Source organism: Rhynchophorus ferrugineus, unplaced genomic scaffold (assembly GCF_030347505.1).
Source record: "Rhynchophorus ferrugineus isolate W39M unplaced genomic scaffold, kcgeb_rfMv2 rfM2, whole genome shotgun sequence".
Classification (NCBI taxonomy): Eukaryota; Metazoa; Arthropoda; class Insecta; order Coleoptera; family Curculionidae; genus Rhynchophorus; species Rhynchophorus ferrugineus.
The window spans coordinates 64477218-64549306 of record NW_027472581.1 but is presented as its reverse complement, the minus strand read 5'-3'; the positions used below and the strand labels follow the sequence as shown (position 1 = coordinate 64549306).

The window sequence follows — 72089 nt, the reverse complement described above, 5'->3', positions numbered from 1 at the left end:
GACAACAATTTCGACCAGTACCAGATATAATTATATATTCTAAAGCATCAGACGGCATTTTGTCTCTTTTTATATTTTTTATTTTTATTATTTTATTTTTTATATTCGACGACATCTATGATGTGCATTGGCTGTTTTGCTGAAAGGACTATATACTTTTTAAATACATCTGTAAAAATAATATTTCTAATCCCCGATCTAGCTTAAACTTTATCATAGAGTACTTTTTCAGAAATTCAGCATAATTTCTATCAAGCATAATACAATTCAATGGTGCTCTTTGATACTTTTGTCATATGACAATTCGTTTTTGACAATTATTAATTACGAAATACCGACGAAAGAATTCCTTTATAATATTTTCTGGGAGCAGCTATTGAATTTAGGCGAATAATAAAGTTAAATGTAATAAGTTACATTTTATTTAACATATGTGTTTGTAGCACTGCGTTTAATTTAGTTAAGTTGAGCTTATCAGGAATAGTCAATAACAGTTAATTGGAATATAAACAGTCAAAAAAGTTCATAGTCAAATAAAAATGGTAATTACTATATCACTGAAATGCATACTTACGACTTTCTTATCCGACCGTGGCATAAGTAAGACGGAGATGAACGAATTTTAGGAAAGGAAAGAGACAATCGTTGGGATCTTTGTGTTATACTTCAGTATTCTAGAACATTTTATTCTAAATGATTTTAAACTCGCAAATTGCAAAGTAAAATTAATTTTATATTTAAAAAAAGGAATAGAATAATGACTCCAAATATGCTCTATCGTATTTTAATAATGTTTAAATAACGATAGGATAAAACTAGTCTTCATCTACTTATAAATAAAACGTTTATCTCAAAATATTGATATTTTATTTGATTGAACTGTTAGTGAGGCTATGTTAGCTTAATAATAAATATTTTATTTATATTATTTTACTATGTGTATTAATAATTTATTTCTATTTCCATTATTTATGAATCTCATTCAAGAGTATTTTACTACTTCTCAATCAAAATTCGTTTATTTTAATGTTTGTTTAAAATAGTCATTAAAAATAAAATTCTTAAAAGCGGCTTTATTAATGAACATTATTATTTATCAAAATGCAACAACATATAAAACTATATATTTGTATCCCATATATATCATCAAGGTTACGGGTAAGACAGGAAACCAAAAATGCTAAAAACCTATAACGATTGAAACATTCAAATATTTGATTCAATAGTAAAAAACTAAAGTTGCTCAAAAGTTACTTTGGCTTTAATAGTATATTAATATAAAAAAAAATCTTTTTTTTAAAATTATTGTGGAAGCAATAAATACTTCTTCACTATAAGGTCTATAGACATGTCATTGACACTGTCTACTTATTGGGTGATGTGATTTATAATTTTTAATATATATGAATAAACTCTAGTAAAACCAGTAAAACATTTTTTAACATGTGTACACTTTCTGGTATGATTCTATAATGATTTTATTTTATTTGTGTTCTGTTTTTAATGTTTCTATTTAAATGAAATATGAAGAGTCTGTCATCTGTTGGTTTCTTTGTTAATGTTATTAAAATTATTGTATAAATGTTTTTAAATTATTGGTTTTATTGAAAAGAATACAATTTTCAGTAATGGTTCGAAATTAATTTCTAATAATGGCGAGCGTGACTGACTTGGTAGCTAATTATCTTAATTTTTCAGCACATTGTTGAATGTTTGTAATTATATTTGTTAAGTGCATGTATTATTTAGAAAATGTTACAGTAAGAGCAGCCACTAAAATATTTCCATAAATAATAATCCAAGAGCATCAAGTAAAAATATAACAGGATTATTGAATTTAATCCGTAAAATATCGATTAATTTTCAGCTGGTTCATTCCAAATATAATTTATTCTCTATTATTAGACGTGGATTTGTAATATCTCAAATCAAACGCGATATTCGTTTATTTATCCTGCAAAACAAATTAAAAAGGATCCAAAAAGTCCAAAATCAACGTAGTGGTTTTTTTAGCACTTCTCAACAGATACAGCGTAGATATGACATTACTCAATGTGTCAATAATCAGCGCAGTAGGGTTTCCAATATTAAAATTATATAATACAATTATATTAATTAACGCATTTTACAAATAGCAAGCAGTAGAAAAGTAAAAAATATTAATAAGTATAGAACTAATAGAGATAGTAATAGAGAAGAATTTAAATATCATTCTTTTAGAATGAAACATCAATATCGAAATGTGGTATTTGATTTGAATATGAAAGGGAAAAATGTATACCATATGTTACAAATAAGATATTAATATCACCATTTAAAAAATGGTGCAGAAACGCCGTTGATAAAATATTACTTCAAAAACGATACAAAAGTAATTTTTACCTGGAGAATTATTTAAAATAATTTACTATAATAAGTCTAAGTTATCGAAACAGTACTTTCTCTTCTTTCCACAGAAAATCTTCCACTTAAGATAAAATCATACTATTAAATTACAATTTTATTATTTTTAGTTAGTATACCAATTCTATATTTATAGTACTAATGTTCTAATTGGTGATAAATATTGCAAAAAATAATAAGTGTATCAAAATACCATAATGACCATAATTAAAATGTGATAAGCTAAAAAGTTCATTAAATAATATAATCAATGTATTAAATTGTTAGGGCAGAAATATAAAATTGTTCAAAAAGAAAAAACAAGATTCATTATAACACAGTAACTTAACAATTATTAATATTGATAAATAACGTGATACTTCAAAACGGTATCTTGTTTGTAGTTTCAACTTCATCACCGTCTGCCTTCGAAGATCTAACATATGAATTAATATTAGTTACTTTACCAATTAAAAATCAGTTTAATCTCTCTAAAATTCAAATTTTTTATCAATTTAAACCGGATGAATTATGTAAATGTTCAAACAATGCAATCATAAGTTAATTCTGTGCGATCAAAAACAAGTATTCGTTGCGCAACCTATCTTTGTACGAGCATTCAATTATATTAGTTTTAATTACTCTAGAAATAATATTTTAGTACTATTTGTATATAAAATGTGCACTACAAATTCTCTGAATATAATTCTTTAATATAATTGTGTTATTTTATCACATAACGATTAATATAATAACTACAGAATTATATAAACAAAGTGGGATAACGAAATAACATGAACGCCTGACCTATACAAAATATTTATTTACTAAGAAGGTGTTGAGCCGCCATTTGCTTTTAAAACAGCTACAATTCTTCGCGGAAACATGTCTGAATTCTTTCTTTATTCTTGTAAAAGGACATCATGTTTGAGATCGAAATCCTCTTGGGTCTATGCTCCTCTAAGACTGCCCATAACGGTTCAGTTATGTCACGTCTAATGATTGTGCTGGCCATAGAAGATGTTTGATCATATTCTGATGCTACATTGGAACTTTTCCCTTGCTTGAGTATAGGAAGCAAGTAGTTCGTAGGCTTTTTTTGGTGTTTGTCGTACTTAAATCCGACCGTTTGTAAGAACCAATGTAAACAATAATCATCGGACCATACGACATTCTTCCAATAATCAAGTGTCAAGATCAAGATTTTGTGATAGTTACACGACTTCTTTCGCAGCTTAGAGTTAGCTACCTTTATAACGGGTTTCGCAATTGTAGCTTTGAGGAGCTCTCGTCGTACTCTTTTTGTCGAAATAATTTTACTCAAGTGACTGTTGAGATTTACTGTCACTTTTGCCGCAGTAATTTCATATTTTCTTGTTGTGGTCAATTCTGTTTAATGTTTGTCAGTTAATTTTGGGCTTCGCTCACTATTCCCCTTCGCCGATGATGTTGCACCATGTTTTGTGTATGTTGTTACTACCATGGAATACTGTCTTTCGTAAAACGTTAAACATCTTAGAGATCACACAATTCAGTGAAATATAACCTACAAAACTTGACATGTAAGCTGAGCAATATATACGCGTCGCATTATTTACACGTTTGCCAACATGCAAAATATGTACTACTATGTATGTACTAATATGTACTATGATGTTTATATTACTTTGATTATCCTCTTTATTTTTACTAATATATAGTATTTTAACTTATATTTATTTATTTTTATATTTAATAATATGCTATGCTTTATATTATTTAACAGATTCTTTTATCCATATTAACAATAATTTGTATATATCGGACATCCCTAAATTAACGAATATGTTCTCATTCGTATGTTGAAAATAAAGATTGTTATTATTCCTCAACTTTAGTTCACAATTTTTCTACAAAATATGACCGAAGAAGTGATTTAAAGGTGTTAGGTATAAAGGTACTTTGACGAACCGTCTAACATCGAAACAGTTCATAAAAGTGTTGCTCAGACCACAAATTCGCACGATTATTGGACATTTCGAGAAGATTATTTTGATTTCTATGTCGCGTCTATTCTGAAGTGAGAGAGTTGGTCAAAATTGTAGCATTCAGAGTTCAGAATATCATGTATGTATCACAGTATGGTGCTGCGATAACCCAAACTTTGAAAAATGAAAAAACCACTCTAATGAATCAATCACAATTATGTTCAGCGACTATGAAAAAGTCAACAAAACTGTACATATGTTGCTAACGAAGGTATGGTTTTTATAGCTAGTTTTTTAGGTTTTTTACGAATTATATAGTAATATATATCGTATAAAATTGTATAATTTATGAAATACTGTTTAAAAATATGATTCTTTAGTTAGAATTTGTTTTTCTGTCAAATGGAGCGTGAATTTTGAACTTACATGACTAATTTATGAAGCAACGCTGAGAAATGAGGTCTTTGATGAGAGAATTTATTAAATTTTTTATGTTTTTTTAATTTGACTTAATTATTTTTTGATGTATAACATATATTTGACATATAATAATAACATCAGTTTTAGAAAATAGTCTATAAAGCTTAAAGTGAAATTTAAATATGTTTTACTGTACTTTTGAGTCCTAATATTTGCTAATCATATTTGCTAAAATAAATAATAAAAAAATTGAGTATTGAAACTAGATTAAATATATATAACATATTTTATCTTGCTGGAGATGTTCATTCTATGACACACTACAGATTTATCTGAGCACTTTTTATAACATCTTTTATTGTACATACTTCTTTGCTATATTTACATTAATCTAACCCAAACTAAGACTTGGTTAAAATAAGCTAATGATAATTTATGCTTATGGAGTTTGGTTTGTTTCAATCTCCGAGATTATGTTTTTACGTTCAATAATCTTTTCATGTTTTATAATGAAATCTTAGATAACTTGGCGGCTTCGTTTGTTTTAGAGGTTATCATGTATTATGATAAGCATTAGTAATCAATAAAAAATGCTTGGTTTTGACAAACATTCTAGTTTATTGAGCTAATTTTATTAAGCAAACTGTAGTCTGATGTGGACTAGCGGAAGTCTAACCGAAATTACGACATCATGACACTCTACCTTTTTTTCAAGATGGTTTCCGAATTTTCGCATTTCCTTTTTTTAACGGCTTTTTCAACATAATAATCTTGAAAGTATGGAATGAAATTCTATATGGTAGGAGTAAAGGAGATGTACTACAAGTTTGTATAATTCGACTTCATACATAATTGTTTGTGCTATTTTAATACAGACAATTGAAGGCTTTAGTTTTGTAAGTTGTTATAAATTAGCCCTTTATTATCATAGATGTTTCTATTCAATTCCAGATTGCAATTTAATGCTCTGCTTTTTTTCTAATTTTATTATTATTGTTTAAATATACGATTAATAACATTATTTTCATGTAAAATCACCCCATTCGAAGATATGCGCATGTCTTGTTCCAGAAGTTCCATGTTTAATACGCCTAATTTTTTCATTTGTTTCGTGTGTTTTTTTTGTCAGATGTGCCATCACAGATCTCACTAATTTTTTTATACTATTGTGTGCATTTTGCATATATACTAATATTTATTAAGAATGTAAAATTTCGAATATAAAGTAAAGTAATATATGATTGTCAATATTTGCATAAAATCATCTAATTAGACCATTTATCTTTTGTACTAATTAATTGTGGTGGAGGATATGTCATATATGGATGTAAATAGTAACCAGTGACCTTAATAATAGCAGTCTACAAGTGGTATGTTTTGCTTTTTTTAGAATTAACGATGGACCATGTTCAAGCTACATCGAAGTCTGTTGTAACACCGAGGACCAAACTGACAAACCCATCACACCCACACCACCACCAGTACAAAAATCTGGTTGTGGACGACGCAACTCTGACGGCATCGGTTTTCGTATTACCGGTGACAAAGACAACGAGGCCCAGTTCGGCGAGTTCCCTTGGATGATCGCGGTTCTTCAGGAGGAATCGGTCGAAGGTGGCACCTCGAAATTGAACGTCTACCAGTGCGGCGGTGCCTTGATCCACCCTCAAATGGTGGTCACTGCAGCTCATTGTGTCAATAACAAAAATAAAAAGTACAAAATCCGAGCTGGTGAATGGGACTCGCAACACACCAAAGAATTGTACCCATACCAGGATCGGGAGGTACAAACTGTCACCGTTCATCCTCAGTATTATGCTGGAGCTCTTTACAACGACGTCGCCGTTTTGTATCTCCAATCTCCAGTTGAAATCGCCAAGAACGTCGAACCAGTATGTTTACCTCCACAAGATTTTAGTTTGAACGCCGCTACCTGCTTCGCCTCAGGTTGGGGAAAAGACGTATTCGGACAGAAAGGAAAATACCAAGTGATCTTGAAAAAAATCGACCTAGGTTTAGTTTCAAACCCAGTGTGTCAAGATCGTCTCCGAACTACCAGACTTGGAAAGTTCTTCCAACTACACAAATCATTCATTTGCGCTGGCGGAGAACCCGGAAAAGACACTTGCAAGGGTGATGGCGGTAGTCCATTGGTCTGTCCAGTTCCCGGAGATACAAATGACCGTTATTACCAAATGGGTATCGTTGCTTGGGGTATCGGCTGCGGTGAAAATAATATTCCTGGAGTCTATGTAAACTTAGCTCTGTTTAGAGACTGGATAGACACTCAGATGAAGTCTTACGGATTAGATACGTCATACTATACATATTGATCTTAATCTTTTAACTAAAATAAATAGTATTATTAAATTTTTAATCATATGTTGTTTTATTGTTTGCCTTGTAGCTGAGAAGACTGCCTAAATACGTCACACTTCGTTTATTAGTAACTATAAATAAACTGATGACCAATAGTTAAATAACATAATGAAGAATTACGTAATAATATAAACAAAAATAGAATTATTATTCTGAATCAATACTGATACTGCAATATATAATATCTCAACTTTTAGGATATAACGAATAATTAGACATTTAAATAAAAACATAGAGTAAACTTAGTAAGTAGTAAGCTTCATAAATATATCTATATTATAGAGTGAACGAATATTCTTTTAACACTTAAAAAGGCCACAGCAATGTTATACATTTTTTCGCACTAGCGATACAAAAATTTTCAGGTTTCAACTAAAGAACCGGTTTCCTATACCGGAGCAACATTTAACTCCCTTGGTGACTAGAGTAGCAGTTGAAATAGCAGGAGAAATGTGTTTTTGTTTGTCTTAAAAGAATTTTATTGCATAGGTTTGTTAAAAATGGAAAATTTCCCTTTAAATACTTGATGATAATACATTTAACAAATAAAAATTCTAATTTATACCCTTAAGGGTAGTAACCAGATAACTTCATGCAAATTGTTTCTTGTTCGTAAGTATTAGATACTTGCATGTCTTGTGATAATTTCTTCCATGTACTTATCTTAACTCTAAACTCTTAACTCCCTTAATTCGCGTAGTAGCAATTTTCTATCATTTTGGAATTCGCACTGTATATATATATATATATATATGAAAAATGTTAATTCATTAACTTCTAAAATATTTGAAAGTTCTGTGAGAGTTTGTTCTGTGTGTGTTATGTTTTTTAGTTAGCCCTAAGCCTCAAACGATACGTATATAAATTTAACAGCTATCGGATCATTAGTTTGTGAATTATAACATTTTGAGTGAAGCAACTTTTGTTATTGTGAAAAAATGGATAAAAAGTAATTTCGCGTGTTGATAAAATATTGTTTCTTGAAAGGAAAAAAATACAGTTGAATTAACATCTAAAATATTTGAAAGTTCTGTGAGAGTTTGTTCTGTGTGTGTTATGTTTTTTAGTTAGCCCTAAGCCTCAAACGATAGGTATATAAATTTGACAGCTGTCGGATCATTAGTTTGTGAATTTTAACATTTTGAGTGAAGCAACTTTTGTTATTGTGAAAAAATGGATAAAAAGTTATTTCGCGTGTTGATAAAATATTGTTTCTTGAAAGGAAAAAAATACAGTTGAAGCAAAAACTTGGCTTGATGCCCAGTTTCTGGACACTGTCCCAGGAAAATCAACCATCAAGGATTGGTATGCTAAATTTAGATGTAGTGAAATGAGCACCGAAGACGGTGGATGCCCAAAAGAGGTTGTTACCAAAGAAAATATTTAAAAAATCCACATAATGATTTTGAATGACCGTAAATTGAAATTGAATGAAATATCAGACACTCTAAAGATATTAACTGAACGTGTACGTCATATCATTCACGAATGTTTGAGTATGGGAAAGTTCTGTGTAAAGTGGGTGCCGCGCGAGATCACTTTTAATCAAAAACAACGACGAGTGGATGATTCGGAGCAGTGTTTGAAGATAATCAAGTGTAATAAACCCGAGTTTTTGCCTCAATATGTGACAATGGATGAAATATGGCTCCATAATTTCACTCGGAAGTCCAATCGACAGTCATCCGAGTGGACTGCACACGATGAACCCGGTCCAAAACGTGGGAAAACGCAACAGTCGACTGGCAAGGTTATGGCGTCCGTATATTGGGATGCGCATGGAATAATTTTCATTGACTACCTTGAAAAAGGAAGGACCATCAACAGCGACTATTACATAGCGTGATTGGACCGTTTGAAGGATGACATCGCCGAAAAACGGACGCATATGAAGAAAATGGTAATGTTGCTTGACCAAGATAATGCACCGTGTCACAAGTCAGTGAAAACGATGGCAAAAATCAATCCATCCACCGTATTCTCCAGATCTGCCACCCAGCGACTATTTCCTGTTCTCAGATCTTAAAAGAATGCTCGCTGGGAAGAAATTTTCGTCGAATGAAGAGGTGATCGCCGAAACTGAGGCTTATTTTGACGCAAAGAACAAATCATACTACAAAAATGGTATCGAAAAGTTGGAGGGTGGCTACAATCAGTGTATCACCCTTGAAGGGAATTATGTTGAATAAAAAAAATAATTTTGCCAATTTTTGGTGTTTTACTATGGTAGGAAGAGAACTTTTCAATTGACCTTATACCCTCTACATTATACCCTCTAATATAGATTAAACATGGGCTAAAACTCGCATGATATTTTTGGAACAGTTTTAAGTGGCAAAAATTAAATACTACATTATCGTATTTAACCGAAAAGATCTTAGTATGTTATGTGTGTTGTCCTCTTGAAGAATCCATGAGTTTTGGGTTTATTTTAGCTCTTTCGTCTTTTCATAACATAAAACAGGATTGAAAGTATTCAAAAGGATACTGTTGCGACGCAAATTTATTATGAATGTTTGGGACAGCCCTGTAAAATGTAAGTTACGCTAATTATAGAATTCTTTCGGTTCTATTGTTATAGCGTCTAATTTATTAGACCTTTTAACTGAAGTTTTTAATATTTATGACATGGAAAAGAATTATGACCTGATCAAAAACATAACATTCGCCGTATATTGAACGTCTGATAAGTATAGATAGGCAAAAAGATACCAAGTAAACAGAACAGGCGTATTCAACAAGGATGATTCCCATCAGCTCATTGTCGAGTGTTTCTGATAATGAGGGTTCAGGTACCGAGGCTAGACGAAAAGTGTGGGCTGTTAGACCTGGTAGAGGACTCTTTATGGCGCCTAACCATAAATATCAAGAAGACCCAAAATCGTGGATTTTTTGGGAATTCCTTAAGAGTCCGAAACGCACATTTTTTATCAGCGTGAGAATATCCTAGCTGGAAGAGTGTTTCCCACCCAGATATTCTCAGGGAATTGGGGTACAGAAAAGGGTTTCTTGGACCAGCCTGATCCAAAATCACCAAGAACCCGAGGGAGGAGCTTCAGAGATAAAACACTGTGCATCCACAACGAGAATACAGTCTGAAAGTAATTTGCATGAACACCGAAGAAAAGAGTGTTATTGAAAAATGAGAAGAACAAAGTATTGCTGAGAGAAAGTATTTAATTTTTTGGAGAAGAAACTATTGAATTGAATGAAGAAGAAAGAATTGAATGAGCATTGAAGAAACATTGAAGAAATTATTGTATTATTGAAAGCATAGAATTCCTGTCTACATTAGCCATAAACTTCCATAAGGTTATTTCCTAATAACTCTACAGTAGTTTTCTTCGTAACCAGCAAATTTAAGTGTTTATATGCAAACAAGAAGCACTATTATATGTCTGACCTATATAACAAAAAAATGACAACTATGAACAGTTTATTAGAGCAGAGTCAAATATAAATTGAAAACATATAGTCTTAGTCATAAAGTCTTAGAAATGTTATTACTAAGGATATAAAATATGTCTTCTAATTTACCGACTTTTTTAACCGACAATTTTAACTTTGATTCGAATATATTTGATGAGCTATAAAATTACATCTGCTATAGCTTTCTTCTTTTTTTAGTGAACATGGAATATGCTCACGCATTCTCGAAGTCTGCTGTCGTATTAAGAAGCAAATAGTGGCATAAAGGCGTGGTTAAGTACAGTAAAAATACTAACCTTAAGATTATATATATTTATTATATCAAAAGCATTTATGGAATAAAATACATATTTCATAACAGTATACAAATTATTTAATTGTTATTGCGATGTTTTGTTACCATTTACTGGATATTTTTCAATATACTAATTATTAATTATTATAAGCACAGTATGAAATATAGAAATTATTAATTAATTAATTACATATTATTAATATTAGGATATATTATTATATATTAATATAACATTTTATACGGAACGTTTAATGCCTTTGGTCATGGCTTCAAAATTTTTTATCAATTTTATCTTTATCACAATAATTAAATATGTTATATTTTATCCGTTTTTTCCGTGCTTTTTAATGATATATGTTCTCTCGTTCTATCTTTGTAGCACCATAAAATTTTGTAGATGTGGAACATAGGATTTTGTTGAGTATAGATCTGTAAAAACAACAGCAAATTTACTAATTTGTTGGAAAAATACTTTATTTTTCAACATAATTAGAGCAATTACCATTCGTTTGATGAAAGTCGTTTCCTGCGGAAGATCAGTGGGAGCAAAATCTGCTGAATATGTTTGTTTTTGAAATGTTTTGTGCCCTAATTAACTCATTTTAACACTGTATCTTGAGTAGGTGCTGTATATTGATGGAAAATATTTTTTCTTTTATTAACCGGGTCTTTATTTCATAAATATTTGCACCTAATTGGCCCTAAATGGTATAATAAAAATATTATATTTTTAATTTTTTTACCAATTTAGAGAGAATTTACGAAACATTCTAGATTTTGATTCGTTTGTTTCAGTCTCTTTCAGTCCCGTTACAGTCTCTTGTTTTGCTTCCGGGTCATTGCAGTAAACCCAAGTGTCATCTACAATAATGACGCAAGTAAGAAAATCTTTTCATATTTTCTTACTTGCGAATATATTTTGCTTTTATCGAATATATAGTTATAAGTGACGTCGAATATATAACCAATTGCAGTTTGTAAAAATGTAAAATTTATAAGTCAGAGCGGATATTTTTTCTTATCTTATCCTAGTTAAAAAGAGATAGAATGTTGAGTGATGCCTTGTAAAATGTAAGCGAATCAGTTTATAAAATTCGATTTCAATTGGTACTGATGGGCCATGCTTGAAAAATTCATTAAAACATCAGGGATAATAATTAGTGGTTATAAACCGCCAAACATAAACCAAATTCTTAATTGATACGGAAATATGTATTGGCTGTTCTGTTTAAGCAAACTGTATATAATGACATAAGACAGAGCTTTGAAATGAATATTCAATTTATTTAAAATCCCGCAAAATTAATTCACAGTTCACGTGAGTCGTAAATTCACCTGAATGTTGAAAGGAAATATCGTAAATTTAGTTAAATTACATTCTATTTATTCAGCTTTTAGTTATTCAGATTTTTCAGCAGAAATTAATCACTTGCTGCTAATTATTAACGGAAAATGGCATTTAGTTCGAATGAAATAAACTGTAGAAATTCCATGAATGGTAACTAAGTAATGTGGATGGAATATCATAGAAATATTATTTATTTAATTAAAACTCCTTCTTGATACTTAAATTCAATTGATTTTACAATATTTTTTATATTTACAAGACTGTTAATTAATACCATATAGGAGATACTGAAACTGATTGTTTACTTAAATTATGTACTACGGTAAATTACCATGCAAAAGGTTATAATATATGTTCCTTTGAAATTATCGACTTGTTCATATTTTTTATGTATTTAAACGTATATTTATTAAAACATGTTAAACATTGAACATGTCTTATTTAATACTTTCTTTTTATGTATATTTTATTATAATTATTCTTTATTGCATTTATTACTTATTATTAATTATTTAAAGTTTAAAAATATATGTTTTACTAAAAAATAAAAGCTTTGAATGTTAAGGCCTTCATATTTGTTCTGATATTTATAAACGATAATATTTATTTGCTTCGTTCGGTGTGATTACTTTCCGTAATAAGTATAAGGTCAATAATCAAATAAAAATGTAAAGTGAATAAGAAATACGCAATGCGTTAAATATAACTGTGTTTTCCCCGTTATTATTATGCAGACATGTCATATATAGAAAACAACCCGAATGTTAAGTTTAGGTGGGGCCTGACATTCATGTACTTCGAATAAAATTTAAAACAAGAGTAATATCTTGAAGGAAATATGAGCATATTACTTGTTGGATGGTTAAAATTTATTAGCAGACAGATGTTACAACCTCGATAGCATTCGATAATACAGTATAATATATGTCAAATGAAACACCTATTCGGTAAACAATAAAAAATTGGTTTTATTACATATTGTTTAGAGGTTAAATAAAAAGAGCAGTCAATGGCATTATTTCAGCATTAGATACCTAGACGAAAAAGCGAGATAGCAAAACGAATGGAAAAATTAAAATATACACATTACAAAAAGTTACTGCTACTAATCGAATTTCACAGTTTTGTATTAAATGTCGATAGCATGCACCATTTCCATCAATAACCTTTAACCCATTTTCCATTAATCCATTATTCATGTAAATATATACTAATGTTCTGCAATCTGTGAAGAAACACAATAATTATTTATTATACTACACGTAATACAAGTGATATTTCATGAAATTAAATAAATTTCAATTATATATTTAAAAGCTTGTGTAATATCCATCGAACTTAAAAACTTTGATACTTTGATAGTGTTTTCTTGTAACCGGTTTCTGCTTTGAGTACTAGTGGCTCCTACCTTTGATTGAAAAAAATAGGTTTGAAAGGCACGCTTCTGATTATAATTGATAATAATTGGTACACATTGCCACTTTAAACAAACTCGGATATGCACATTGCATCTGTTGCCACATTTCGAGGGCATTTATACTTTTAGAGTGCTTGCAGCTGCAATATAATATAAAGTAAGTCACGTTGGTTTTTTATTTTTGTTTCCAGAAGTTGATTCGCATTTATATTCTGAAGATATATAAGAAATTGAAAGAAGAATTATATAACTTAATAACCGGACAAATGCTGAAAAATCTACTAAGAAATGCTACTATAAAACTTACCAACTTGATTAATATAGCATTTCTATTAAATCATGTCCCGGATATTTGGGAAATGGTTGAACTTATTCCTGAACTTATTCCGATCGTGGAAAACTACCAAATGAAGTAAATAAACTCTTATCGACCAATTTCACTGCTTCTAGTAATATCCAAAATACTTACAACTGACCGGCTACAAGTCTGTTCTATAAAAATAACATACCACAAATAGAAAATGTTACTATAGCTACTTTTTCTGATAACACTGAGATATTTTTAAACGTAAACACGTAAATAAGAATATAAATAATTGGAGCCAAATACGGAGAATAAAAGTCTACAAGAGTAAATCGGTACATATTGATTTCATCTACACCATAATTGTTCACGTACGAATAAATATGGATAATATCATTATCCCATACTGTAACAATGTTAAGTATCGCGACGCAAAACTTTGTTGGAAGGCGTACATTAAAAAGAAAACAAAAGAACTCGAATGAAAATTCAAAAACATATATATTGGTTATTTGAAAGAATATCTAAATTATCCGCACATAATAAGTTGCAGATACTAAATCTTATATGGATCTATCGAATTCAGCTATGAAGATGTTCTGCTAGAAATAATATTAAGATGATACAAATATTCCAGAATAAGGTGCTGATATGTATTGTGAACATACGCAGATACTGCAGGAACAGTTTCTTACGAAACCTCCGGATACTAACCATTACAGAGGAAATTAAGAGATTCTCAGCAAGACTGTTACTGCATGCATATGAAGACTCCATTTGCATCTAAAATAGAAGTGCTGCATTTCTTGAAGAACACTGAAGTAAGATGCACACTCAAAAGAACCAAATCGCGTGATCTTGTGTAGTTGTTTAGGGAAGTGCACTAAATGACAAAAACACTGGAAAGTGGTACTAACCTTTATTTTAATTTATTAGAGACTAAGTAAGGAGCAATGAGTCTTTCTAGATAAGTACCTAGTTTTAAGCTACTGTAGAGAAAAATCGTATATTAGTCGGCAACGACTAACAATAATATAATAATAAATAAAAGAAAATACAAACTAAAGACAACCTTTCTAGTGATATCACTGTAGAACTCCTGTTATTTCTGACCAAAAAACTGATTGCAGTTTAATTTTCATAAGCCTGTTGTGAGGCAAACCTTATATCAGAGAAAAGAGAGAAAAAAGTTTTGCAGATATTGCAACAAATGGTAATCGGATGGGACATGCTCCGGCCTATAGTGAATACATCAAAACAGCTCGGCCAATCTTGGTCTACTTTCCGAATAGCTAAAGGTGTGTGTGATTTGACGAGCTGACGATATGTGTGAATCGATAAGCTCATGATGAACAATTCCTTACCGTGAAATCATACATGATACGCTTTTCATTGCCTATAATAATTTATTTGGAAAATGGCTCGATTTCGTTTCTCTTCAGCAGCGATTCACAACTGGAAACTCAGTCAATTGAATTTTTCACTGTTGATTCCTATAAACCTAACGTATAAAACTTCTTTTAGTATCTAGTTTTACGTAAAACTGTTTTCAATTTTCAGTTTTGTAACGATATTGCGAGATAAAATATGTCTGAAAAACTCATTCGTCACCGTAAATATCACTTTTTTTCAATCTAAGATCGATTTTTTAAGTAAAAAAGCAAATTCTAACAAACTCGACCATCATTTTCAAAACGAGTCAACTTTTAACTTAATATTTTTTAATATTTATTTATTACACTGTTACTAGCCGTTACCGACTAACCTACAATTTGTCTTTATGATAACTTATATCCAGGTATTATCTAGGACGACCCATCAGCCATATCTTAATCTCTGGTGTAAAAATGTTTATTTAGTAACACTGCTGTTTTTCTTTTAAATGGACCTCACCACACTATACTAACTGGTCAATTGAAAAGTCCCCGGTCTGACACATAGAGGGCGCTACTAGAATTAAATCCATATGTTTTTCGTTAGTCATAACCCTCAAAAGATGCGAATTTGAAAGCTGACTGAAGCAACTTTTGTTATTGCGAAAAAAATGAATAAAAAGGAATTTCGCGTGTTGATAAAATATTGCTTTTTAAAGGGAATAAATGCAGTTGAAGCAAAAACTTGGCTTGATGCCGAGTTTCCGGACACTGTCCCAGGAAAATCAACCATCAACGATTGGTATGCTAAGTTTAGACGTGGTGAAATGAGCACCGAAGACGATGAACGCAGTGGGCGCCCAAAAGAGGTTGTTACCGACGAAAACATTTAAAAAATCGACAAAATGATTTTAAATGACCGTAAATTGAAACTGAATGAAATAGCAGACACTAAGGATATAAACTTAATGTGTACATCACGAATATTTGTGTATGAGAAAGCTATGTGCAAAGTGGGTGCCTCACGAGCTTACTTTTGACCAAAAACAACGACGAGTTGATGATTCGGAGCACTGTTTTAAGATGATAAAGCGTAATAAACCCGAGTTTTTGCGTCGATATGTGACAATGGATGAAACATGGCTCCATCATTTCACTTCTACAAGTCCAATCCACTGTCATCTGAGTAGACTGCATACGTGAACTCGTTCCAAAGCGTGGGAAAACACAACAGTCGGCTGGCAAGATTATGGCGTCTACATTTTGGGATGCGCGTAGAATAATTTTGATTGACTACCTTGAAAAAGGAAGGACCATCAACAGCGACTATTATATAGCGTTATTGGACCGTTTGAAGGACGAATTCGCCGAAAAACGTCGGCATTTGAAGAAAAAGAAAGTGCTGCCTCATCAAGACAATGCACCTTGTTACAAGTCAGTGAAAACGATGGTAAAAATCCATGACTTGATCTTCAAATTGCTTTCTCATCCACCGTATTCTCCAGATCTGGCATCCAGCGGCTATTTCCTGTTCTCAGATCTCAAAAGAAAGTTCGCTGGGAAGAAATTTTCGTCGAATGAAGAGGTGATCGTCGAAACTGAGGACTATTTTGAAACAAAGGACAAATCGTACTACAAAAATGGTATCGAAAAGTTGGAGGGTCGCTATAATCAGTGTATTACCCTTGAAGGGAATTATGTTGAATTAAAAAAAATGATTTTGCGAAAAAAAATATGCTTTACTATGGACTTTTTAATTGAGCTGTTACACAAGATCAAATGGTTTAATTTTTTTGAGTCTGTGTCGTATTCTGGTGTTATCCAAGAGTTATTACTTCAATATTAACATGAGGATGGAGGCTGTCCTCATATCTCATTGTAATTTCCTTGTATTCCTGGATGATCGAGTTGATTTCCTGAGTCGGTATCTGAAGGTTTCGATGTAAGTTATCAGTCCTGTAGTATCTTGGTGCACCTAAAATACTTCTCAGGAAAACTTGTTCTGGAAAACCTGTTAGTTTTCGGAGAACATCCCTATAATTGAATTAAGTGTATGTTTCAAAGCTCGCTTACATAATAGCAATTTATTATGTTCTGATAATTGCGATTTTCTTCCAATCAATCAATATATTTTCCTATATTTTAACTCCAGTTCTTTCCTTTTTTATAAGTCCCTTATTTAACGTGTCACGTAATTTGGGGTTTGTAATTATAATTTAAAAAATATGTCAATTCAACAACATTTTTCAGAAATATATATGATAGAAGGTGTATTCTAATTAAGAAATCCTTGCTGAAATCGAATCATTTTCTCAAATGAATAAATTCACAATATCAATAAAAAATACTTTTTGATTCATAACATACCAAGTTAATATTTATTTTATAATTCAAAAGCACATTTTCTGACCATCACCTCTTCCCAGATTCTTATTTCTTCTCTAAATACCACACTATACCTTGTATAAATAGACCTGACCATTTTTATGATTATCCCCTATAGAAATTGAGACATTTGTGTGATTCATTTCATTGTGAAATATTTTTCGTTTGAAAAAATGGTAAATAGCGAGTTTCGAACGTTCATCAAATATTTATATTTAAAACAGTAAATACATTTATATATTTTTAACAGTATATGGTATAATCAGTATGTCATGACGTACGAGCATTATTTCTACTGTTTGCAGTAACTTAAAAAAAATCTTATTTAGTTTATTTTTGAGTTTATTTTTAAATTAAATCGTCAGCAGTTGTTGTCGATCAATTATTTGTTTAAGGCTAACAACATGTATTAATAAACTTAAAACGACTTTTGGCAAAGAAGACTGCTTATCGATTTCAATTGAGGACGAAGTTCGGGAAGGTCGTCTAAGAGAGATTGTTATTTAGTTAAACATTAATGTCGTAATAAACTAACACTCGGACTATTATGAAAATTTAAGATTGAAGCCAATGCCTAGACTAATCGATATATATATATATATATATATATATATATATATATATATATATATATATATATATATATATATATATATATATATATATATAGATAGATAGATAGATATAGCAGTTGAATTTGGATAATGGACAAGGTTATGTTGACTTTGAGTTCGAATACTCCACAACACTAAATGTCGCAAAATTGAACGATCTTGGTTACCAAGTTATATAAACATTCATAGTCGTGTTATGCTCTCGAATGCAGAAGGCCCTGCTGCAACAACACATATAGGTGAACTTCGTATTAGCTTGGTATCGCTCCAAATACGGTAATTATAGTAATATTATAATATTATAAATACTAATTATACTTACTATCATCGCTAAGGATAATTTTATGAAACAAAAACAATGTGACAACACAAAGGAAGCTCTCTACAATCGACATAAACAAGTTAATTTTTAAATACACAAGGACTTCTTTAGATTTTGTTATATCAGAAACATATTAATATTGGATTTTTATAAAAAGCACATAAGAAAAATATATTATCAAGGTACATTGTTCGGAAATTCCCAAAATATAAAATTATTGTATATAATATCGGCAAACAAGTTTAACAGTTACTAAAGTTCAAAGGTCGAGATACACTTATTACATTTAGAATTGCCCATATTATAAATTACATTTCGTTATCTAACTTGGAATCGAAATATCAATAACATAGTTTCCATGTATTACATCATATTGGAAATTCCATGTTCGAAATCCAAAAATTTGAAATTATATGAATGATTGCATTTATCCAAAGTTTATCTCTATAATTTATAAATAAATTTTGAGATAAAATTTAAAAAATGCTCACTAAATAATTTTCAATTAATATATAATAATAAATGTTAAACCTATTAAGCACAGTAAAAAGGAAATACATTATTTTTCCAATAGGTGGCTTTAATAAATAGCCTCTCCTACTGTAAAGGTTTGGTCGCTTTACAGATACCTTTGGAAAACTTATTTGGTAGTTTTGTGAGCAAAAAAAGAGAAAATAATCTATGTTTTACAGTTTTTATTCGATAAAGTTAAAAATGCAAGCCAGGCGACTGAAAATGGGAATAATTTTCATAGTTCTTATACCGGCACTATATGGTACTTCCCGTCCATGTCAAAGATGCATCACAATTTAGTAGGCAAATTGTTAAAACTGTAGATGAAAAAATAGAAATAGCTGAGTCCGGCTATCATATAAGCTCTGTTTCTATTAATAAGAAGCTTATACTAGCAAAGCATCATATAAAAAATTGTTTAGAACCATTTTGAAGAGAGACACAATTTAATCGATGAATTGTTGCTAAATTATAGCAAAAATCGCCCATTTTTGAAGTGTTTGGTGAAATTGGCAACAAATTATGTACTATAAGATGTCACCCTATAACCAAACGTTTAATTTGAGCCTTATGAAAAATTGGCCCACCTGAAAGAAACAATCGCCCTGAAGTAGCCAACTAGGACGTTTCATCAAGACAACGCCCACGCATTCACACACACACACATATATTAGTAACACGCCAAAAACTCTGAAGGTTGGTTTGGAGGTTCCTATAAGGCCTGGCACCAAGTGATGTCCAGTTCTTGTTTATGATATTATTAACCTAAATTGAGTAACTTTAAATCAATTCGAAATAACAGGTCAATTGAAAAGGCGCCGGCCTATCATAGTAAAACAATTTTTTTTGGCAAAATTAGTTTTTTTATTCACCATAATTCCCTTCAAGGGTGATACACTGATTATAGCGACCCTACATCTTTTCGATACCATTTTTGTAGTACGATTTGTCCTTTGCTTCAAAATAGGATTCAGTTTCGGCCATCACCTCTTCATTCGACGAAAATTTCTTCTCAGTGAGCATTCTTCTGAGATATGAGAACAGGAAATAGTCGCTGGCGGCCAGGTCTGTAGAATACGGTGAATGAGGAAGCAATACGAAGCCCAATTCATGGATTCTTGCCATCGTATTCACTGACTTGTCACACGGTGCATTGTCTTGGTGAAGCAGCACATTCTTTTTCTTCAAATGCTGCCGTTCTTCGACGATTTCGTCCTTCAAACGGTCCAATAACTTAATTATTCCATGCGCATCCCAAAATACAGACGGCATAACCTTGCTAGCTGACTGTTGCGTTTTCCCACGCTTTTGAGCGGGTTCATCTTGTGCAGTCCACTCGACTGACTGTCGGTTGGACTTCGGAATGAAATGATGGATCTATGTGTCATCCGTTGTCACATATTGACGCAAAAACTCGGGTTTATTACGCTTGATCATCTTCAAACACTGCTCGAATCATCAGCTCGTCGTTGTTTTTGGTCAAAAGTGAGCTCGCGCGACACCCACTTTGCACAGAGCTTCCTCATACCCAAATATTCGTGAATGATCTGATGCGCACGTTGAATTGATATCTTTAAAGTGTCTGCTATTTCATTCAATTTCAATTTACGGTCATTCAAAATCCTTTTGTGGATTTTTTAAATATTTTCTTCGCAAACAACCTCTTTTGGGCTTGATGGTTGATTTTCCTGAGGCGGTGTCGGAAAACTCGGCATCAAGTCAAGTTTTTGCTTCAGCTGCATTTTTCATTTTTTTCACAATAACAAAATTTGCTTCACTCAAAATGCTATAATTCACAAACTAATAATTCGGCAGCTGTCAAATTTATACACGCATCTTTTGAGAGTTAGGGCTAACTAAAAAACATATGGATTTAATTCTAGTAGCGCCATTTATGTGTCAGGCTAGGGACTTTTTCTTTTAGCCACCTCTTGAAAACGCTAAAAATATTCTTCATCAAGCTCATCAACTGAGTTCACTTTACTTCTTAACCTGTTATTAGGTGCTTCCGTGTATTCTGATAAATGTTCACTTTATGTTCATCTTCGTTTTTATCATTTTCTACAAGTTTCATCATTTCAGATAATATAGCGACCAGCTATTATTGACCTGACAATCTGTTGGAAAACTAATGGACTAACAATACAATCATTATCATATTTCTAATCTAATAAGTTAAAATAAAGGTTAGTAGCACTTTTCAGTTTTCTTGTCATTTAACGTCAACCAGACTATTCTGCATCGAACAAGTAATAATGAAAAAGTCTGCTGTGTACTCTGAGTCCGACGACATTTCTCGTCGCTGTTTCTGGTCTTTTTGCAACAATACGTTGTACAATTTGTTCAATTGAAAATGGCAGATATTTGTGGTAACAGTTTTATTCGGTTTTACCAGCCCGCAATACACTATACCAGTGAATTGCATCACTATAGATTTCTATAAGTGTTTGATGAGTTTCGGCAGCGGATTTGTTCATATTAAATAATAAAAGTAATAAATGTCGAGAATGCTATTTTAAACATTTCATTATTAGCGTCTCTATATACATATAATTTAAAAACCATAAAATTCAATAGCTAGGTTAGGTTGTTTAACAGTTGTTTACATTTTTAACTGACGCCAAGAGATAATGGTGATTACAATAACTAATATCTTAATAAATAAACGTAATGGTAGATCGATTTCACATTCATAGTGATTTAATGTTGCCCAAAATTATATTTATAATAGATGTTACAAATAAGTATACGAATATATTTTTATGTCAACAAATGTCACACACAATTGCACGTTTAATGAGAAGACACGACAACTTGTCTGTACAAAAGGCGTCATATTCGCCAACAATGAAACAAAAACACTTGCGATAAGTCAAGTCCAACCTTAAAAAAATTAAAAGAATTATCCATGTTATTTAATCATTATGAATTAAACTGGGATCTACCATCATGTTACTTGAACCTAACTCTTCGATTTTAGATTCGAAGCTTTAGAGCTATCTGGTATTCAGAAATCGACCTAGAAAGCTTTTGGTTTGCATTTCTTTTAATGTTTTTTGATGAGTTACATAAAAACCAGTAAAACAATATACTCAGGTTATTGTTTAACCTTTTGAAATAAATTAATTAAAAAATTTCTTAAAAAGACCTGATTATCTTCTGTTAGTTTCCGCGAAAGCATATTATATATCTCAAATAACAAAATATTTCAAAGAAAATAGCAAACAAATATCTTCTAGAAACAACATTTTATTGGGATAAGAAATATCTCCATAATTTGTATCGACAACGTAAAATACATGCAACGTCAGAATTTACAACTGCATATAGGAGAACTCAATAAATTAACAAATTCAAGGTTTCCTTCTGCATTCATCATTCGCTAAAGTCGTTAATTTATTTTATATTATTTATAAAATAAAGATAATAAGATACAGGTTTAATGTTAATTGTATACTTCGAAGCGCTCTTTCAAGGTTAGCAACAATATTTGCCCCGTTTTTGATGACCTTTCATAAGTTGAGAACTTAAAAATGCAGAAAACCTACAGTTTGGGGGCCACTCAATATTATTACAGAAGTGTTTAAAATATTATGACATAAAATTGATTATTTTATTCTCAAAATTAGATTATAAAATAATTATCTTGTTTTGTTAGGAATTGTTGCATGTTAACCTTGCATAGCTAAATACAATTAACATATTTTAGTGCTATTATTCACTTCATAAACACGATTTATATCTATGATATTACGTCTATTTTTCCTAAAATTTCCTAGAACAGCCGATTCAAATAATACACACGACCTGAATTCATTTTAGTATTTGACTAAAACATATTCAACTTGACCTATAAATACTAATATAATTAAGATATAAGTAGCGCCATATTATATTATTAAAAATATAAATTTTATAATATGATAGTAATAAAACACGATATACCATTGTATACTGATACGTAATATAATATTTTATAATATGATATATTTAAAACAATCATAAATAAACATTTGTATTTTACTTGAACTTTATGGCGTTGTAAAAAAACAGAGGAAAAGAGGAAACCTTAAAAATAATTTTCAAAAAGTGTAAATAAAAATTGTAAAAAACTATCCTCAAAGGTTCTGTGGTATTGACCATGTTTCATTTTTATTGTTTTAACTCTTTGTATTTGCTGTTAGTGATAAGTCAAAATATTTAACTTGTTAACAAATCCCCGTTTTATTCAAAAACTACCCTGTTTGACCACTATACAGCAAAATCAAAACATCAAGTAGCAGTAAATAGTCGACATAAAAGTTATAGCGCCGTCTTGGTGGCGCAGTGGTAAAGGCAATGGGACTGTCCTCCTACTGTTGCGATAGCCGCGGGTTCGAATTCTGCTGGGGCGTAAATTTATGTTTGTGATTGTTTAAAATTTGTGATTGTCCTAGGCAAGAGTCTAAAATCCCACAAGGAAAATGACCCCAGTCACGCCAGTAACCACGCTGGGTAAGACCGGATGTCTTCTGGGATGATTTCTAAAGTTGGTCACTTGCCAACCGGAAGGCTTAATGCTGAGGACCGTGGTTCGGAGCCCACGTTAAGCTTTAGGCCCAGTCCAGATAAACCCATAGTTAGTAAAAGGAGACTTTAAAATATATCTATATAAAAAAAAGTTATACCTTTCATATTATAGAATAAATATAGAATATTGATCAAAAATTGCTTTCAAGGGATCTTTGAAATAAGTATTGATACTCCAATATTGATAATAACAAAATCTTTCGAATATAGCAAAAAAACAATATTAAATTTGAAAGATATAAATAAACAGTTTTTTAAAACTCTAGGAAGTCGATTTATTACAGACGCTGGCTTAAAGTTAAAGCTTACACTATAGCCCTTCCAATAAAACAGGAAATGCATGATCAAAATTGCATCATCTACGACGTTGAAAATACTTCCAAATGCAGTTGGTAAAACATTTTAAATTCGTTTTAAATTCGAAGCGAATTTTTCCTTTTAAAATTTACCCTAGTTAAAAAGTGACAGAATGCCGTCTGATTCGTCTGAACATGTAACCGAATCAGTCTATGAAATTCGATTTGTGTTGGTACTACCCGATAGGGATGTTGGCCGCTAAGAAAAATATCGATATTTCGATATTTTAAAAATATGTTGTCAAATGTCTACAAAATCTTACAGGACTAGAGGTTATAAAGCGGAAAACGTAAACTGTAATTCTAAGTTAATGCGGCAATATTGCGACGTGCTGATGTTTTACATTTTCATGACGTGAATTGGCTATTTTAATGGACCGACTGTATGTTTAGATAACAACGTATTACTATATAAATCAATGTATATATCCTATTATTGATATATAATTCAACTGTTGGATATAGAAAATAAGTTACTATAATAATAGTCAAATATAAAAGTATAGTAGTAAAATCATAACTTTTCCTTCATTTCAACGCGATATCCCCCTAGTAATTCAGCAACATATATGACCCTATAACCCATCAAGGTTTCGTACTAACTTCTCTGAAATAGTATTAGTGTATTCCAATATATTTTTCAATGAACTGAATGTGCGTTGACAGTAAATTGCTTGGTCTTAAACGTGTACAATCATCTGATATGATGTTATAAGATAATAAGATTTTCTATCTGTAATTTTTATAACTGGTACTGTGAAAAAAATACAAAGCAGAGTAATAAACCTTTAAGGATGGTAAAAAAACCTATTAATGTGATATATTTGTTGTAACAACAAGCAGTAGTGTGTAAAATTAAATTAAAATTAAAATGTGATAAAATTGAATTACTCAAGATTTACAAAACTAAAAAGGTATCAAAACCAATACGTTCTCTGGTCACGATCACGGAAATACTTATGGAAAAGGATTGAAAATAAATTCATATATTGAAATAATTTTTGTAATTTTTTAAATAATAACTTTTTTGGAAGGAATACATTGAGATATTTTATTTAGGAGGACTGAAAGTATAAATTATTATTAATAATTTAATAATAATTGATACTTCTTATGAAATTAGTTCTTATAAATATTGATGAATGCTATTTACACAGAAATATTTTTTATTCATTAGGCAACGGCTTTTTAAAGCAATGTGTATAAATTGATATAAATTATTTAATTCTTATATAATATCGAATCGTGTTGCTGTCTATTTTTATGTTTGTTTACATACTTTTCTTATACATATAATAGTGTTCTATGGATAATGCTAGTAAATATTAATTTAAGTGCCATACTACTTATAAGTCACACTAACAAATACATATTATACAATATGTAATATATTATATATAAAATTGTTGAACAATTATAATAAAAATACAAATTGTTCAATTACAACATCGTAGAACTAGTTTTTAAAGGTTATATTGCATTTTAACGATTAAAATCTAGCTGATGATTGATCATGGCGATTAATCAACCTCTTGAGCTGTTGTGTTGGGATTCCCCAGTATAAGCGTAATATATATAATGGAATTTTAAACAGGTCCATTACTGCCAAATGAAAAATCCAATATACTTGAAAGCAGAGTACATTAACAGCATGACTATCATGATTATCTTGTAGTATTAAAATTGTAGTAATACAATTATATGTATAATAAAATCATAACAGCATAACATACATGGAACCAATCTCCATTCAGAATTTCATTTTTCACTTAAAAAAAGGCATATAACAGGTCAATTGAAAAGTCCCCGGCCTACCATAGTAAAACACATTTTTTGGCAAAATTAGTTTTTTTTATTCAACATAATTCCCTTCAAGGGTGATACACTGATTATAGCGACCCCCCAACTTTTCGATACTATTTTTGTAGTACGATTTGTCCTTTACTTCAAAAGAGGCCTCAGTTTCGGCGATCAGCTCTTCATTCGACGAAAATTTCTTCTCAAAGAGCATTATTTTGAGATCCGAGAATAGGAAATAGTCGCTGGGGTCCAGATCTGGAGAATACGGTGGATGAGGGAGCAATTCGAAGTCCAGTTCATGGATTTTTGACACGGTGCATTATCTTGGTGAAGCACCACTTTCCGAAAATGAAAATTATTTCATGCGCATCCCAAAATACAGACGCCATAACCTTCCTAGCCGACTGTTGTGTTTTCCCACGCTTTGGAGCTGATTCGTCATGTGCAGTGCACTTGGACGACTGTCGATTGGACTTCGGAGTGAAATGATGGAGCCATGTTTCATCTCTTGTCACATATCGTCGGAAAAACTCGGGTTTATTACACTTGATCATCTTCAAACACTGCTCAATCTGCTGTTAATGATTCAAACTCGTCTCTGTTTTTGGTCAAAAGTGAGCTCGTCCGGCACCCACTCTGCACAGAGCTTTCTAATACCCAAATATTCGTGAATGAGATGATGTACACGTTCAGTTAATATCTTTACAGTGTCTGCTATTTCATTCAATTTCAATTTACGGTCATTCAAAATCTTCATCGGTAACAACCTCTTTTGGGCGTTCACCGTCTTCTGTGCTCATTTCACCACGTCTAAACTTAGCATACCAATCCTTGATGGTTGATTTTTCTGGAGCAGTGTCCGGAAACTCGGCATCAAGCCAAGTTTTTGTGTGTATTTTTTCAACTGTATTTTTTCCCTTCAAAAAGTAATATTTTATCAACACGCGAAATTTTTTTATCCAGTTTTTTCACAATAACAAAAGTTGCTTCACTCAAAAATTCACAAATTAATCATCCGACATCTGACAAATTTATACACTCATCTTTTGAGGGATAGGGCTAACTAAAAAACATATGGATTTAATTCTAGTAGTCAGGCCGGGGACTTTTCAATTGACCTGTTATTGAGAAACACAATACAATATATATTCAAGTATTTTGAACACTGTGTTTCTTACTCGCCCTGTCTGGTCTTTTTTTAACAACAATTGGTCATTTAGTTTGTTCAATTGGTATCGGTAGACAACTGCAATAACAATTTCAATCGCTTTTATTCATCTTCTAATACACTACACCAGTAGTAGTACTACAGAAAGAGTAATTTTTGGAACGGCTGTAAAGTACTGCCAATCCAATTCTATTTTAATATAAACGAAACCATTAAATCTAAAGACTTCACTCATCAAACTCATAGCTAGGCTATGAATAATTTTCATTTTCAACGACCAGCGGGACGTACGTGGTTGTTGTTTAATATAACCAATTTACAGTTGTAAAATTATTTGTGAATATCGACTATACCTTCATTCACCAGTTCACCCTTTATGATTTCTGATTTGTACTGTTTGTTTCAAGACCTGGTTTTTCTAAATTCAGTAATCATTTCTCAGACACATCCTAAACTCGTCGAGTTCTCAGAACAATTAGGCCCGTACCCGTCACGCTATACACACATATTTTATTTATAATGAAATATTGAGGATATGAACTATTAAATATATTAAAATATTATTTAGTAGTATCTATTAAAATATTTTGAACAATAAAGTAGTTATTTAAGAATATAAATGTTCTTATTCTGTTGTAATTAACTTATTGCTATTTCGCTTGTTGAACTTTTTGAACTGAATTGTCGTGTTCATATTTAAACGTGCATTTTTACGATAGCCGTTCCTCTTTAAAATAGTACCTAAAAAGTCTAAAAAGCCTAAATATATGTATACATACATAAATATACATATAAATATAACCATAAAAGTATACCTACTTCGTTGAGTAGTTTATAAATCCTACTTCATTAGCCTATTAAAGGTTCATAATATACGAATTGACTGATTAGGTAATTTTCCCTATTTCAATTTCAGTCATCATAGACTAATTTTATTTCATAAAACTAATAAATATTAATTTTAAAAAATCGCCACAGCACGATTATAAACGAGACCACGTAACTATTTCAATCAAGTGACTGTTCTGTCAATTATTCCCGCTCTATCAGATTTCGAAAGTGTGCATGTTCAATGTAAACCAATGAGAATCTGCAAAAGCCTAGTTTAACTTAATATATATAATTTAAGAATTAAGAAAAGAATATACTTGTAAAGAAAATATTTTGTTAGGAAGTCATTCATTGATTGAGGATTTCATACAGATCAGGTAATCTCTGATGTCACATTCTACTGATCAGTTAAATTTTATATAAAACCCAAGTGTTATTTCTTAAAAAATATATTAAAATAAAATTCGATATAAACACAAATATTATAAAATATAAAAATGTTTTAAAATATTTATGACTGCATATGTTAGATCCAAAAAAATCACCTGTTTTGGTTGTAGCCAAAATGTTGAATCAGCATCTTAACCAGAATACATTTCAATAGTTTTTAATTAATGGTGCTTTACAAACATCTTTCTAAAGGACCATAAAGGACCATATTTGGCACTATATATTGAATGGCTTTGCACTAAAACTTTTCGTGTAGTATAGTTACGTTTACCTTCAATTTAATTTTATTACCCCATTTGGACACATTTTGGGTTTAAACTCTGGGTAATATTTTCGTGATTAATTTTATTCTTTCGTGTTGTGTTTCTTTAAAAAGCAATACATATGTATAATGAACACAAATGTTCTATATAAATAACTTGGGTGGTTTGACTTGATCAATGCAATTTTGAATAGAGCTGGAAATGTCTACCGATGAAAACGACGTGTCGTTTTCTTATTTCCGCATATACACTGGATACACAACACTTTTACAAATGTATATATATATATATATATATATATATATATATATATATATATATATATATATATCGAAAAACGCTGATCGTGCTCTATGTCAGGTACACAATAATGACGATAAAAACAAACTGAAACAAATATTCGTGCTATAGAAATGAGAACTATTGCCTATGTCTAGAACTAAGGCTAGTTGTCAGGTTTAATATCAAGTTCGATAACATAAATACCATAGTTGAAAAAAACGACTAAAATATAACTCTCAAAAATAAAAATCTCATAAATAAAGACACATTACATAAAATAAAACTTATTTTATATAATCTTACCTTTGATAAAATAAATTAGTTTTTATTCCACAGTATAAGTTTAAGAACAACGACCTAAATCACTTGACTTCTAATTAAAAACGCATTAAATATTAAAAACTATTAATTACTCATTTAAAATCATATTACGCTGGTAGTTTATTTTTGAATCACCTGTTGCATTTACCTTATTATTGGCGCTTAATTAGCTTTAGCAGCGATACGACAAATCTTTAAATTTTAAGTTTTAAAGCTATTTAAGGCTTAGCATGTTTATAACAAATAATTTAAATAACCTGACGACGAAATGACGACATAATCGAGACATATTAAAATCAAAGGCGTATCAGAAATCATTAAAAAAACATTTTATGACTTGTTAAATTAATAACTGGTGATTTTATTTAATATTATTGACAGTTTCTTGTAATTGTATATTGAAAAAGTTCATTTTTGAAAATTGGATTGTATGGCAATGATACATGAGCGGTAATTTGAAAGTATCTTGATGGACGTGCACAATATGCGACTTTATTAGTTAATATACAGACCTTTCAAAATAAACTCTTCAGGAGAAACCTCAGTGATTCCAGGCTCGTCAGGAATTCCCGGGTTCACAGGGAAACTGACTTTTCCCATGTTCAGAATTTCTTGATATATTCTCAAACAAACAAATTTTTCAACAAGTTGGCCAGCATTACAAACCACTAACTCATCCGGTCCAGCTCGGCTATACTTAAGTCATTATGGCATCACTAAACCCCGTTATACACTAACTTTTAAATCTCTAACTCTGTCCGTCGCGCGCTTAAATCAATTTTTCTTGGGTTGCTTGGTGTGATCACGAGGCTAGGCCTTCTAACGGTTTCCCTACTACGGGTGCGTGGAATCTGATAGGGTGAAGTTTGGTGAGAGGCCCGAAAGTAGTTTTAATTCATATCACCTAATCGAACTTGCTTCTTCCTGTGAGTTTCCTCCGCTAAGTATAACATTCAGCGTAACAGCATTATTCTAATGCTGCCTTCGGAAATATGTACCGAAGTACTCACTTACGTGTCTATAATTAATATTCGGCCATTTTATACTGAAAAATAATTTTAGCTTAGAAATACTTTTCTAAGCTTTATTTTATTTAGTTTTATTGTTACTAGTTGTTACCGATTAATCTACAATTTGTCCTATAACTAAGTCCGATTAGTAGTTATCTAACAAAAGAAAAACGAAAATTTTGGAAAAGTGGCCATTTATTTCTCAGCAATCCTTTTAGCTCACAACACTTGATCCAGCGATGTTCTAACTTAATTAACCCGTATGAAAAATACGTTTTCTCGGGGTCTGAAAGTGGGCCCCCGTGGCAGCGATGACCTTCTTATTCGACTCATATTTGTACCCGACGAGTGATTTTACAAGTTCGGAAATAAAAACAAGCCACACAGGGCCAAATTTGGAGAATAAAGTGTGTTTCGCCAAATGAGGCCGTTTTTTTCTGAAATTTAGCATCGAGATGGCCCAGTAATTTGGAATACTACAGCTCTGTGAACGTTTTGCTCTTCTAGGTAGTCGATACAGATTATACCTTGTGAATCCCAGAAATCGATGGCAATCACCTTTTGAGCACGTTCGCCGAATAAAATCCAGTGTTTTCGACTTTTCAGTCTATGGTGTGTATCAGCGAACCCATGTTACGTCGACGGTTACAAAACGAAGCAGAAACTCTTTCTCATTGCGCTTAAATAGCATCAAACATTGAAGTAGTCTCACAGTTGCGCTTGTTGTCCGGAGTGAGCAAGTGTGGCACTCATATAGACAGATTTCTCATGTCCAAATTTTTATGCAGGATATGACCCACGCGGTCTTTTGAGATGCCTACTGTCTCAATAATCTAGCTATTTCGACGGTCTGTCAATATGAGATCGTTCATTTTTATTATGTTATCCTCCATGGTAGCGGTTGTTTGATTAACGCTTGATTTCGCTACGCGATTTTACTTCCAAAAACAAGAATTGAATCACCGACCAATATTGCTCTTTTCCCATTTTCCTAAAATTCATAGACATACCTGCATACATACATGATCAAAAGAAAATTACGATCCGGTTGAGCCGAAATTTGGATACTAACCGTCTACGAGCACGTACTTCACGATAGTTAATTGCTCTTGCGATAGTGGCGCCATCGGGCGATAAGGCTAAGTACGTATCGGAGCGTCCTTGTATATTTAGCAAGACCCATCAGTCCCATCTTAGTCTCTAGTGCAATATCGTTTATGTATTAACACTCTTTTTATATTAAATACACTTCACTCACTATATAGATTGTTTGATGCTGTGTCCTGCTCTAGTGTTATCCAAGAATTGTATTACTTCAATATTGATATGAAAATATAGTCTCTCCTCATGTCTCCTTGCGATTCTCTTTATTTTCTGAGTGGCAGTTCGTATCTCAAGGTCTCGGTGTAAATAATCAGTCCTATGGTATCCGGACTTAGAACGTCCCCATAATTGTCCATTGAACATTCCATATGCCCATATAGATTTCAATACTTGCTTATTACTATACTGATAATTGTGATTTTATTCCAATTAGCTAGTACATTTTCCTATATTTTAACTACAATTCTTTCTTATGTACTTCTTTCAGAGAAGTTTTACATCGAGATTCATTCCGAACGTTGTTCAATATGGAATGAGAGTATCATTTATTGTTATTGCTGCTTGTCTGGTTTAATTTTCATGTGAGTTCCTATCGTGATATTTTCCATTTTTAGTATATCACATGTTTGGAGTAGCTAACGAATTGGCCCCCAAAACACATGTCCTTCTGGTACATCTGCTTAGCTTATTTTATAGTAGAGTACTTGTTTAACTCTTTGATTAACATTTTTGCTATAATGTTAATAATAAGGTTTTAAAAATTCAGTGTGTTGTTTCGGTATCATTTTCTGTAGCTTATGAAATCATGCCATAACTTATGAAAGGCTTATGCTACATCTAAGAATATAGCTGAACATACATATTTACTTTCAGAAGCTTCTTCAATTACATCTGATATTCTATGCACCTGGCCAATTGTTGAATATTTGTTAATAAACCCAAATTAGTGTGTAGGTATTAATATTATATTATATAATCGGTTTTATGCTTTTCAGCAGCAGTTTTTCAAACATCTTGGATATTACTAGTAGCAGAAAGATTGGTCTATAGGCTTTTAATTTATTTTTTGATTTTCCAAGTTTGGGGATTATGATAATTTCAGCATCTTTCAAACGTCTGAGACATATCAAAATGCTGCATTGATCAAGCTGGTGAGTTTCATAATTTCCTTTCTTGGTCGTACCTACAGCATTTGCACTGTAATTAAGTCATATCCTGGTGTTTTTTTTTTTTGGGTTGATATCAACTTTGATAACATACTTCTTTCGGTGTAACTAGTTGAATCGTTGAATTTTAATATTCGGCAAATTATCAGTAATACTCAGTAACACTTTCGTTTCTTTTTAAGTTTTTTTCTAGACGATTAGCAAATGCTTCCGCATTTTGTTAATTGCTATATGCCCAATTTCCACGTAGATATTTCATAGATGGACCGTATAGATATAATCGTTTTACGTATTTGGTGGCTTTCCAGAGCTAATAATCTATTTCCTTATCATCTATTAAATTTCACAGATATTATATTTTCAATATAATCATAATTTAAGAAAGATTTTCGCTGAAACACCTAGGTAACGTTGAGCAAATAACGTAATATTGAATTATAAAGCCCACTTTAATTAAAAAAGTTAAGATATACATCAAAATTTGTAATCATAGTCCAAGCGCAGCTATTTTGTGCGCTTTAGCCTTTAATGCTTTTTATTTATGAATATTTTATACAACAATTAAAATTCTGCAGTTTACGGTAAATTCTGAAGTATTTTGACCGGTTAGCAATTCAAGAAGAATTCGTTTTTGGCAATTCGTAAAGTACATTGAACTGGCGAATAATCACCATAAATAATCGATATAATCTAAAACATCGTTTTTAATAATCTATGTATAATTATATGACATATAACCACGCATTTTTATATTACATTATTACATGTTATTATTACATAATATATTAAGCATTACAACTATTAGAATCTAATATCTTTTTTATTCAACAAATAATCTTATTGTCAATTACGAAATAATAAAATGTTACAATTAAGATACCCAACCTAATATAGAATATTAAAAAAAGAACTGACTTAAAAGAATAAATAAGGATCAAAATGTAAAAAATAATCAAACTTAGATTTCAAATCAAACACAAAATAAACGTTTCAAAATAAAATACGTACATAATAATCGTTGTAATAACTAAATAAAAATAAACAAAAACCTTGTTTAACATATCTACTACACGTATTTTATATTCTACTATATACACACAATTTAGCTTAATACCTACCTATGTATTTACAAAATTATTTTAACTACTACCAACTGATCACTTTCAAATCGGTGCCGAACCCAAGGAGTTATATTAAATTAGATTTGTTTTGTTCCTGATTTAATTTTGTGTATAGAACAGAAAATTATATTACTTTTGTATTATTTAATCATATAATATGTTCCTTAAAGCCTTGCTCTGAAATATTTCCAATATTTCTATATCGCTATTACTTTCTGTGTTCCATAATTCAATGTCATATATCCAGATTGGTTTGAATATGTATATGTATACCATAATTTTGCTCTCATTCCTTAAATGGGGGTATCGACCCATTAACCAATACAGAGCCCGCTGCCCAGATTATGTCAAGTTAACCTACGATCCAAGTAAATGCTCAAGTATTTTGCATGTTTCTCCTGCAAGAAGTTTTCATTGTATAATATACTGACGAGTAGGTTTTTCTTCTCAGAGTATGAGTGGTCTTAATTTGGTTTGCCTTTATTCTTCATTAGTTAAAGAATTTCTAGATTTTATTTTGATATTGGAGTTGGAACGAAGCATTTTTTAAGACAGATTACATTGAAAGGACAGCAATGTGGTCAGTGTAGGTAGCAGTCATTGTGTCCTCATTAGTTGGAAAGTCCACAATGTAAATCAGGTACATCACCGGTCTCAGTACGCTGCCCTGTGAGACCCCCGAGCGTATTTCGTGCAAAGCATTCGTCATTATACTTGATCATAAAGCTCCTTCGATTGAGGTAGAATGAGAGTTTTTGAAGGAATGCTGAATGATCCCCATGGCATTTGACCTGGTAATCCTTCATTCTGTTTAGAATCACTTTTTTCTGTGGTGGTATATATATATATATATATATATATATATATATATATATATATATATATATATATATATATATATATATATATATATATATATATATATATATATATATATATATATATATATATATATATATATATATATATATATATATATATATATACATATATATATATATATATATATATATATATATATATATATATATATATATATATATATATATATATATATTATATTATAACTCAACTAAACAACATTCAGATAAATTGTTACCCATTATGTATTCTTAATTATTGGGTTTTCCAGCATAAGATATCATTTTTTCTGCAACATTATAAGAATTGTTAATTAAAGACATTGATATTTAATTATTCCGCGCATTTACTTAATTGGCATTTGCCCTTAAAAGTTAATTTTAGAAGAGACAAGACAAATCCTCAATTTTTATCTTTAAGGCTATTTTTATTTTAATCTATAAAAAATAAAAATTTAATAAAGATGTAATTAAACATATCAAACATAATATGTTAAACAGCATAGGCGTATCAAAAATTGTTCTATTTTTATAATAATGACAAAAAATACTTATTTCCTTTTTGCTTTTCAATAATTTTATTCCTATTACTTTATTTATTATTTAAATTCCTTAGTAATATTGAAATTCATAAAATGGGGAAAATGTCCAGAGCTAGCTAATGTATATTATCAAATTTAGGTTCATTTGGTTTTGACAATTCAAAGTAGATATTGCGAAAGTAGAATATTTCGTTTAATATGTGTAGTTATTATAAAATTGATGGTTCGTGTTTCACTCATAACATCATTGTCGATTTTCCGATATAAAAATGCTTGATATTTTTGTCGTTAAAGCACGAAATCGCAAATTAAGAAAGGGGCATTCCAATAATCCTGAATTTTAATTGCTTTACAAATTGAAATTTGCCATTGCTAATCATTTCCAAAGATTTTAGACAATTACCTACTGTTATTAAAGAATGTTGTCTTCCTTAATGTTTACGATATACTTCATTACTTTCCATATCAATCCATATCAGAGCTTTTGAAACACAGAAACCACTCTGTATTTTTGCTCATATATAATACGATTTACCCATATCCTTGTTACCCATATAACCGAGGCAATCTATATTCTAATTGTGTTGGTACTGGTTGACTCTGTTGTCAAATGTCTACAAAATGTTAGTGATAATGATTAGTCCAATTTGATGCGACAATATTGCTGCTACATGCTGATCGCATAAATTTTCATGACGTCCATTATCTGTTTTGTTGTACAGATTGTAGATAACACTGCTAGTCCAACCCTATTCTAATATCAACAAAACACATAAGAAATGTAAACACATTACTCGCCACCAGACACCAAATCAACTTTTTATAATATCCAAATAATGCTTTTGGTGGCCATACACAAAAAATTGCGAGCTTCTGCCGACATTTTAATAGAGTAGTTTAATTCACGGCAAGTTCAGCCCGCCTTTGATGCTCTTCAGCCTTGAAATGGGGTACTTGTGACAAGAATTCACGGATTAAGGGTGTATTTCATAGCATGGATGTTACTTAATTGCAATAGCTCATAGCTAGAGGCCATTGAGCTCCTTCATTCCACCTTCGACGGCATTATGGACTGAACTGCGATAGTTTTGATAGACATGCGCTAAACTATATGAAGGAATGCTTCGTGTAACAGCAATTGTCAGAACAATTGTCAACCATTCGCAGAACAATTCTTTACTTGAAAATATTTTTTCTTGATGATATCGTCAATTATGCAACGTGTAATTATATTAAAGGAAAGAAGAAGGGGCACTTGTCCCAATATTTAGCATCGTATGTCTGGGGAAGTTGAAAATTATGGATGTTCAGTGGTGGGGTAAAATTTACTTGGGTAGATTGTTTAATTTGTCTTGATTCGCTATGTTTTCAGCCACAGTTATATTTTATTTAGGTGTGTTTGGAGGTTCTTTCAAGATGTTAGAACTAACCTTGTGTGATGCTAAGACCGTGTCGTCTGTATGTGTTGCCACCATAATAGTTTTTCCTGTCCGTAGATATGCCTCATATGAATTTGCACTTGTTCTATTGTTCAGTGGTTATTACGAACCCCAAATTGATATTCCGTAGTCATGTTTGTATTATATTATTAACCTTATTATAATAAGGTTTCTTAAAAACCTTGAACACTATTGGTAATAAAATTATAGACCGGTAGGAGAGTATATCTGGTTATTTCCTGGTTTGAAAATCATGATTGTTTGTCCTACTTTCCGAATTCTAGGAAAATAAACCATTCTAAATATTATGTTGAATATAAATGTTATTAATTTTAGATCCTTCTCTGATAGTTCTTGTAAAATTTTGCCATTTACTAGATCATACCCAGCAGCTTTTTTGCAATTAATCTATCTCATGTTATAAACAATTTATATCACCAAAAACTACACCGATTCTATTATGCGCTCATTAAAACATTTCTGTATTTTTTTAATTTACATTATTTTAAGAAATGTTTCAGGCATGTATCTTTATAATTAATTTTAGAATTTTTTAAAAATAGTTAGTTTTGGGTAAATGATGTGGCTCAGTGAATGGAGGTAAAACGAAATGAAACAGTGGTGTTTACATTATGTAACCGTTATTTATTGGCTATATAAAAAAATGTGAAAAATACAAATGATAAAACGGATGGCAGCGGAGTTACCTGTTGACGAGGCTTGGGCAGTCGATGGTGGGACGTCTAAACCAAACGAGGGTTGAGCACTGAATGAATCGATATACCGTTCAATAACATCCCAGATAAACGTCTCGGGGTTGCCGCCAGGTATTCGTTGTCGGGTTCTAGTTGGCGCTGCTGGCACCTCGCCCGTGTTCAACATCTGGGATTATATTTCTGGGTATTTTGTAGACCGTTATTCCACGATGTAAAATTCTACATGCCTCAAGGTCGCTACAGTTAGACGTTATAATAATTTTATAAGGGTTCTAAGAGGACTTTCGATCGGATCACTCAATTTATGTCCAACAAGAATAATAATACAGTTTAAGCCCTATTACTACCAGGATAACACAGTGGATTAATTTATAATTACAGTTAGGCTCATATTCTGATAACCCTTTGATTACATATGTTTTTTCTGCAATAATATTGTTATCCCCATGGGAACGTAATAGTTATTCCTAACAATAAATTGTTAATATATTTTAGACCATATTTATGAGATAACGCAAGATTATTTAGTGGACATTTTTTTAAAAATATTTTAAAGACTACTTTTAACCAAAGAGAGTTCATCTGGACTGGACGTACTTTTTTACGTGGGATCCAAACCACGGTCCTCAGCATAACCTAAGCCTAAGCCTAACGACTGGCGAGTGACCAACTTAGAAATCATCCCAGAAGACATCCGGCCTTACCCAGCCTGATTCGAATTTTACACTCTTGCCTATCACAAATATTAAACAATTACAAACATAAATTTACGACCATGCTCCAGCAGGATTCGAACTCGCAACTATCGCAACAGTAGGTGGACCACCCTGTCGCATTTACCATTGCATCAACAAAACCAGCTGAACAATATTTACTCATCAAACTTAAAGAATATGTTTCGACGTCATTGTTGCGAACGACTGTAAATATTATTTATATTAAAACTTTACAAAATGGAAATTGTTTTAAACGCTTAAATAAAATCAATAAGCAAATATTTATATAAACAAGAAGATAATTCGGAGCCCACGTTAAATAGACACTAAAACATCTAAACTGTTGCTTAAAAATTCATAAAACAAACAAAATAAACAAGAATATGCCAAATATGAGCGAAAGAATATAAAGAGAATATTTAACACCAGAGGCGGGTATGGTATTGATTGTTAGTTTTAATATGTATTGTTTTTCAATATAATTTGTACTTGTATGTAATAATAATTGTACAATGTATGCATAATTTTTCACTGCACTATACGATTCGATCTGAACGGCTAAAATAAGCAATCGGTAAAGTGTACAATCTCTTATGTTGTTGTTTAACATATCATTAGGGACAGTATCCATGCACAGTATATGACAGTATTATAAAACATTATCGGCCAAGAGAAATATTCGGCGAAACACAACGTTAACTGAGAGATACCGATAAACATTAAATAAAATTGGGACTCACTTGACTAACAAACTAATATGAGAAAAAAGGGGTGCAACGACCATACAATCTGGAGACCTGGAGACAATATGGTCTAGTCCGATGAATCATCGTTTACATTTTTTCGTACAAATTTTTGCAGAACCCCAAAAGAAGCTACGATCGTGATCCCCTACGATCATGACTGCATACTTTCTATAGCATAGGGGAAGTTCTGTTATTATTTGGGCGGCAATATTATAGTATTCATTGGCCGGATTACTATGAGTTAATATATCTAATCGTATCTTCAATAATTATGTTTTTACTATAACTAGCACATTATTGCCAAACACTGCCATGTTTCAAAATGATAATACACACAACCAAAAAGCTTCAGTCTTGGTTTAAGCAACATCAGAATATCATCAAGCATCTTTACTGGCTAGCACAATCGCCAGACCTCAAAGTAAAAAAATCTACAACATCAGTGAACTAATTAGAAAAACAAATATACTGACACAATATTAACATTCAAGTTTGTTACACCCAACTAGGTTAAACGGCTTCAAATTTTCTAAAATAAGCTCCTCAGGAGAATCTTGAACGCTCCATGGTTTGCGAGAAATAATCAAATTCACAGAGAAACTTCAACAAATTCACAAAACTACAAACAACAACTCATAAGTTCTGAAAACGCGCTTGTTCGCGAGCTGGTCGATATGCTGCGAGCTTAGCACCACCACCACTTTTCCACGCTAAAATGACCGCATCCGTCGCTGCAGTCATAACTTTTGCCCTCATACAACAGCACCCAGTAGTCGTGTGTTAACTCAAATTCGCGAATCTATCGTTAGTCTCACTATCTGTTCTTTCGTCGGGTCATCGTAGCGACCCACAGGAGTCAACTGTGAGGCGGTTTCGGTTTAGTGTATTAGTAAGCCCAGAGGGAGTCCCACATAACCCGGTCCAACTTGCCACTCCAGGGCAAGTCTCCGCGATCACGTATGCGTCATGCATTTCATCGCCCCGTTTTAGGCCAGAACAAAAAAAATATATATATATTAATAACATTTTAAACTCGTATTTATTTTATAGTAATTTGTTATATGTATTTAGGAAATCACTGAATAATTTTTACCATTAAATATCGTTTTAAAACTCATTAAATTTAAAGAAAAGTCAATCGCTCTGATGCAAAAGAATATTTATAAACTTATATCTAAAAATATATTAATAGTATAGTATTTGTAAGAATATAGAAATATATAAAAATTTTAAATCTAATCCATAAAAATAATTAATAGTCCGTATAGGAATGATGTCACGAGAAGCTATGTTATAACAACAAATTTATATTAATTGTATTAGTAATACTGACAACGCTAAATATCTCGGAATGGATCTCGATACAAAACTTCGCTGGAAGGAACATATAAAGAAGAAAAGAAAAGAACTGGAATTGAAATATAGGAAAATGTACTGGCTAATTGGAAGAAAATCACAATTATCATTACATAATAAATTGCTATTACTGAAACCTATACGGAGTTCAATTATGGGGATGTTCTGCAAAGAGTAACTTAAATAAAATACAAATTTTTCAGAAAACTTCTGAGAGGTATTGTGGGTGCACCCAAATACTATAGGACTGATTACCTACATCGAGACCTTCAGATGCCCACAGTCAATCAAGAAATCAAGAGAATTGCAAGGGGGCATGAGGAAAGACTCCATTCTCATACGAATATTGAAACGTTGCAGCTATTGGATAGCACCAGAACAGGACACAGACTCAAAGGAATCAAACCATCTGATTTTGTGTAGTGAGGTGCAGTTAAGAAAAAATACAGCAATCACATGTATTAACATTATTTCACCAGAGACTGAGATAACTACTAGTTATATACCTAGATTTAAGTTATCATAAAGAAAAATTGTAGGTTAGATAGAAACGACTAGTAATAATATATTAATTAAATAATAAAAAAACGTAATACTGAAACAGTCTATCTTAAGCCCAGCTCAAAATGCTTAATTCCTATCACATGTTTTAATCCATATTAGCTCTTTCTAACTATTTGAATTCCTGTTTCTTATCACCTGAACCAAAGAGTATATCCATTTTAATTAAATATCTGATTTCACTTTCACTTACATAATAACAATCCATATCTATAATAATATGGTCATATTCACCAGTTCAGGTCATCAGTTATAAATCTCAATGACATCAAGTTAGACTAGTATCATTTAAAATATAGTAACGTATTTAACTTTGCATAATCCTTGTTTATACAACTCCGACTTGGTTCTTGCAAATTTTTCCGCCTATCTGCTGTTGAAGGCTGCATAAATCGCATTATATTTTGATCAGAGGCTCTAGGGCTTTTCCCAAATCCAGCATGACAATAGCAAAAATCTTCTATTAATATTAATTTTTTACCATTGTTATTCATCAAGTCTTCTTATCTTTATCGACTCCTAAGTTTGAACAGATATAACAACGTTAGACAAATACATTATTAGCTGTCTGCATGTACCTTGATCATATTTTCACTTTATACTGGCTTTATACTTTATATTGATAATTGATACAATATATTGGTTACGTCTTATTGACTGCGAATTCAGAATACTCCACAAGTAAATGTCCCAAATCGCATGATTTTGGTTACCAATTTACCACCTTTACCACATTCTCGAATTACTAATGCAGAAGGCCCTGCTGCTGCATCTACATATATGTGATTATAGATGTCCTTAAATTAGTATCACTCCACATACGGTAGTTATACTCAAAGTGTAATAGAAAAACAATTCAATAGGGGTTAAATCGGCCATTCAAGTAATTTGATTGGTCAGTTTAAATCTCTATTATAGGCACCTGTAAAGAAAATATTGTGCTATGAAGGCATTTGAATGGCTCTTTGATAAAGTTTGTCACAACTTTTGGTTAAATAAAAAACAATTTAATTTCTGAAACAAATTTATTAAATAAAATTCAATGAATGACATAAATATAATCTATAAAACTGCAAATGACATAATATAAATATAAATATAGTATAAAAATATAAATATAGTATAAAAATAAATATATCTATAAAATATAAATATTGTCATAAACAAAGTTTGGAAAAAATCGAAATTATCTTCTGTTTTTTCTATTTATCATATTTTTTTAGTGTCATCAATTTAATAGGATCTATTAGAGTTCTGATTTTTGTTTTCTCATACTGAAAGCAAACTTTAAGTATTTCTCTGTTAAAATTATGTTTACCTGTTTTATCCAAAAGCATATTATTTTTAACATTCTACCTGGAAGATAATTAAATAGTGTACAATTAAAATAAAAATAAATTTTTAATTCACTTTAACAAATTTGTTCTTACTTGGACAATAAAATGTAAGCACTATTTAATTCCTGAATCTCTTTGCACGAAAATTCCTAGTGTATTGAACTTTGCTTAATCCTCTCTTAAATAACTTGTATTCAGGAGCTATTATTTAATAGAGTTTCAATTATCAAATAATTAATCCAAAAATAAAGGTAGATGGCTGTTTGCTTGCTTTCGGAAAGAGATTAATTTCTAAAATTAAAAAATAAATATTTGATATTTTATATTAATTATTATTACAACAAAACACGCTGTAATGTCGAAGTAAAACCATGCTGCATTTCTCTACTATCTTTGCATCCGGGTACAGAACACATTCTAGAACAAGAATTCACTTTACTTATTATACTACTGTCTTAGTAATAAAACCCTGACGTGGACACAGTTCAAAACAGCGTTTTCACTCCAGTTTTGTGGTAGCCATTTGCCACAACCATCCAGCCATCAGCCTCCATTTGGGTATTTAATATAGCATGTAAACGTCTGAAAACAATTTATTCATCAACTTCACAATTCCCTGAAAGTGCTTTACGAATTTCAATTGTGGTTTCATTTAATCAATCCTGCAATTCATTTTTGAAATAAATGCGAAAATTCCCCAGACCGTTACTTACCACTGACATCAAAATCACCACTTTTAAATCCTTTAAACCAAAACCATACAATTGAAAATGAAGGGGTGGATTTACCATCATTATTAAAAATATCTAAAGCGTTTGATAAGCTTCCTTGCTCATATTTCAGCTCAGCTCATGAGCAGCCCTTTTAAGTGAAACAACAAAAGTAATGAATGTCGTAAATGCAATGATTAGCATCTATTTACGCTGAGTAACGCAATAATGCTACATGGAAACCTGAAAAATATCAAAACCATCAAATTTAACAGTTAGGTAAAATTGTTTAATTGTTGTTTCCATTGTCATTTCGTATTATCATCAATAGATATAGCCGATCAAAATACATGCAAGCCCAATAAAACAATTTCAAATTATCGAGAATAAGATAATTAGATTATGTATTGACTGTTTTACTTTGCTTTTAAAGAGATTTGCCACGATAGATTACAGATGATTTTGAGATAGGTTTAAATTCGTTAACTCCCTTGGATTTGGTAGTACTCGAACACAATTTACTAAGTCTTTAAAAAATTCTTGGTATTAAAGATTTTTCTTTTCAGATTACGTTTAGTTTAATCATGAAAATGTTGTTATACTTAAGAGAAACAACTACTAATATAAGAATTACTAATGTAAATTCGACAAATTACTTAAGTATTGTTATCTAGTATTTCACTAAACCCGAAACATTGAAGGAAGACTGCGGTTTTGTGAATAAATTAATCTTAAACGATAACGTCATTATTGTTCTAATTATATATACTTACAGACCATTTTCTAATGAAAATTATTAATGTAAAACAAATGTTATCGGCTATATTGCCTAATAAATATAAGTTTTTTCTTTATCGTACCATATAGGATTAAGAATAATTTTTTTTACTATTAAATAACTTTTTTAACTTATTTTGTCACATCAATATGACAATAAACTTTTAGTTGATATATTTTTTCGATCAATGGTTCTTCTTCCAATTTCAGTTATCTACAAATGTGCAATTAAAAAAATATATTATTAAAAAATATAAAATTAATTAATCGTCAACCACTAACTTACCATCCTCTCTCGATTTTTTACTAAATCTGCTCTATCTATTAAGAGTTTGCAAATATTATGATATATTTTTAAAGGCATCTATTGAGTAATTTTGGGAAAAGGTATATTAATCAGAATATTTTCTATAAATAACAATGTATAAATAATATTACATTTTCTGCAACTTCTTCTCATTTTTCTGGCAACGCGGCGATACTATTGCTAAAAAAATAATGGTGGCAGCTGTCCAAATATCGATCCATGTTCGTTCTTCTTCAGCATTTTAAGACCATGTGCCAACCAAGCCATGTTGCATAATGTTATTGCGATTGTTAACGCTGGTTCTTTTTGCAACAATAAGTCATTCAAAAAGTACATCTAACGTCCGCAGGCATTTGCACTAATAGTTTCATTCGATTTTAGCAGCTCGCAATACAGTACACCTAACTGATCCTAACATAGACACAGATTTCGGTGTGGATGTAGATCGCTTTACTCGACTTCACATGACTTGACAGATTGTCCTAATAAGTTTACGCGCCAGCCACAATAAGTCGCAGAAAATTATTTTTATTGCATGGCACTGAAACATTATTAAAACGGTTTGAAATTACCTTTTCAATTAATTCATATTATAGTCTCTTTTGAAACTTTTCTATCCGAAAACAGATGAATTTTCGGTTTTTATCCAATAAGGCTTGCAATTTATTGTCCACGAACTTGTTCCTTCAGGCTATTCTTTATCATTGATCAAAATTGCTATTTTTAAATCGTTGAAAATAAAACTGACAATTGGAGATATGATGGAAAAGTATCACCACATAACACATGGGCTGAAAAGTCCTAACTAAAATTTGTAATAACCATCAAAAGAAACTTGTTAAATTTTCATAATATTCTACTCATTAGTTTGTGAGTTATGGCGCTAAGAGTTGCTACCTTTGTTCTTTTCAAAACAATGCATGAAAAACAATTTCGTGTTTTGATTTTACACTGCTTCTTTATGGTAAAAATACTGTTCATGCAAAGCAATAACTTGGAAAGTGTTATAAGAACTCCGTTCCATCAGAAACAACAATAAAACGTTGGTTTACTGACTTCAAATGTGGTCGTAGAGACACAGATGATGCAGAACACAGTGAACATTCAAATGAGGTGGTAGCACCAGAAAAAATCAAAAAATCATAAAATAGTTTTGAATGAATATGGGACCGCTCTTTTCAAGGTGGGTACAGCGTTTGCTTACTATTGACCAAAAACAAAAATGTGTTGATAATCCTGAGCAGTGTTTGGGCATGTTTAAACGTAACAAAAAGCATGAATCCATCACTTTAGTGGATTTTTGGACAAAATAAAACGCGTTTTCTTTGTTGCGCCCGGGACTTTTCACCCCATGTGTTATTCTAACCATATGTCTTTAAACGTGTTTAATGGGATTCGATAACATATTTCAACAACTATAACTTTCAAACAACTAAAGCAAGGTATACACTGAACAGTAATACTAATATAGAAAACTGATGGTTTATGTAGAGAAAAATAAAGTAGCAAACCTAATAGCACCATTTATTATCAAACAACAAAACTTGGTGAACCTATTATAAGCTAGCCTATGAAACAGTTATTACCATTCGTTGTAACTAACAAAAGACCCATTAATGTTTTTACTCGATAACACTCCGCTGTATGTTACACAATTGCTTAGCAATATATTGAAATAGAATGTCCTATTTACCAGACATCGCACCTTCTGATTACCACTATTATCACAATAGCACATAACCGATTCAACCGAAGCAACATTACTGAATAGTTGCCTACAACTTTAAACAGCACAGTATAAAAAACTGGTACCATATTTAAAAAAATTAAGAAACAAATCTAATAACACCATCACCACCACACCACCAAACAACAAAACTTAGTGAACTGCCTATTGAAGCCTGTTAAACCTATGAAACTACTGTGGCCAATAAATTATAAATAACAAAAGACGCATTAAAGTTTTTACACGATAACACTCGGGTGCATGTTTTACCTCTATTTTTTGTTTTCTTAGTGATATACTTTAAGAACAAAGTAAAAAAATGTTAAACATTGCATAATTTTTACAAGGCAAATATATCTACTCATTTTTATATTATATGTTATAATAACTATATTTTTTATAGTTTAATATTCTCAAGATAGGACGAATTTTATACTGAGATTAATATTATAACCAGCATTTAAATAATATATAATTTATTTAAAAAATGTCAACTAAAACAAAAAGTGTTTTATGAAAGTTTTAGTAGGATTGGCTATAGTAATAAACCTTTTAATCCAAAAAGACCTTGCAATAACATTTAGATTTTAAAATATTTTCTAAATACTGCCTACTTGATATTGAAATATTTATGGTAAACATACGGGTCGCAAGAAATAATAATCTACAGAAAGATGGAGATCATATAATATTATTAATAATCATGAATCAATAATAGATTGATCATATAATGAAGGTAAAAAATTCGTTAGCTGAGTAGAACAGAAGAAATGGATTGACTGATGGGAAAATCAGTTATTTCAAAAATTAGTGAAATATTTTTATTTTTATTTGATGTATTTCTTTTTATCAACTAGGATTTATTAATTCTGTTTGTTACCACTTTAAATCCACTGTCCTCAGCATTAAGCATAGTACCAGTTTAGAGACCATATCAGAAGACACTCGGTATTACCTAGTCTTATTAGCGTAAGTGGTATAGGTTGGTTTTGTTCCTTGATAGATTAATATATACTCCTACGTATAAACAAAGTTTTGCTTTAATAAAAAAATATATTACAAAATACCTTCACTCATGTATTTAAAATACAATTTTTTTAAGTCGTGTATTTGAAATTTAAAATATAAATTACAAAATAGAGTTATGTTTTGTAAACAGAATATAACTAATTCAGACTAGCCTATTAATTGGTAAAAAAGAATTTTCAGGAATATAACATTTTTAAATGTACTATCAGAAAAAGAGCCTCCTGTTTGGTAATGAGTACTGCTAAAGGAAACTCTTTCTACATGCCATATTCACAAACTTGTATTATATATTATATTTACAAAAACGTATATTATATGGTACGAATATATTTTTTATATTTGGATAGTGTTGAAGAATGCTAAGCTTTCTGCTTTTATCTTTTAGGATGCTAATTTTAACTCATATTTTTATGTCTGTGGTCGATTACTATACATGTTCGCAAAAACAATAAAATGATCATCGTATTTACTAGCACTGCTATTCTTTTTACTCCCAGACATTATTTACATATAGACATCTATATATCTATATTTCTCATATATATATGTATATATATACATATATGTATATATATATATATATATATATATATATATATATAATACTATACTAAAAAAAATAAAAAATAAACTACTAAATATATATATATATATATATATATATATATATATATATATATATATATATATATATATATATATATATTTCAAATACTAAATACAAAATATTTAAGCGTCAAGTATTTAAAATACCAATTATAAATTACATCTTTAAGAACTGCAAATATCAAATATGTATTTGTATTTCAATTACGTATTTTAATTACAAATGAATCAAGTACTATCCAACCCTATTTATAAACAATCACAAACATAAATTAAATACACGCATGCCGTAGCGGAACTCCAACCCACGACTATATTATCACTAGATGGACAACCCCGTGGTTATGACCAAAAAAAATTGTTTACCGCAAAATTTCTTGACGATTCAAAATTATAGAATCACCTCCTGTAAATATTTTAATACTATTTTAATTCAACTAGAAATTTGATATTTCTTGAGCTGATTTATCGTTTTCAAATCAAAATTACTTTCTATTCATGTTACTTTAGATAACCTACTTTACGTAAAACAAATGTTAATACAATGTTGGAATACTTGTTAATTTATGTACAACGAACTTAATCGCTATAACGAAACATAAATAAATCATTATATCAAGTAAGTATTTTTAATTATTTTTGTTATAACAAAGTATATACATTGAAAATAAAATTAATGTATATAAAATGGAATCTCTACATAAATTAAATTCGAAATACAACAATTATTTTAACTATATTTCCTTGTTATTACGTTCAAGTTCAAGCGACAGCAGTACTTAAGTGAATGAGCATAATAAATATCGTAATTTACGTAGTTTCTTGGGCAAATCCAAGGAGAGAATTCCCCAAACGTTCTCGGAACTAAATCCACGAACGCCACTGAACATCGTCAACGAAGTGGGGGAAGACGAAGAGGAATATCGAAGGATCAAGCGAGAGCAGTATAGCTGACCAGTAAAAGCGCACAAACAAAACTAACTACTAGTAGTCGAAAAGTAACATCCAACAAAGAAACGTAACTTTGTATAAAGCTTATTTTATCACAAGTTTCTGAACTAAAACCAAGGTCAGAGTGGAAACAATCGTCCAATCAAGTAACATTTTTTTATATGTTGTGTATCTTGAGAAGCGTGAAGCTTCTAAACTGGAAATTTGTCAATCGCGGGTAAATCCCACCAACAAGAGTGCAACGAGATTCTAAAAATTGAATAATTTATTTTTGAATGATCATTAAGTAAAGTGTAATTTAGTTTTTCAATGGGTGAGTAATTTTTATCGGTTATTTTAAATACATTATATGTTTCAAAAGGTGACTTTTTACCAACTGATATGATAATTAAACAAAGTTACTAAAACTACGAAAAAATTTGTTATATATAAATAAATAATTTATTTATGTCAAGAGACCCATATATCTTATATTATATAAGGATATATATTGGGATTAAAGTAATAATAATTTAATTTAAATGAATAATTACATGTATATTCTTGTTTAGTTGTTTTTAAACTCTACTATGTATATAAAATAATATAACATACATAACATAATAACATACAGGTTATGTTCAATAAATTAATTAAAACTCAGTTAATACAAGAAAAATGACAGAATTATAGTTACCGCAGTTATATATGAATAAATTAATTAAATGTATAATGTCAGACGCTTATTATTATCAAATATACACACGCAAATAACGCAACTATACTAACATCTATTCCCTTTCCGTGTGTTTTATTTTTATCTGATATCTTGTTTTGATAAATGATTATTAGGTGCAAAATATATACAAAATATCTCTAACATTTTAGTCAAGGATTGAAAAATATGCGGTTGTTGTAATGACTTGATTTCAAATGCGGTGATTTTGTATGAACTTATCTTAGAAATATTTTTAATATCCCGAATTCAACTTCTAAAAATAAAATCAATTTATTTGGCTAAATTAAATTTGATCACACTTGTGGTGTAAACACATTGTCAATACACGTTAATATGATATACGGACTATATATATAGTTTTACGATGTATTAGTACCAACTATAAATTTATATTTCTTAGACCTGCTATTTTTCTTATTTTTTATGGTTTTCTTTTGACTTATTAAATAATTCATTATATATGTTTGCTACGTATGTATGTACGAAATTATTATATAAATGTAAATCTTTCTCTTTCTATGGTGTTTCTGTGATAATTAATATCAGCAATATTGTTGTTAAACGCTAATCAATAAAAATCTATCATCATTAGATAAGTAACAAAAATAGTTCGTTAGTTTTAGTAGAAGAGTTAACAGAAAATTATAAAAAATTCATTTTCAGAGCGGATATTACTACTCTTGGTTATCACAAGTACTGCATTTAGTCAATCAACTGAAGATATATCGAAGCTCATTAATGACGTATTCGTGACTCCCTCAGGAGGTCGAAACAGCTTTGATAACTTAGTAGAAGTTACATCGCCTGCATCACAAGGTTTTAGTGCCATAGAAAAATGTGGCGAAGGTAGCGACGAAGGTATTCATAAGTGCGTAAGGTACTATGAATGTGACGGAGTTACAAAGATGATTGTACCAGGTGGCACCACTAATATACAGCCTGAAATTGATATTAGGTGAATATAATGTATTTATTGTCTGTAAGAAGGATATTTTTCAGTTTAGAATGAGGCAAATGGTATTATACAAAAAGAAATGATGAAAATAAAAAAAGTTACATACATTGTATTAGGTACTCGTATGTATTCTGATCATATTTTCATTTTAAAAAGGCATAAAATGAGAAAAATTTGTATAAAATTGGTACAATATAAATTAATCAAAATATTTTCCATAATTTTTTTACAGCATTCTTCCATTTTTGTCATTTTTGGGTGTGATATTGGTTTAACGGCTATCCACCTCTTCAGCATTTGAAAGCCGCGTGGCATCCAAGTCATGTTATATCTATCTGAACAAGTGGTAATTAGAAGGAACTATATTTGATGAATACGGTGGATGCAGCAAAACTACCCATTCCAGCTGCTACAGTGTCAAAGCTCTTGCAAAAGTAACTTTTCGTCAATTACTTACTATTACTGGTCTTGCGACAATACATCGTTCAATTTGTTCAACTAACATCGATAGACACCTGCAATAACAGTTTATGTCATTTTAACAGCTCGTTATACACTACAGTTTTCTGATTTCGCCATATGTACAACAAAATCCTTATAGTCTTTGGTGTCATGTGGAATTCTCTCCTGGAATAACCCATGACTTTTTGCATTTGGGATTGTCGTGACATATCCATGTTTTATTGCCAGGCACAATTCGTATGGTACCTATTTTCTCTCCTTCTAGATCTTTCCCATCACATGTAAACTTTTTGAAACTATTGAATGCAACAAACAGTCAGTTGCTAAGGTACCTGTAAGTTTTTTCAGATTTTAAGCTGGGTTTACGACTAGATATTACCATCAAAATCATCATTTTTTAACCGTTGAAAACAACTGGGATATAACCGAGAAATATATCACCATAAGTTCCTAATCATATTTTATTGGCTTCGGCATCCAATAAAAATAATAAATGTCAAAAGTGTGATTTGAACATTCCGCGATTAGCGCCTATATACACTAAATAATTCGATAATGCTAAATAAAAACCCATTATTTTATGTAACAGGTCAATTGAAAAGTCCCCGGACTATCATTACTAGTTTACTGCTCCGAATCATCAACTCGTTATTTTTGGTCAAAAGTGAGCTCGCGCGACACTTTTCAGAGAGCTTTCTCATTCCCAAATATTCGTGAATGATATGATGTACACATTCAGTTGATATCTTTAGAGGGTCTGCTATTTCATTCAATTTCAATTTACGGCCATTAAGAATCATTTTGTGGATTTTTAAAATGTTTCGTCGTTAACAGCCTCTTTTGGGTGTCCGCTGATTTCACTGTCTTCTGTGCTCATTTCACCACGTCTAAACTTAGCATACCAATCCTCGATGGTTGATTTTCCTGGGGCAGTGTCCGGAAACTCGGTATTAAGGCAAGTTTTTGCTTCAACTGTATTTTTTCCCTTCAAAAAGCAATATTTTATCAACACGCGAAATTCCTTTTTATCCTTTTTTTTCACAATAACAAAAGTTGCTTCACTCAAAATGCCATAATTCACAAACGAATGATCCGGCAGCTGTCAAATATTTATAAATTTATAAATAATTAAACTTTAAATTTACACACCCATCTTAGCTGTATTAGGGCTAACTAAAAAATATATGAATTTAATTCTAGTAGCGCCATCTATGTTCCAGGACGGCTTTTCAATAGACCTGTTAGAGAAATTTAAAAGCTATCGAATGAGGTTAAACAGTTACATTAGGTTTTTAACAGTTCACCTTGTCACATCGCATTTTCACCAATAACTGATCAAAATACATACACGCACCTAGTATATATACATATATAGTTATATATACCATAAAGTTTAAAACAAAATTTGAAATAAATTAGGTGTAAACAACATAGACGCAAATTACTCTCCTTAAATCGAATCGTATTACCTCTTAATTATTATATATACTTTAATGATTTTTGATCTTCTGGTGCTTAAACTAAAATAACTAATAATTATATTTTCCATTAATTAATCAATCAGTCCATGGAAAATATTTGTTGAATATGCCGACGGTGGCAATTAAATATATATATATATATATATATATATATATATATATATATATATATATATATATATATATATATATATATATATATATATATAATCACCAACAAAAACAAAACTTGTTATTACATTTCTAAACTGAGATTTTGCATTAAATAATATAATCAAATTTTAATTAAATATGACCTTAACGCATATAATACATGTATATTACATTGTACGTATATCAATTTAAGTTTAATAAAATATATTCTTACCAATCGACTATATACGATATATTTCATTATATTTTAGCCAAATACGAAACAAGATAATACAGAATTAGCAACTAATGTTGTTTGGTTGAATTTTAGAATGGGAGAAGACAGTCCTTGTGCACATCCTCTAGAGGTCTGTTGTGGCATTCCGGCCGGTGGAGATCCCAACCAACAAGTCTCAACGACAACCAGCGCACCCGTAACACCAAGGCCAAGTTCGGTGAAATGTGGAATACGTAATGTTAACGGAATTGATTTCAAAATAACTGGAAATATGTAAGTATAAGTAAATACAATTCATTCCAAAATTATCTCTTCTATTTCTACAAATAATATCAATTTAGGGACGGAGAGGCTGAATATGGAGAATTTCCATGGATGGTTACCATTTTAAGAACAAACCCTGCGCCAGGGGAAACATTGTCGATCTGTGGTGGATCACTAATCGCAAATAATGTTGTCTTAACCGGAGGTCATTGCGTTAGCAAGTAAGTAACGAAATAATTTTATATATGGTTAATTATTATAATTTACTTCATATCCTTAATGAAATCAAACCAATTATCATCTTATCATTATATGTTAAATAAATGATCAAAAGTCTGTAAAGAATAATCTTAATATTAGATATGGTATTATTTTATTATATATATTTTATTGTTAATATCGCATATTATATCACACATACAATAAATCACAAAACCCTTTTCGATATTGATTTTCCCTTAGATGTGGCTTCACATGACAAGCATTTATCGCGCGTCTACTAGACGAATTTTAAATATAATCTATACAATAAAACGTCATCAAAAAAAGGAAAAAAATTTTTTTAATGCTTATGGAAAAGGAACAATTCGGTTCTCATCAACAGATATGAAGAAGTAACGAAGAATTATTCGGTACATACCAGACATCCTTCAATGTTATTTCCTCACATCTGTCTTTAACTATTGATGATAACAGAATTGTTCCTTTTCCATAAGCATTTAAAAATTCTTTTCCAGCACTTTTAATGCTTCATAACTGACAAAATAATCTGACCTATTTGCCTCATGCTTCATGGCCCCATTGTCAATCCACCAATTGTCTACTGTCGTCTACTTCTGCAGAAAAAACCTCACCACATGTCGTTAAGTGTTAGTACTGTGTTTGTATCCACTGTCTTGTCCTTTTCCTTCTTCGATAAGATTAGTCAATAATCATTGATTAGTAGATAATTCAATAACCTTAGACGATCGTCCATCAGCAATCCACTTTTGACATTGTCTAATCCAATGGCCAGGTTGTTTGCAATAGTTACAAATACTTTTTCCCTTAAACTTATTTCTAATTATGTTACTTGATTTTACCACTAAAACTTCCTGTTCAACTTTTACATCACTGACTTTTGTAACATTCCTTTCAAACATGTAAAGTTGTTCTTTTAGCTCTTCGAATGTCCTCATATCATTCCTATTTAACAACATCCAACTTGATTTGAAAGTTTACTGGTAAAATATACAAAACTTTGCATACTAGCGCCAAATCAGGTAATTCATTTTCGTTCTTGGCTTTAAGTCCGTTATTTAATTCATTTGTTCCACAAACGTGTCAATTTTACAATGTAATTTGCGATATCTTCTCCTTGAATCCAACCAAATGCAAAATCGGTACATACCTTAAATAACTGATCCTTGAACGACACTTCGAAATTTTGCTTCAATTCCTCCAACACTTCATAAGCCGTCTCTTTGTCCATATACAACATACTTTTTGATATACAACATCTGTTACTGCACTTATAATCATAGACTTGGCATAACTGTTAGCTTTTCTATACAAAATCTGATTGCCCTTTATGATTCTTCACCATCTTGTCATCAGCGTCTGCTACCAACGCGCTCGGTTTCACCAACTTGCCGTCGATTGTATCTAAAGCTCCCTCGTGGTAATCTAACAACTCTTGAATTTTACGTTTCCACATCGGCCATTCAGTTTCACTGTTTAGCGCTTTCATGTGTTTAATTAAATCCATTAATTATTAAATCATTTATTTACTAACTATTTAATCTCAAAACCAATAACCTCAAGGAAAAATATATATTTTCTTTTCGGACGCGAAACTGGACAAATAACCTGTTGAGATTTTACGGTTATTAATTGATACTCTGAGATTACTTCTAACAAAAAACTTTATTTAATACACCTATCTAAACAGTTGAAGACTATATAAACGAATTAATTAATTATCTATGTACAACAACAAACAACAACAACGTGGTTTCTCTCTTGACTGACACTTAGTAGATTTATGAGGCCATCATGTCGCAATATCACTGCGTTAACTTAGAATTTTGGTTTACAACGTTTCCCGAGTTGTGAACTGTAATTATTAATGTTTTGTTTTGATTATAAATGTTTGTAGAGATTTGACAACAAGGTCGACCAGTACCAACACTAATCGAATTTTATAGACTGATTCGATTACGTTATACTTTGTGTCTTTTTAACTAGAGTAAACTGAGAAGTATCTGCTCCCAGTTGAAAACGAATTTTACATTTTTACAGACTAAATTTCGCAGTATATTCAACATCATCTATGACGTACATTGGTTATTTTTAAATACTGTAATTTCAGAATCGTTAATAAATATTAACCCTAATTAGATCTTCCATTCCACACCATGATTCCAAATCTAACTACAAGCATCATCATATCACAATCAGGTTTACTGAGGTGCTGGTAGTTGGGAGAAGCCATAACGACTCTGTTTTATGATAAGGAAGAGGTTGTTTGGTATTTTTATGGTTGTCTGATTAACAATCACGTTGGTCTGCACTAACACTCATTCAAACTTACTTGTTGTTTGCGTACTTAACACAAACATTCTGAATTACCCTCCTTATGTGCTCTAAAGGAATATCGCGCTGTATCACTTCATTAGAGACATAGTATAGAGCATCAACAATGATACGCAACACTTTATTTTGAAACCATTAGACTAAAACATTTGACTTGCTAGCAATACCCCATAGTTGCATTTCATATGATCAAACAGCCTTAAGTAATGATTCGTTCAACAATATCGTGTCATCTAAATTGAATTTACGTGAACCAATACATTTAATATAATCTATTTCTCCATTTTTTTTCATTTTACAAATATGTGCTATATAGCCATATAAGATATTTGGCATTTATTGATAGGCACGTTTTTCTACACAAGGTAAAAGTTACATGAGTAGATTTTGTTCATTTTGCTTTGATTCGACATGTTTCCATCCAGCTATTTTTAAGGTGCTCAGTTTTGTCAAATTACTACTGAAATGTAATATAAAGTTATTTATGAGCTAGCTATCGTTTATATAATACCGTACGCCTCAGAGTACTAAGATATACTATTGCTATATATTTGTGTCAGTATATCTTTGCCAGTTAGTCATCCCTAATATCTGGTCACCCTAGTCGACCTTGTAGGAAACGACATTAGATTTATCGTTTTAATATTTTAATTTTTTTCGTTAAATTAAATCGTTTTAATATTATATTAATACCTAATGTTTAACGTTTAGCTTAATACATATTTTTAAGCGTATAATTAAATATAATTAGCAAATATTTTCCAAAATAATTTTACTTCTGCATATAAATTTAAACACGTAAACAAGATTTACACATTTTTTGTTTTAATAATTGCCGTATCTACTTGCCAAATAATTCACATTGAAAGAGATCTGACAAAAACTTAACAACTTTAAAAACGCCACTAATATTAATATCCTATTATTTAAACAAATAATAAACCAAAGTTATACTAATAGTAAATTAAATAATAGTATTTAACTGACAAAGTTGATTAAACTTCATATAATTATAATCACTTGTAGACTGAAGACTATCCAATACAAGGTTCGTGCTGGTGAATGGGATACCCAAACTGACAAAGAACGACTTCCATACCAGGAAAGAAACGTTGTTCAAGCTATCATTCATCCTGAATTTACTGAAAACACTGTTTACAACGATATTGCGTTGTTAGTCTTAGACAGACCATTCACTCAAGCTGACAATATCGGAACCGTCTGTTTGCCAGAGCAGGGCGAAGTATCTACGTCCGCAAATTGTTACGCTAGTGGTTGGGGCAAAGACGTATTTGGTAAATAAACTTATTTGTCAATACATGCTTTAGTGTTACATTGAACGTTGATTCTAAAGAATCCAGCTTGAGATTTTCATTTTTATATCTGAAATACATAGTTATGACAGTCTAAGATCCCGTGAACGCCAGGCTTACCTCATTTTATAAAAGTTGAGATTTAGTCTCTGATAGTTCAGTACTATAGGTAAAAAAATATATCATATTAGCCAATCGCCTTTCACAACAGCCAATTGTTCTTACCAATAGGTGTATACTTCTATAGAAAAAATATAAAATGACGTGTCTGGCGTTCCTTAAATCTAAGATTAGAACAAAATTGTTAATAAACAAATTATCATATGTACTCTCTGGATTTGGTATAACCGATATTAATTAACATTAGAAAAAAACAGTAATAAAAAATGCTATCACTATAACAAATAACTTTAACAGGTAAAGAGGGAAAATTCCAAGTTATAATGAAGAAGATCGAACTCCCAATGGTACAATTTTCTAAGTGTCAAGATGCTTTAAGACAAACAAGATTGGGCCCCAAATTTCTTTTACACAATAGCTTTATTTGTGCTGGTGGCGAAGCTGGAAAGGATACATGCACGGTAAGAATTAAGTTTAATTAAAATAGTTTATTCAACAGCAACAACAGCATTTTAGTAAGTACATAGAATTTTGAAATAGCGTTTCGGTTAAATTCAAATGCATAACAGGTTAATTGAAAAGCCCCTGGCCTAACACATAGATGGCGCTATTTGAATTAAATCCATATGTTTTTTAGTTAGCCCTATCCTTCAAAAGGTGCGTGTATAATTTTGACAGCTGTCGGATTATTAGTTTGTGAATTATAGCATCTTGAATGAAGCAACTTTTGTTATTGTGAAAATATATTGATAAAAAGTATTTTTGCCTGCTGATAAAATATTGCTTTTTGAAGAGAAAAAATACAGTTGAAGCAAAAACTTGGCTTGATGCCGAGTTTCCGGATACTGCCCCAGGAAAATTAACCATCAAGGATTGGTATGCTAAGTTTAGACGTGGTGAAATAAGCACCGAAGACGGTGAACGCAGTGAACGCCCAAGAGAGGTTGTTACCCACGAAAACATTAAAAAATCCACAAAATTATTTGTAAATTGAAATTGAATGAAATAGCAGACACTCTAAAAGCATAATTCACGAATATTTGGGTATGAGAAAGCTCTGTGCAAAGCGGGTGCCGCTCTAGCTCACTTTTAACCAAAAACAACGAGTTAATGATTGGGTGCAAACCATCACTTATGATATTTTCTGAAACGTATTAATAGCTAAATTTAAATTATTTGGATAGTATATTTAATGCAAGTTTACTTATGTCTAGGGTGATGGAGGCAGTCCTCTAGTTTGTCCAGATACTAAAGTACCAGGCAGATACTACCAAAGTGGCATTGTGTCATGGGGAATAGGCTGTGGTGAAAAGAACGTACCAGGTGTATATGCCAACGTGGCGAAATTCAGAAACTGGATAGATACCCAAATGGCAGGACTAAATTTAAAAACTGATTCCTACATAATTTAAAAACCGTACATGTTTTATTGACTTTTAATAAACACCTTGAACCTATTTGTTTTTATTTTATGGAATAAGACAATAAATATTATTATAGCCTTGCACTATAGAATTAATTAAACTTATATTTTTTAACGATTTAACGATTATTTTTATACATCTGTCTATTGTTGCGAATGAAAACATCTTACCTAATAGGTTATAGCCATTTAGTATATTGTTAACATGACAATACCTGAATATAAATATATAAATATCATCTGAAATCTATGAACATTAATTGAAGAATGGATGCTTTGAGGAAGTTCAATAAATTAAAAGTTTTACTGTCTTGGTAGAACATTTTACTACAAATTTGGTCCAGTATTTTTTCTTCTACTCAATATTTTTATTCCGGGCGTTATTTTCTTTTTTTCTTCATTATTTGGCTGATGTCTTTGTCCCAAGTTCGTTTAAGTCGTCCTCTAATCCTTTTTTTAACCTCTTTATGCCTTGTTTCTTCCATGCGCTTTAAGTAACCCCACCAACAGTCTTCTTTCTGATTATTATCGCAAAGGTCTATGTTGAGTTCTTATCTTGTTTCAGTGTCAATCTGTTTACCCTCTTGGATACCACCCAAATTCGCAAACGAGCGTTAAAATTGGTCTATATATTATTTTAAATTTTTCCATTTTTATTTTGTTTGGCATCTCTTTATTAACGAATTTGCTATTCATTGAAAAGCATAAATTCATATTCCAAATCTGGCATTAATTTCCTTTTATTGACTTCTTACTTTCAATTTCTATTGCCGTACGGTAAAAAGAACGTAACTTTTCGTATATTTATAACTTTCATTGTTTTTGTTCATAATAATTCCATATTCCCTTCATACCATATTCCATATGCTTAGAATTGCTTGTAGGTTCTTTCTGGCCTGTATGTTTTTCTTTATATCGGCTAGTGAATTGCATCTCTCTAGTGAATTCTGATCGCCAGTTACTACATCTCCTCTCTTATCTTTTATATGGCTATAATTACATGATTTTTCTCTTCTACACAATTTTGAAATGTTGTAAAAATGTTTTTGATTTTCTTTACTGTTTATCTAAATCCTCTCTCCAAATTACCTCCTTGGCTTGCCTCTTGTACCACTTGTTTTTTCCTTGCTGTGCTTCTTGTTTTGTTAGTAGAATTATATATTAATAATTATATACATTATTAATTAATTATATTAATTACGTAATAATGTCAGTTATATAATTTTAAGATCATAAATTATTATTCCTTTCTTATGTCTATGAAATGTATTTTTAAGATTTTAATCATTATATGTAATAAATATCTAACAAATATTAATATAACTGGTAGATACCACTAAATTGTAATTATTTTATGAGAAATAAGTGGTAGTGAAAACAATATATGTGTTGTATGTGAAATATAATATAACTTAAAAATAAAATCGACAAAATAATATGAATAATTTAAAATATCATGAGGAAATATATTAAGTAGATACTACATAAAAAGCTGAATATAATTTTATAATTTTATATTACATTTATCAATATATATTTTATTAAGTACTCGAGTATAATTTGTCAATTGTCAAATGTTAAATATATAATTATTTATATCATAACTACAAGGGGCAGACAACATAACATACGCCATATAATATAGCACAATCTTGTTGCTTATTGGCAACACTGCTTTCATATAAATAACGTACAGTTTGTTTTCCACAGTTTCGAAGGTTATATTTCAGTGGATTATATGACTTTATCTGAACTATTTAACATTTCAAGGATTGTGATCACACAACATTAAACTATCGTAGCAAAAATTATATCAGAACTAATTATTCACTTAAATAATGCTGTTTCAATAAAAGTAGTATGGCGAAAGCTCCACAAAAATAAAATCCATGGAAGAGCTGCGATTTCGAAACCCTTTATAACGATTGATCGCAAAACTTGGATTCTGATGATTGAAAGAATGTGATATCATAAGATAAATCATATTTCACATTGTTTCCTACAAACGGCCATGTCTATGTATGGAGAACCACAAAAGGAATCTATGATCCGGACTGCCTACTTCCTACAAACAAGCACAAGCGAGATTCCGTATGATTTGCTGGTCCTCTCATTCGCGTTCACTGGCCGGATTTCTGCGAGTGAATATCTCGACATGATGAAGTTTTTACTATGACTACCGCATTGCTGCTAAACAGTTCCATATTCCAATATGATAATGTACGCATACACACAGCCAAAAAGTTTAATTTTGGCTTGAGGGGCATCGGAATATCATTAAATCTTGGTCAGCACAAATGCTGGACCTCAACATTGTTGAACTGTTATAGAGATCTTTGGAGCAGAGAATGAGGAGTACTTTTATCGCCAACATCATTGAAACAAGTGGCGGATGTTTTAGTACAAGAATGGGACAACATTCTGTTGGAAACAGTTTAGGCACTCTATGCTATTAATCTATTGTGAGAAGAATTCAAGCTATTTTAAAAGCAAATGGTGGCCCAAAACTTTATTAACAAATAAATATAGTGTAAATGTCAGGTGTTTATATTATTCTGTCCATCTTTTCTAAGTAGTATTTCATATTAAATACATTCTTTCAAAATTGTTTTTCTGCCAAAACAGTTCGGTAATGAAAACGCATAGAGACAGTACATATCCTATAACAAGAATAAAAAAAGCACTTTGCATATCTTCGAGATTGAATGGAACAAACTTTTTTCTGCTACGTCTCTCTCTACGAATCCTAGCTTGAATCACAAAACCACACTGAAAGTCTGAATACCACTTGAGTATCAGACCGCCTTCAAGAAAACGTTGCAAAACAACATTCATTGTTGGTAAATAAGGCGAACCCCTGGGCAATATATAACCCATATAGAACGATGATGGACATTCCGGAACGATATGTAGCTGTGGGGTACCATCGGCTGATGTAAAGTCTGTATGGATTTTCAATTCAGCATCATGCTGTCGTTCGAATCCCGCATAATGTTTAGTTTTGATCGCTAAATCGAGTGCTGAAACATTTGACCATCTTTTATCAATTTTTTTCGATAATTTTCGATGTAATTTAGTTGAACAGTCTTGAAATATATCCAATGATGACTTTATTATCAATCCACTTTCATCCAGTTCTTCTAAAGTGTTGATTTCCGGTAAAAAAATGGTTGTACTGTATGATTTAAACATGGCGGCAGTTAATAAGGTGGAAATAACGATAAAAAATAACATACAACTAGCTAGAAAAATCCTCCTGGATAGTGTGGCATTGGATCGAAGTACGGAAGAATATGATAATCCCAAAGCAATACTATATATTTCCAGAAAAACTTCAGAAAATGATCTGTGTATGTTTCTCTGTAAGACAGCGTTAATCAATCCGCATAGCATAAATACGAACATAACAACGACAATTAGAGGATTCCAAAAAATTCGATATAACTTAACCCATTTCGGTACTTCTGCAGACTTGGGAACTAAAACGCATATCTTATCGAAATCGAACAGAATGCTGTATTCGATTGACTGGATACCAGTGTCTGTGTAGAATCTTGCGTTAGCTTGCAAATTTATTTCTCGTCTAACCACTTGTCCTGAAACAAAATATTAAATTTCAGATTAATTAGGTACTTATTAATAAAGAATGGATGAAAGTTTAATAACAAAATATTAGTTTTTTAACAATTCCCCTTTTGTGTTGACCGAACACAACCTAGTCCAGTAGTTGTGTTTCTTCTAGATTGTAGTGATTTAGTAATATTATATAAATTTCGTAAATCCATTTTAATTCTAGGTCATCTTGTAGTTCTTCGTTGATTGGATAGCAATAAGCATTAGCGATTAATCAGATAATTTTATTCTGTCATGGTTGGATTACTATGTGGTTTGATGTTTTAGTGCAACCCCGTATTTGCACCCCGTAAGTCCAAATAGGCTTTATAACAGACTAATAACCCAATATCTTAGATTTTATGTCAACTTGATGTTTCCAATTTAATCTGTCATTGAGATGGCTGCCAAGGTGATTATGCCATCTACCAAGTAAAATAATTAGGTTTTTGTCATTTCATCGCAGCATAAAAATGCCATATAGATATTTGGCGCTATTGAGTTGTATTGACCAGTATCTAATTCATTTGTGGACCTTGTTGACTGCCACTTATATCTTTTCTATTGCCATAAAAACAGAGATATTTATTTAGCCATAATGACTATGTGGTCGGCAAATGTTCCAAGAACTGTTTCATTTGTTATTCAGATATGAGCACTCTAGAGTAAATGGTCCCAAAGCCGAAAATATTCCTTTACGCAAAATTTTATTTCGAAGATACGATTCCAGTATTTGATAATAGTTCCGCGGTAACAATTTATTCATTTTGTCGATTAGTATTTCTAGAAAGCCATACCCTATCGAGAGCTTGTGAGACTTCAAAGACATTTCCATTAACTGTTGTTACTCTCTGCGCTTGTTTAGTAGTGATTTCGAATCCCAAACTGGAAATCTGGTATTTTTTAAAGGATTTCAATGACTTGCCAGTTTGTCAGTTTTTTAAGCATAATTTGTGCCACCTTAAAATATCCTAGAACATGCTGAAATCTCAAACAGGTATTAAATATATATGTCAATATGATGATTACTTTTCGTAAATATATTTTTTAATAATACAGGTGAGACTGTTGTCAGTTTCAGTGGCAACTTCCTCTGGAGAAACCAGCTTATAGCTATTTCGCAACAATTCAGCGTGTTTGTCGTTGTGACGAATCCATTCATTTCAATCATTTTTAATAAGCGGCACTCGAATAATTGGTCGCTTAAATCTTCGAGTTGCCTTCCATAGCGAATAATCTTTATCTATTTTCGGGTTTAATTCACTAACATATTTCTAGAGGCAATATAGTTTGTTTTCTTTAATATTTTAATTCGTCTGATTGGTGATTCTATAAAACATTATTTTGTCTGTAGCAATTATAGTTCTGTTCCATACTATTCTAGATTTTTTCGCTCTATCTTATTCGGATTTCTCTTGCCGTTAGGGTAGCTTCTTTTGTAACAGACCGACTGTGTTCTATTAAATTTCAATTTTAGGTTTGTTCAATTCAAGATCATGTATAGTTTTGCTTATCATTATTGTTGTCTTACGTTTAAATTGATCTGTTTCACCATTATTAAAGTGAACTTCTTTCTCGAAATTTGTGTCGCATTTCAGTCTAAATCGCAACTCATTGAGCATTGGTTTGCATTGATTGGTTTTATTATTTTTATTTTACGCCAAATATATGTAAAACAGTGGAAAAATTTTAATATGTTTTTCTCCATTTATATTTATCGTTCTTTTGACTGCGGACATGACTGTCGCTAGTTCATGTCCATAAGCCTCTAATTTGTTTTTAATATCGTCTTGATTAGTTCTTGATGGTAATTTAATAATCACTACCCTGTGCCACTTATCACTTTTTAATTGGTATATATCAAATTAAATTTTATTTAATGGATTGGTTGCCTTTTTTCATCTCAATGTGATGTCTTTTGACATTTACGTCATCTACTTCCTTATTAACTATCACGTTAATGTTTTTGTTGTTATGGTATTTTTAACTGATCTTGCGGTTGTAACCACATATTTCGCAAGATCATTGCATAGCTGCAACAGTTTTTACTGACGATTAGTTACTGTTAATGTATAACAATTTGCCCGATAGGATAAGTCCACAAATGTTGTATGGCTCTAAATGGTGGTATATTCAACGACAGGTGGCAACAAAGTTTGTGCTTTTTATGATATGAGCCTTTCAGGAAAGGTATTTGTTTCTTAAGAAAAAATATGTGATAATGATTCAAATTTGATTTAATCATAATGAGTTTGGATATTTTAGCAATAACATTTCTAGCTCAGTTGTCAACGAAGGGATCTCAGGTCCACAATATATGCTCAATACTTCAATGCTTTTACCATTTAACATACTTTAATATTACATAAGACTACATAAGATCACACGGTTTGGTTCTCTTAAGTCTGTGTCCTAGTTCTATATTATCCAAGAGTTACAGCACTTCTTAATGTTTATTATGGATTCGAGATTAGCCGAATAAAGTATTTTTGCGGGAACTATTATTGGTTTTACTGAAAAAGTGCTACTCAAAGCCATCATATTATAGTGAAACTCGTAGTCTAGTTAAACAAATGAATGATATCCATGCAATGTAACTTATATAGAAAATCCTACGCCACCCGCTATATTCCTCAAATGTTGCCCCGTACGACTACTACTTCATGTCTTATCCGAAGACCTTCTCCTTCGGAAGAAGAGAAGATATGCAAAAATAGTAACTAGCAATAAATATTATTTTTAATAACAATGTTTTTATTTTACTAGCTGATCAAACAGATATTGTCCTGTCTGAGATATGAATATTCAAATCGAATATTATTAAATCGAATAAATTAATCGAAATATATAATTTTAAAAAAATTGCCATGAAAAAAACATGGATTTGAAGACTGATGTCAGAAACACTTAACGACTACCCTTGCGATTTATATCAAGACGTTTTTGTTCTTCCCTTTCACAACTGTGGCTTTGACGATATTGTTCATTAATTTCCTCATCGCAAGCCGGGTGCTTGATTACTTTGATTGACATCGACAGGGAATGCAATGTATCCAAATGATGTATCAGCAAGAATTTTGTTATTATATTACTAATGTCGAAGAAGTGATTGGAAAAAACTTTTTCAGATCGGTAGTTTTTAAATTACACTCCCATGTTCAAATTTAATGTGAGTCTTTTGATATATTTTCATAAAATGGACGACTTCATACATGCATTGAGTCTGTTGGCTGACGTTGATCGTGGAATCACTGGAAATGGTTGTCGAAAATCACCTGCCAATAGAAGTGTCGCACCACTAAACTGGAACTGTAATCGATTACCACGATAAAATTGAATACAGCTCGAAACGAATTAAACGTAAAATTCCTCCATCCGTTTCTTGATTCCGTTCAACTTCATTTCGAGCTTCACGTTGATCATTAGTTTATTGCTACCAACATTGCAAGTTCTGCTATCTAAGTTGGTAGTCTAATTAGTGGTAGAGAAGAATGGTCTGTTATAGTATCAGAGCGAGCATTCGATGGAGAGGGAAGCATTCGATGTTGAAGGGGGGGGGGGGGTTAACCAAACCAATATTACTTCATTCGCCGACCGGCATTTTAAGTGTGAGTGCGTAATGTTGTAAATTTCGTGCCAAAAATAAAAAGCATTGCATTGCCAACCATAAAAAAGGTGTCGAATGAGCGATGTTCAAGTGGCCCCTAATTTTTATTATAGTGTTTGGTTCATTGTAATTTATGTTATATAATTTTAAAGTAAAATATTTAGTCATGCTACACTTGAATAATTACATATTTCAACATTAAGACTACAAGGCAATGCCTATAAAACAAACGCGAGGGAAAAAGTTGTGCTTTGACAGACGCTGTCGAGAAAGATACTCTTACTTTAGAACAAAAAACTAGTAGGAAAATCGAAAAGTTCAAGATAAAATCAGAGAAGAAGCCTATTTTTAAAAGTAGCTCGGAGTCTGATGAAAGGAATCACTTTATTAAGAAAATGAATGAAAAAAGTCAACAAGAAGAATAAGAAGAAAGTAAAGAAAACTCAACTTCAGGTAGAAAGAAGAAACAAGAAACAACATTAGATCGCTTGAAGATTTTTATGGTTAGGGATTCCTATTTTGTTGAAAATATTACCTCTTCTAAATTTGAGTGTAATCGATCAATTTATAAGAGTGTATCAAAGGGTGAGAGATGAGATATTAAAATCAGATAAAAATATGATTGCAGCCAAACTAGCTACTAAAATTTTAATGGATGCTTATATAATATTCAGCAAGCAAACCAATTAAATTCTACAAGTACAAATATGTAAAAATGACGCTAAAAGTGTTAAACACGGATAAATGAGGTAAAAAATACAGGATGTATGTTATATAAGCCACAATCTTAGTTTCTGGCTACCTACCCTACTTTAAAGAAAGAAAATTTTATGTCAATCATAATAGATGAAGTTCAATATAAAATGTTAATAGAAATATAGACATGAATGTATACGCGTATATTTTCCATCCTATTTTTGCATATCAGTTCGGTTCCAACCTTCGTAGGGTGAAGACGTATTTTCAATACGATCTAAGCTCTAGAAAGATACCTTTCTTTAAAAAAACTAGTATTTTATTATGGTTATTTAATTGAGTATTAAAAACGCATAACCGATGAGGCTATCCGTCTCTCAGTGGACCTAAAGTGTAGTGAATACGTCTTAACGTGACCAAACAAAAAGACTGCATTTCATATTTACTAATGTTTTAAAATTATTTCCCCTATTTTGCAACAGTCAAAAACTAGCGCAAAAAATACTACTTGAGTGAAAAATGAAGTGCGTGAAATAAACAATGTATTTATTTCACTTTTTTATATTTGGAAGTAAATAAAATAAAATATTAATAATCTAAAAATGGCCAAATAGCGAAACCAAACCATTCAACCAAATCATCTGCACACTGTGATATAAGATTAGAACAATCAGCAATAACGCAAACCCCACAAACAGAATGGACTACAGTCATTAACAAAAAACGATTGAGAAGCCCAAAAGAAAAAATCGCGAGGAAACAAACAACAATCAGTGAGTACTGGTTAGAGAAACCAATAGAGACAAAAAACAGCTTTAGCATCCTGTCGGAAGAAATTGAAGAGAATATACAACCAAGCCCTGAAAAAGTTGTTCCCAAACCATCACCAATAACAGTCTATAAGGTAGGAGTAATAAAACACATCCATGATCAATTGAAACCCATTATTATGAACTACACTATTAAAACAGTGAGCTATAAAACAATAAAAATCCAATTGTTCGAAGCGGAGCACTTTAAAGTTCTAGTAAAAGAATTAGATGAAAGAAATAACTAATACCATACATTCAGGCCTAAATCCGAAAGAACATTTAAATTCATGTTAAAAGGATTACATCACGGGATGGACTTTAACACCATCAAGGTAGGACTAGCTGAAAAAGGCCACGAGGTCGTAAATGTTTACAATATACGACATCGCACGACAAAACAACCTCTGCCTATGTTCTATATTGATTTAAAACCTAATAGAAATGGAATGGAAAAAAACCTAACCAGGCGGTGTATGAATTCACCAAATTGGAAAATAATGTTATTAAATGTGAACCACCACATATAAAAAGAGTTATACCACAATGCACTAACTCTCAAGCGCACGGGCACACAAAGAATTAGTTCAAGAATAATAACCTCAAAAGGTAGAGAACTGCTAAAAGCAATAAAGGCATATAACTTACAACATATCTCTACTGGTGAACCAACATATTGGCCTTCAGACAGAAATAAAAAACCAGATACTATAGATTCCTGTATTACAAAAAATATTGATACAAAAAAGAGTCATGCCGAATCATGCTTCGACCTGTCTTCTGATCATTCGCCAATAATAGTAAAAATTTCTTCAAAAATTACCATCAAAGATAAACGCTCTTCTCTGTGCAATAATAGAACTAACTGACCCTTATTTAGAGAAATCTTAGACCGAACCGAAAAAAACATCTCTCTAAACTTACCGTTAAAAACTGAAATGGATATAGAAATAGCAGCAATAAACCTTACAAAAATATACAGGAGGCAGCATATTCCGCGACTCCTAACAATGAAACATTTCCAAGAAAAAATACACATATATCTGGAAAGTAGCTAAAATATTAATGATTCTTAAACCAGGAAAAATACCAGAAGATGTGACCTCTTACCGACCTTTAAGTTTATTAACGATAATCTCGAAAGTTTTCGAGAAATTATACATAAAGAAGCTAAACTATATAAAAAAAAAGAAAAATTATTCCAGAGCATCAGTTTGGCTTTCGTAATAAGCATGGGACTATAGAACAAGTGCATAGACTTGTAAAAAAATTAAACACTGACCTAAATGCCAAAAGATATTGTTCGGCTGCTTTTCTAGACATATCTCAGGCTTTTGACAATGTATGGCGTACGGGCTTGCAGGTTAAACTAAAGAAACTTCTCCCTCAACCGGACTATCAGTTACTAAAATCGTATCTCACTGATAGAAATTTTATTGTAAATCAAGACGATGAACATACCGACTTAAATCCCATACATTCAGAAGTTCCGCAAGGTAGTGTAATGGGTCCAGTACTGTATATTCTGTATACGGCCGATCTGCCCACTACAAAAATAACTACTGTGGCAACATATGCAGACGACACAATCTTAGCATTCCATGAAGATCCAGTCACAGCATCAATAAACCTACAAACCCACCTGGAGCAACTAGAATTATGGTTGAAGACATGGCGCATTAAAGCCAATGAAACAAAATCCACGCATATAATGTTTACCCTGCGTAGAAGAACATTTCCACCAGTGAATATCGACGCCTAACCGGGAAGAAGCACATACTCTCTAAACGGAAACAACTTGAACTAAAATTATATCAAATGTATTGGCTCATCGGGCGCAAATCCAAATTATCATTAGATAACAAGGTATTGCTGTATGAGTCTATACTCAAGCCCATTTGGTCATATGGAATCCAACTATATACCGCTAGCAAATCTAATATATCCATCATTCAACGGTTCCAAAATAAAGTGTTGCGAGCCATTGTTGATGCTCCGTACTATATTTCAAATAATGTGATACAACGCGATATTCCTCTAGAACCCATAACGAGTGTAATTCAACGTGTTTGTGTGAAGTACTTCGAAATACTATCAGTGCATCCGAATGTACTCGCTAATCAGCTAAATATGCGACGTGATAGTGAACTGCGTAGACTAAAACGTTTATCACCACCTGATCTGATTACTGGACATATGTAGACTTTAGAATAAGACTAATTAATTAAGATAATATTTTATACAGAAGATTGCTTAATGAAGTGATTGTCTACATGCCATTTATATATAAAATGGACATAAGAAATACTTATTGCCAATAGGGCAGATTGGGAAATCATGAAGAGTAATAAAAAAAATTTAAAAATTTTTTTTGCAAATCGAAGATATTCGATGATGAAACAATGAAGGTATTTTTAGTGCCGTGCAAGATATATTATTAATTTTAAAAATAAATGTATGCTTGTGTTGTATATACATTGATAAATGAATTATATTTGTTACATTACACATTGTTTTATTTTCTCTCTTTCCTTTTGAAATTAAATGTATTTATAAAATTTTAAATAATTTACACATAATATATAAACCTAAAATAATACACAGTAAACTTGTATGCTAATAATTTACAAGAACTATAACTTTGGTTTATTATTGTAATGATTATATACCGATAAATAATTATATATTGTTTTATTTTCTATTTTCCTTTCCAAAATTATTCTAAAATGTGAAAAGAAAAATATTCTGAAAAATTGACACTTAAGTATCAACAGAAATATTGGATTAATTTGTGAATTCAAGATAATTTATTTTATTTATATTATATTTTTCAAATTCTTCAAAGTACGTATAACTTGCAAGAACTGGCAACAGTGCAAATTCAGATTCTTGTGTGCATGCCAGGATTCTCTGGAAGTAGACTCTTGTTTATGTACTCGTTAAGGTTTCTGCCACAAATTAATTTCAACACTTAATAATATGAAATAACAAAAATATCATACCTAAACTTCCAAGTGCCGTTCCATTTTTTGCGATCCGTCCATAATAATCGAACTTGGAAATCATGGAACTATCAATAGAAAAGTTCATGTAACTTGCCAATTCGGAAATAATCACGCCGTCCGAACCATAATATCCAGAAGTGTCGTGAACTTTATCGTAAATATGTTGATCTCTCATATTAAACGGTATCGTTTGAATAGCTGTAGGATATCGTTCAAATATTGATATTTTCATAGGATATTTATGTAAATTAATCACGTTATTCGTAAATACAGAATAACTGTTCAGTATGTTGGACGCATGATGGATCTGGACTTGTCCGTAACCCTTCGATGTAACCACAAATGGTTTATAAATAAAAAAATCATTGCTGTGATTTTTTGATAGAGGATTATGAGCAAATACGTTGATAATACTATATTTATGCCACAAATATACCAACAACCCTCCAACGTGTTCTAAATTAAATTTCGAAGAAGTAAAAATAAGTATGTGCATTTGTCTAGCTCTTGAGAAAATCGTCATTCGATTTGCTTCTGAAAAATAACGATAAAACATATGAGAATCCTCCGCAAACATAACTTGAATTACATTAGCAGTAAAAGGCAAAACGTTATAGAGAAAACGATCTTCAACGGGATATTTTATATCAGTTACTTCAACGTTATCCTCTAGATGCACAAAAATGTCTTCAGCGTAATTCAACAATTTATCTTTAATCCAACTAGTCTTTAAAAATGATCTCTGGGTTAATTCAAGGAAATCATGTGCGCAATCTTGAACACTGTAATCTACATTCCTTTCGCTTATAACTCTAGTTAATTTCAAGCCATTTCCCAAACGAATAAATTTCTCGTAAATTTGACCGTTTTTGTTCATAAAGCACGATGTAAATTCTGGTAACTTCAACTCTGCTTTAACAATTATGACTGAGAGAATAAAGAACAACATAACACGGAATTTTTTCATAGCTGCACGGACTCGATAATGGTGGGAAAGCATTTGAAGCTTTTTTCTGGGAAATTATTACTTTTGCAGGGCACAACACCGTTACAGTAAAAAAAAACGACAATAAAAGAAAGGAATACAATTAGAGATTTAATGATAGCTTTTCAAATGACTTTGATGTCGGTTAGAGCGTAACGTACAATAATCACTAGTTTTATTTGTAAATATTATCTATTGTAATAAACATCTAAGGGCATAACATGTTATTACCGTATATTTAAATTAATATAAGCTATAAAATTAAAATTAGATAATCATATAGTACCATATGTTATTCAATTATAAATAAATTATTTGTGTTAGGTTTACGAATAAGTTTAAGGTCTATAATATTATTTGGTTTTCTGAATTTTCTGAAAAAAAAAACACTATTCGGATAATCGAGTTTTACCATCAAAAATCTTGTTGACTATGGAAACTTGTTTTCTAATCATTTAATCTAACTAAACTATAGTCCATCCAATAAAACAGTGAACTCACATCATCTAACTTCTTCTCCTTTTGTCGCCATGAATGATTAGGTAATATTCTTACATAAAATACAATGGTAATTTACAGTAAATTAATAGTTTCTGTGTTTTAAGACGTTTAATATTTAATCATCAAAATTAAAACTGAAATTAAACCTTCAATTTGGATACTTATTACTTCTGACTTCTCCTATCACCATGACTTTCTTTTTGCTTTTATCCATTATCATTTCATTCACTCATATCTTTTAATATCACATTCAATTGTTTCAGATTTTTTATAGACGCCACTATCATCAATTATACCAAAAGCTATCCTATACCCTACATGTAGTTTTGTTTTAGTTATTTAACATCTTTTATTATTTCATCCATTAATATTATAAACAGGATTATGTTTAAGCTGGTTTTAGTTGCCAGTTTGGGTTTGAACGTTTTTAATTTCATTTTATCAGCAATTATTTCTTACACATTTTTGTTCTAATATATCCAAAGTGATTCTCTCCTTACTCTGCCAAAAACATTTCCCAAACCAACAAATACTAGATATATTTATATATTTTTTCATTATATTATGTTATTTATAATAATTGATGTCTTTATTATAGATATATTTCACAATAGTGTATATGTAATTCTAACACATTTAGCACATACAGTATATTTTATTGCGCAGTATTTATAACAACGATAATGATTTATTTTACGAACAACATAAGATCTAAGAAATTCCCAACATCTCTAATAATCTGATAAAATTTTTCGTCTGCTTCGAAAAGCACAAACCACCTTCAATCCTGCAGACAAAAAGGAGGCAGAGCGTGTCAGGAAGTATACCATCAAGGCCTGGCGAGCTGAGAAATGGAACGCGATCTCGCGGTCCGAAGGCGGGATGGTCCTCCATTCCTCTGGCATTCTCTAGATGTCTCGTGGGGAACTCGTAAAACACCATCTCCCCTTGAAGTCAACGGAAACAGAGACCAGGAAATAGGACAAGGTCGAGCTCTTCGCCAAAACCTATAAAGCCCAGATGGAAAGTTTCCCCCCCCCAGCCATCTGTTGATCTGTGATCTGTAGTCCAGTGGTTGTATTTCAGGAGGTTGCCAAGGTTAAGGCATCACCAATTTGCTGTTCTCGCTCATCAATCGGGTCAGCGGGCTCCCAATCTTCATCAAGACTTCCCTGTATGGATGCTGATTCATTCAGTTGTTTTATATAGTTCCAGTGTCTATTTTA

At 31.1% G+C, this 72089-nt stretch overlaps 3 protein-coding genes across 3 annotated transcripts in view; 2 read left to right on the top strand and 1 right to left on the bottom strand.

Moving 5' to 3' along the window:
- The window catches only part of LOC143190202 (phenoloxidase-activating factor 2), a 16032-nt gene extending 8886 nt beyond the window's left edge, over positions 1–7146 (top strand). Inside the window, exon 4 of the mRNA XM_076394366.1 lies at positions 6160–7146. Within this exon, the coding sequence (XP_076250481.1) occupies positions 6160–7102 (943 nt within the window). The 3' untranslated portion in view covers positions 7103–7146. The remainder of the gene's footprint in view (positions 1–6159) is intronic.
- A 40783-nt stretch (positions 7147–47929) lies between these two features.
- Positions 47930–57682, top strand: LOC143191208 (phenoloxidase-activating factor 2). Its single transcript, XM_076396071.1, has 7 exons — positions 47930–48281; positions 49350–49641; positions 52048–52227; positions 52296–52439; positions 55819–56087; positions 56523–56686; positions 57440–57682. Exons 1-7 carry the CDS (start codon positions 48278–48280, stop codon positions 57635–57637), a joined length of 1251 nt encoding a protein of 416 aa, XP_076252186.1. The 5' UTR covers positions 47930–48277; the 3' UTR covers positions 57638–57682.
- A 2474-nt stretch (positions 57683–60156) lies between these two features.
- On the bottom strand, positions 60157–70377 carry LOC143190848 (uncharacterized). The gene is made up of 2 exons (XM_076395416.1): positions 69375–70377; positions 60157–61244 (listed from the first exon to the last, which is right to left on the bottom strand). The coding sequence occupies exons 1-2, from the start codon at positions 70375–70377 to the stop codon at positions 60229–60231; spliced, it is 2019 nt and encodes a 672-aa protein (XP_076251531.1). The 3' UTR covers positions 60157–60228.
- Positions 70378–72089: the final 1712 nt, after the last annotated feature.

What these genes read in the sequence shown, in the direction of transcription:
- LOC143191208 (XM_076396071.1), top strand. An exon ending in GGAGGTCATTGCGTTAGCAA is followed by an intron (nt 52,440 to 55,818) that starts GTAAGTAACGAA and finishes AATCACTTGTAG; the next exon opens with ACTGAAGACTATCCAATACA. An exon ending in CTGGAAAGGATACATGCACG is followed by an intron (nt 56,687 to 57,439) that starts GTAAGAATTAAG and finishes ACTTATGTCTAG; the next exon opens with GGTGATGGAGGCAGTCCTCT.
- LOC143190848 (XM_076395416.1), bottom strand. Translation starts at nt 70,377, where the DNA reads ATGCTTTCCCACCATTATCGAGTCCGTGCAGCTATGAAAAAATTCCGT. An exon ending in AACGGCACTTGGAAGTTTAG is followed by an intron (nt 61,245 to 69,374) that starts GTATGATATTTT and finishes ATTTTGTTTCAG; the next exon opens with GACAAGTGGTTAGACGAGAA.